This window comes from Centropristis striata, chromosome 20, assembly GCF_030273125.1.
Source record: "Centropristis striata isolate RG_2023a ecotype Rhode Island chromosome 20, C.striata_1.0, whole genome shotgun sequence".
Taxonomy (NCBI): Eukaryota; Metazoa; Chordata; class Actinopteri; order Perciformes; family Serranidae; genus Centropristis; species Centropristis striata.
The window spans coordinates 34651200-34723288 of NC_081536.1; the positions used below are offsets into that span (position 1 = coordinate 34651200).

General features: G+C 39.7%; 5 protein-coding genes across 6 annotated transcripts in view; 2 read left to right on the plus strand and 3 right to left on the minus strand.

Moving 5' to 3' along the window:
- Positions 1-3155: 3155 nt before the first annotated feature.
- On the plus strand, positions 3156-16811 carry LOC131993373 (ankyrin repeat domain-containing protein 1-like). Its single transcript, XM_059359244.1, has 9 exons — positions 3156-3182; positions 5496-5663; positions 8213-8341; positions 9696-9803; positions 11486-11584; positions 12543-12641; positions 13410-13508; positions 15014-15112; positions 16473-16811. The coding sequence occupies exons 1-9, from the start codon at positions 3156-3158 to the stop codon at positions 16584-16586; spliced, it is 942 nt and encodes a 313-aa protein (XP_059215227.1). The 3' UTR covers positions 16587-16811.
- Positions 16812-24216: 7405 nt separating this feature from the next.
- On the minus strand, positions 24217-33340 carry LOC131993613 (high-affinity choline transporter 1-like). Its single transcript, XM_059359596.1, has 8 exons — positions 33157-33340; positions 32520-32636; positions 30149-30304; positions 26824-26972; positions 26536-26679; positions 25953-26106; positions 25046-25263; positions 24217-24926 (listed from the first exon to the last, which is right to left on the minus strand). The coding sequence occupies exons 1-8, from the start codon at positions 33338-33340 to the stop codon at positions 24366-24368; spliced, it is 1683 nt and encodes a 560-aa protein (XP_059215579.1). The 3' UTR covers positions 24217-24365.
- Positions 33341-41956: 8616 nt separating this feature from the next.
- Positions 41957-52388, plus strand: LOC131993536 (protein NLRC3-like). 2 transcript variants are annotated; one of them, XM_059359492.1, is made up of 7 exons: positions 41957-42181; positions 43720-44004; positions 44483-46277; positions 46369-46542; positions 46731-46892; positions 47172-47218; positions 49565-52388. In XM_059359492.1, exons 2-7 carry the CDS (start codon positions 43728-43730, stop codon positions 50155-50157), a joined length of 3048 nt encoding a protein of 1015 aa, XP_059215475.1. In that variant the 5' UTR covers positions 41957-42181; positions 43720-43727; the 3' UTR covers positions 50158-52388. The 2 variants fall into 2 exon arrangements, with proteins under 2 accessions (XP_059215475.1, XP_059215476.1); XM_059359493.1 differs by lacking the exon at positions 47172-47218 and having other exon boundaries at positions 49565-49697.
- A 2459-nt stretch (positions 52389-54847) lies between these two features.
- On the minus strand, positions 54848-65739 carry LOC131993585 (high-affinity choline transporter 1-like). The gene is made up of 8 exons (XM_059359554.1): positions 65556-65739; positions 62513-62629; positions 62083-62238; positions 58180-58328; positions 57888-58031; positions 57025-57178; positions 55809-56026; positions 54848-55547 (listed from the first exon to the last, which is right to left on the minus strand). Exons 1-8 carry the CDS (start codon positions 65737-65739, stop codon positions 54987-54989), a joined length of 1683 nt encoding a protein of 560 aa, XP_059215537.1. The 3' UTR covers positions 54848-54986.
- Positions 65740-70494: 4755 nt separating this feature from the next.
- The window catches only part of LOC131993212 (NLR family CARD domain-containing protein 3-like), a 40508-nt gene continuing 38913 nt past the window's right edge, over positions 70495-72089 (minus strand). The window contains exon 5 of the mRNA XM_059359000.1: positions 70495-70627. Within this exon, the coding sequence (XP_059214983.1) occupies positions 70495-70627 (133 nt within the window). The remainder of the gene's footprint in view (positions 70628-72089) is intronic.

The window sequence follows — 72089 nt, forward strand, 5'->3', positions numbered from 1 at the left end:
ACACTTTTCCAGGTGCCCACAAATGTAACGGAAAAAAAGATGTAAAATGACAAAAAAATTACATAAAAATGACCAGAAAAAGACGTGAAAATGAGCAAACAAAAGACATAAAATTACCAAAAACAGCCCATAACATTACCAAAAAAGATACAAGTTTACCATTCAGATGACAGAAATTAGAAGGAAAAAAAGGAAAAAAAAATAGTAGAATTCATTTTTTTAAAAATTGGAATAAAATGTAATATATATATATATATATATTCCTTCTTGGTATTTTATGAGAAACCCTCAACAATAATTTCTGACTACCCCTTTATGTTTAATTTAATTTAATTTTATTTTATTTTATTTTATTTTATTTTATTTTATTTACTTATTCATTTATTTTCATCCATGTATTTCATCCTTTTGGTTGTTAGTCCTTTTTTAAATTTATTTTACGGAAAAAAAAACAATATGACAAAAAAAAAAGATGTCAAATGACAAAAAATTTACAGAAAAATTACAGGAAACATAAAAATGACCAACCAAAGGATATAAAATAACCAAAAAAGTTTTTAAAAAATTACCATTCTGACAGTTCAAGGACCGTTGGAAAGGTCAAACTGTGACGATCACGTCTGTTTTTACAGTTTCTTTCTATGATCAACGCTTTATTTTTGGTCAATTCTTAAAGAAAACAAACATCTAACAGAAGCTTTTATATCAGTCTGTGTGGTGAACTTTACCTTTAGAGCCTCATTCATCAGTTCAAACAGGTGTTTTCATGGCCGGCTGCTGATTGGCTGCTGATTGGCTGCTGGCTGCTGATTGGCCGGCGGTGAGCTCATGCTGTCCCTGTCATCACTGAGACGTGTTTGACACATTCACCAGCAGGACAGAAGCACCTGACATGACGGCTGTCACTCAAACATGCAGGCATCCGGCTGACCTTTGACCCCGGCCTGTGATTGGCTGCGGCGCTCTGACAGGATGTTTGGTATGGCGACTATTTATTTCTGTGTCACGGTGAAGCTGACGGTGATATCACTGCATTCTGTGGCTGCCAGCAGAGAGGAGGAGGAGGAGGAGGAGGAGGAGGAGGAGGAGGAGGAGGAGGAGGAGAGGAGGAGTCACTCTGCAGCAGGAACACTTTTATTCCTCCAACATCACAGATGTGTCTTTTTTTGTAATTTTGTGTGTTTTTTAAATAATTCTGTCTTTTTTCATCATTTTGTTTCTTCTTTAAGTAATCTAGTTTTTTTCTGTCATATTGTGTCTTTTTTTTAATAATTTTGTGTCTTTTTTGGTAATTCTGTGTTTTTTCAGTCATTCTGTGTCTTTTTTAGATGGTCTGACCGTCTAAAGGGGGGCAAGGCAATGAACACACGTCACGTGACTCCACAAGTGACAAAATGTCATTGTTTATCTGTTTCTTTATTTTGTTAATATTTATTATTTCCAAGACAGAGCACGAAGCGAGGGCGACAATGGGCATCGAATATTATTATTATTGTTTTGTTTTTTTTCTCCCTGGAGGGTGACTGGCGGCGCCCCTCCAGCAGATGGCGCTCTAGGCGACCGCCTATGTGTTATTTATATTTTTTATTTTTCTACTTGTTTAAATTGTAAATTGTTAATACTTTCTTTTCTACATTTTTTTACTTGTTTAATTAGGGCCCGAGAGGATGACCTGCGAGGTCCCGTTTGTATTTCGTTTGGCTATGTATTATTTTTATTTTTCTTGGTCCCAAATGATCCCATTTTTCACTTCCTGAACGTCCCCAAAACTCACCAAACTTTGAATATAAGTCACACATAATGAAAATTTTAAAAATCCATTTTCATCCTGAATTTCAATATGTCAATTTGTGTATTTTTTTGTCATTTTGTGTCTTTTTTAGTTAATTTGCATCTTTTTTTGTAATTTTGTGGCTTTTTTGGTCAATTTTGCGTCTTTTTTTTTTGGCCATTTTATGTCTTTTTTTTTGTCATTTTATGTCTTTTTTGGTCAATTTGTGTAATTTTTGGTCATTTTGATGTTGGTAAATTAATACGAGTCATCTCTTCTGTTCAGAGTCAGATTGACTCCAACAGTATCTACAGGATCATCTTAATAAAAGTCCATTTCAGTAGTTCAACTCAACCAAGTATTGAGTCATATGACAGACTGTTCAGAGGAAACATTTACATATTGAACACACTTTTTAAAATTGGTCTTTTGTAATATTAACTCTATGGAGTCTTATAGGGCTATTTTTGAATTATTTTTGTGTCTTTTCATGTCTTTGTAAGTAATTTTGTGTCTTTCTTTTAGTCATTTTGTTTCTTTTTTTTAGTCATTTTGTCTCTTTTTTGGTCATTTTGTGTCTTTTTTTAGTCATTTTGTCTCTTTGTAAGTCATTTTGTGTCTTTTTTTAGTCATTTTGTCTCTTTTTTGGTCATTTTGTGTCTTTTTTAGTCCTTTAGTCACATAAAATGTGATTTTTTCAAAACACTATGATGCTCAATAAAGAATTGTAAATGTGTCAAATGTGACCAAAGGTGTCAAATCTACCATATAAGAGGGTTCCATCCAGTTCTATCATTTGATACTAAATCTATTTGAGCTTGTCTCCAGTTTTACTTGGTATATCATCATCAAACTGAAACTGGCCTCATGGAGTTTACAGCCAGAACTTTAGAGGTAAATGTACAGTAGGGCTCCACGCTGCTTTGTTTTCTAGTCTGATGGAGGCAACAAGTCTGATTATTTGGAGCTTTTAGTGTCTCCACAGGGTTAACGTTGCTTTGAGACAGTGAATTTGAGGTCTTCGTTAAATGTAAGCCATGAGTCGTAGTAAAGACATTTGTCAGACTGATGTAGTTTTTCTGTTTCAGCTTGTGAAAGTGTGTCAGAGTGAGACGTCTGTCCTCATCCCGTCTGTGCACGATGACACCGAGGAGCCCAACTGGGCCCCAGAGAAGGAGGTGATGGAAGCTCTAACATGCCAAATGAGCACATGCAGTAACGTGATCCAGCCGAGGGACAGCAGCACTATTTATTCTGCAGGTTGGAGGCTATAAAAGAGGCCGAGGCTCCCACCAGACACACACAGACACTGGGAGCATCACAGACAGCAGAGAGAAACCAGACCAGTGGACTTTACCTCTCAATACTTCACACCAGCAGCAGGATGGGACTACACAGTGTCGAGGAGCTGGTGAGTGTTAATGATGAGGCAGAAAATGATGCTGTATCTGTATCTATTGTTTATGATTACTGTGTTTAAATGTGGGAACTTGTCTCTTGTTATGCTGCTTTCTTAAAGAATTCTTAAGATAAAACTTAAGAGAATTCTTAAGACGAAAAATAAGAATGTTCTTAAATGATATTCACCTTTTTTTTCTTAAGAATTGTCGTATCTCTATTTTTTGTTTGCCATTTTGCGTCTTTTTTGGCTATTTTGTCTCTTTTTTAGGTCAATTTTGTTTCTTTTTTTTGTTCATTTTGTGTATTTTTTTGGTCCATTTGTGTCTTTTTCTTTCTGCAGTGATGTTAATAAATTAACAGTCAGACCTTTTTCAGTCACCTTCTTTTTCTTAAGAATTGTCATTTGTCTGAGGAACTTCTTAGTTTTCTCACTTAGGACGTTTTTAGATTTCTAACTTAAGATCACTCGTAATATGTTCATAGTGATTCATTAAGTCAAATACAACAACAGCTCCCTCTGTGATTTACTAAGAGAACACTGTAATAATCTATAGGAATAAACCTACAGTCACACAGACTGAAAGGACATTTACATTATATGACAACTGTCATAATAAGCTTTATGTGATACACAAAAACGACTCTGACTAACTTCAATGAACAATATTTGTTAACACATTGTCGAAACTAAATATTAAAGAAATCAAATAAATGTCATACAAACGTGTTCAAGTAAATATATATCAAGACTGCTGAGGGATTCTGTGAAGAAATTTGTTCTCAAGTTCTATCTCAGGAAAAAACTAAAGAAAAGATCAGAATTTCTTCATGAATACCAAAGCTTCTTAAATTTTGTCTTGAGAGCAAAGTTAAGGAAAAAGTTTCACTAAAGAAGCATTTTTTCTGAAGAATGCTTTATGAATCCAGCCTCTGGAAAAGCACATAAAGTCAAGAAAAAAGTCACAGATTTATGAGATTTAAAGTGACAAATGTACAAGAACGAAGTCTCAGACTCTTGGAAAAGAGATTTTAGTAACAATCAACAATAACCAACTAAGTGATGTTTATAGATGGTTTATAAACCAGTTATTAACCATCTACAAAGTGCTATACATATTTAATCTTTAAATGTTTTCAACCAATTTCCTAAAGGAATATGAATCATTTCAAAACCATTAATATACTTCATATCTGCCTCAAGCTTGTCATGCATGATGATGGTCCATCACTGAACAGTTCTACATCACAATATTTCATTTCATGCGTTCATCGCTGCTGTAGCTTTCATTTAATGTTGTTAGTGATCAGAAGTTCAAGAGAAAGACTCACAGACTAGAATCAGCCTGACGGATGTGATGAGTGATTCCATAACTTTACTTATAATCAGTTGTTACATCAGGGGTCTCAAACTCTAATTAGCTGGGGCCGCTGGAGGCAGCATCAACATGACCCAAGAAGACACAAAATTACTAAAAAACTAAATTACTTAAAAAAGACACAAAATGACCAAAAATACACAGAATTACCAAAAAAGACACAAAATGACCCAAAAAAGATATAAAATGACACAAAAAGACACAAAATCACCAAAAAAGACACAAAATGACCCAAAAAAGATATAAAATGACATAAAACGACACAAAATCACCAAAAAAGACACAAAATGACCCAAAAAAGATATAAAATGACACAAAAAGACACAAAATCACCAAAAAAGACACAAAATTGTGTTAAAAAAGACACAAAATGACTGAAAAAACACTAAATTACCAAGAGACACAAAATGACCAAAAGAGACACAAAATGACCAAAATAGACACAAAATGACCCAAAAAAGATATAAAATGACTGAAAAAACACTACATTACCAAAAAAGACACAAAATTACCAAAAAACGACACACAATTATTTAAAAAAGACACAAAATGACCCAAAAAAGACACAAAATTACCAAAAAACGACACAAAATTACCAAAAACAGTAATTAAAGGGACCTTCCACACACAACACGGTAAAGTGCCATTCATATAAAACTCACATAAAACTTTCATATCAAGGTGAGGGCCACAAAATATCATCACGAGGGCCACAGTTGGCCCGCGGGCCGCCAGTTTGAGCCCCCTGTGTTAAAGTGTGTGTGTTATGTGTGTTTACAGTCTGTCAACAGTTTCAAACTCTCTCAAACAAATCTTCCCTTTTATTTGTTTCCTCGTTTATTAAATTAGATTTAAATTCAATAAGAGGACTTAAACTTTCTGACCTTTCCATAAAAACTCAGAGAAGCTCTTCAGATCTGACAACTTGATTGTTTTCTCCTGCTCAGGTGTCGGGGAAGAGGTCAGAGGGCAAAGAGGCGGCGGACTTCCAGGGCGGCGAGTACGAGGCGGCGGTGGGCCAGGAGAAGCAGGACGACCGGCGCTCCCACAGCGAGCTGCTGGAGGAGCAGGAGGAGCAGGAGGAGCAGGAGGAGGTCAGCGTGGCCGCGCTCAACGTAAGGACTCACAGAGCCGGGGTTATATTAGTAACCAGCAGCTGTTCATAGAACTAACAGTCGTTTATCAACTAAAATGGACCATTTGGTTCAGTAAAAGTAGCAAAATGAACCAAAAAAAAACTCACAGAATCTGTAGAGTATCATCAGCAAAATGTATCAAAGTATAAAGTTTAAGTTTTACTCATCACGCAGAATAAATAAAAAGAGTGTTATAATTAGTCATTAATCGACTTATCGTTCCATAATATAAAAATGGACACAATAGTTTTTTTCTGGACTCGGTATATATTGACTTTTTGTGTTTTTTTGGAGCGTAGATTTGAAACTTTAAATATCCTAAATTTGCGACTTTTTTTCTCGTAGATTTGCCACTTTAAATCTCGTAAATCTGCACTTTTTGTGCTTTTTTGTGTTTAAAGTAAAGCTGCAAATGTTTGACAGGCAGCACGAATTTCTGAAAATAAACCTATATCTCCCAAGCAGCCATTCCAGCTGTTTATATGTTATTATAATAATAAAATAATATAATGTATAATGATTATCTCAGTGTAATGTTGCATTAACAGCCTGAAAGTCTATTTTATTTGTTTTGGTTGTAGTTTATTTATTTATGTTTTATTTATCCCGAAAATTTTTATATTTCTTTTCCACATTTAATATTCTTTTAATATTCTCCAGATATAAAAATTCATTGTTGTGTTAAAGGATTAACTTATTATTATTATTATTTTTGCTCTAATATGGTTATAAAACTGAAACAACATGGATACAACGATACTATCATTTATCAGGAAAGTTTTTGGCAAAATATATTGTCCAAAAAAATATGATATAATTGATATTTTTTTGATTTTTGTTATTATTGATGCATTGGCATGTAATTAAATGTGGCCGTTCAGACTGAAAAGCGAGAGAAGAGTGAGATTAGAGGTATAAGTCCTGGTCCCTGCTGCCCCCTGCAGGCCTCCTGCAGTACTACACTACACCATAGACTCCTATGATCACACTATTCACATTGGCTGCTGCATTAAAAAGGGAAATAATTGATCTGAACTCTACCTTCATTTCAGTATTTTCAGTATGAAGGTTGGAAGACATTTCTTACCCATATTATACGTTTTCCATGATCCAGTTTTCACACATAACTACTTCTGTTAAAGGTGACACACGAGTCTGAAATAAAACCCTGGTTGGGCTCTAAAAGACCGTTTGAAGAGGAAATAAATGATGTAAATGCTGGAAGTGAAGTAGTCAGGAGGACACAGGAGACTAGGAAGTTACGTAAAAAAGCCTTTTATATATATATATGGAAAAAATTAATATATATATATGAGTTACCTTGTTGAAATGACATCTCATGGTAAAGAAAAGAAAGAAAAGTTGACACAGAATGTAAACTTTTAAGAACATTACAGAGACAAACTGGATCTTTCTCACTGAATAACAAAAAAAAGAACTTAAAAAGCATCAAAAACACTAATAAATAGCTGGTTTTCTGCAGAACATACACACTATATATACATTAATTTGACAAAAAAGTAATAATATAGCATGTCGAAGAATGCCCCGATACTCTCAGAATGGTTTTATTATAACTGGTGGTTTGAATGTTTGTTGTGTTCAAAATAAATGGAAAAGTGAGATCATAAGTGAAGATTTCATTATTTTTACTGCTTTATTGAATCACATAAACAGATTTATAATAACATGTACATTCTTATCAGTAGCAGCTCAACAACAGATAATTAACTGCATTTTATAAAGAGATTAAATTATATATATTTATATATATATATATATATAATTTAATCTCTTAAAAAACATAATATTTTAGGTTCCATTATGAAATCATGTTAGTGAACCCACATGAAGACTTTTTATTGTTGAATTAATTTTATTCCAAGGCCGGGATAATTGCCTTTCACTCAACATAATTCATCTAATTTGAAGAATATTATTTAACTTGCAAAGTAAATGATCGATTGGTTTCTTTACAAACTCAGTGAATAATTACCTGGACATTAAAATACTGATTATGAATATCCATACACAGCATCATTCATTCACTTTTTATATATATAGAGCTGAACTTTGTGCTCTCTCACTTTATTATTATTATTATTCAGTGAATTCATAGAAAAATACCACAAAGGAGAAAGAGGCAATAATCAGGTTTTTCTTTTCTGTTTGGATTTGGACATATTTTAATGTTGAGTCAGTCAGATTTACTGTTTATGTTTTTCCTCCTTCACCCTCTGGTGCTTGGGATGCAAACAGAATATATTTCTGACAATAACCAAATATTGTTGCTTTCTCAGTTCAGCACCGTTGGAAAAGTTACACTAAATGTACAATATTCAACCATAAAGGGCTTTTTCCCCCTTTTCTTTTGGTTTAAAAGGGTCTTCTTTTTATTTATTTTAATGAATATTCTTTTCTTTTTGTTGTTGCTGTTGTTGTTGCTGTTGTTGTTGTTGTTGTTGTTGTTGTTGTTGTTGTTGTTGTTGTTGTTGTTGTGGCTGAAGTCTGTCTCTGTGTCCGGTCAGACGGACAGGAGCGGCCGGCTGAAGCTGGAGACGGTGGACGACCTGTTCAACATCCTGCAGCTGAGGAAGAGGAGGCGGGAGAGGAAGACTCCGGCCCAGAAGAAGCCTCAGCCGGAGCCCGAGAGCCTGGTAACACCTGAACAATCCTCCAACAACCTCTAAAGGCTAGACCAGCGGCCTCTAACTCAGATTAGCTGGGGCCGCTGGAGGCTGGGTCAACATGACCACAAAAAGACACAAAATTATATGTTAAAAACACACAAGATGACAGAAAAAAGACACAAAATGATTTAAAAAAAAGACAAAATGACCAGAAAGACACAAAATGACAGAAAAAAAAACTAAATTACTTAAAAAAGACACAAAATGACCAAAAAAAAGACACAAAATGACAAAAAAGACAAAATTACCAAAAAATACACAGAATTATAAAAAAGACACAAAATTGTCTATTTTTAAAAAGACAAAAAGAACCAAAAAAGACACAAAATTATCAAAAAAAGACAAAATTATCAAAACAAAAGACACAGAATTACCATAAAAGACACAAAATTATCAAAAAAAAGACACAAAATTATTAAAAAAAAGAGAAAAAATACCAAAAAAAGACACAAAATGACCAAAAAAAGTAATTAAAGGGACCTTCCACACACAACACAGTAAAGTGCCATTCATATAAAACTCACATTAAACTTTCATATCAAGGTGGGGGCCACAAAATATCGTCACGAGGGCCACAATTGGCCCGCGGGCCGCCAGTTTGAGACCCCTGGTCTATATGCTGGTGTAGAAAGGTGCAGGAGAGGAAAGGTGTTAATAGTTGAACCTGTTATTGTTCAAAGAGCTTTTTGTGGCTGTGGGTGTTTAGGGGGAGATAGCAGGTCAACAGTAAATGACTCATAGAAGAGGTGAACATCATCTGAATTTATGAAAATAAACCTTTAATTCCCAAGCAGCCATTCCATAATAAAATAATATAATGTATAATGATTATCTCAGTGTAATGTTTTATTAACAGGCTGAAAGTCTATTTTATTTGTTTTGGTTGTAGTTTAATTATGTTTTATTTATCTAGTATATTTTAATATTTCTTTTCCACATTTAATATTCTCCAGATTTAAAAATCCATTGTTGTGTAAAAGGATGAACTTATTCTGCTCTAATATGGTTATAAAACTAAAACAACATAGATACAACGTTACTATGGCGACTAAGCTCAGCACTGTGTGTCAAGTTGTTCTGGTCAAAAATATCTAATTAAAATCACTTATTGAATTATTTGTGACCACTTTGAAAATCACCAAAATAGCCGAACTGCAGAGTTTTTTCACCATCTTCTTGACGTGATATCCTGACAGATTCCTCAGATCTTCTAGTTTCATATGATATCATATTTAGTATATTCCTAAAAATGAGCCCTCTATGTTTGAATGATCACTGAGGTTCTAACTGACCCGGCTGTGGTTTCTCATCTCCCTCCCAGCCAGAGATGGTGGACGAGCAGCTGTTTCTCTCTGCAGTCTTGGAGAACAAACTTCCTGTGGTGGAGAAGTTCCTGAGTGACGGAGGAAACCCCAACGCAGCAGACCACGTCAGTCACAAACACCATACCACTTTATTAATCATCAACGGATGGATGGATGGATGGATAGATGGATGGATGGATGGATGGATGGATGGATAGATGGATGGATGGATGGATGGATGGATGGATGGATGGATGGATGTTTGGATGGATGGATGGATGGATGGATGGATGGATGGATGGATGGATGGATGGATGGATGGATGGATGGATGGATGGATGGATGGATGGATGGATGGTTGGTTGGTTGGTTGGTTGGTTGGTTGGTTGGTTGGTTGGTTGGTTGGATGGATGGATGGATGGATGGATGGATGGATGGATGGATGGATGGATGGATGGATGGATGGATGGATGGATGGATGGAGGGTGGGTGGGTGGTTGGTTGGTTGGTTGGTTGGTTGGTTGGTTGGTTGGTTGGTTGGTTGGTTGGTTGGTTGGTTGGATGGATGGATGGATGGATGGATGGATGGATGGATGGATGGATGGATGGATGGATGGTTGGATGGATGGATGGATGGATGGATGGATGGATGGATGGATGGATGGATGGATGGATGGATGGTTGGATGGATGGATGGATGGATGGATGGATGGATGGATGGATAGATAGATAGATAGATAGATAGATAGATAGATAGATAGATAGATAGATAGATAGATAGATAGATAGATAGATAGAGTAGCAAGAACAAGTCAGTGAAGCCTGAAATTACCTGGTTTTCTGCATTAATTTGTCATAAAATGTGATCTGATTGGTTGGTTGGTTGGTTGGATGGATGGATGGATGGATGGTTGGTTGGTTGGTTGGTTGGTTGGTTGGTTGGTTGGATGGATGGTTGGATGGATGGATGGATGGATGGATGGATGGATGGATGGATGGATGGATGGATGGATGGTTGGTTGGTTGGTTGGTTGGTTGGTTGGTTGGTTGGTTGGTTGGTTGGTTGGTTGGTTGGTTGGTTGGATGGATGGATGGATGGATGGATGGATGGATGGATGGATGGATGGATGGATGGATGGATGGATGGATGGATGGATGGAGGGTGGGTGGGTGGTTGGTTGGTTGGTTGGTTGGTTGGTTGGTTGGTTGGTTGGTTGGTTGGTTGGATGGATGGATGGATGGATGGATGGATGGATGGATGGATGGATGGATGGATGGATGGATGGATGGATGGATGGATGGATGGATGGATGGTTGGTTGGTTGGTTGGTTGGTTGGTTGGTTGGTTGGTTGGATGGATGGATGGATGGATGGATGGATGGATGGATGGATGGATGGATGGATGGATGGATGGATAGATAAATAGATACATTATATAGCTACATTCAAATTTAGTTCCTTCTGTCAACAAAAGTATCAAATACACTAATTTCTATCAATATTTATCTCAAATATCTCCTCCAAAGCTGCCTGTCATAGATTAAATTCACCAACAGATGGCGACATTTTACATCCATTACAATAACATAGACAGACAGACAGACAGACAGACAGATAGACAAATAGATAGACAGATAGATAGACAGACAGACAGACAGACAGACAGACAGACAGACAGATAGATAGATAGATAGATAGATAGATAGATAGATAGATAGATTACTAGATAGATAGAGTACTAATGACTCATTAAACCAGCTTCATATTTTTCTGTCTCATCAGTAATAAACTCTTGTTTCATGTTTAGTTCCAGAGGACAGCTCTTCACAAAGCCTCGTTCAAAGGCCACGTGGACGTCATGAAGAGCCTCCTGGAGGCCGGAGCCACCATCCACCAGAAGGACAAGGTGACACATCACATCTCTCACATATAACAACACACCAGGGGTGGAATGTAACTGACAACATTTACTCTAGTTCTGTACTTGGAAGTACAATTTTGAGGTACTTGTACTTTACTTGAGTGTTTCCATTTCTGCAACTTCATACTTTTACTCCACTAGATTTTGCTGACAGCTTTAATTACTTTTCAGGTTGAGATTCAACAATAAAAACATGTGATCAGTGCACAATGATTATGCATTTGTATTAATTAACATTAGAAGCAGTTAAAATGAACACTACCTGGACGGAAGAGTAAAATGCTGCCAACAAAAAGTTGGTCAGTTTCTGGTTCATTTTAATGTCTGGTTCAACTAAAGGTTCATTTGTTTGGACAAATATAATGATAACAACAAGAATATCTGATAAGAGTTTAATTTAAGAGCTGATATCTAGACATTTAACATGGTTTTATTGATCATGATTTTGGTTATGATCAATAAACCATGTTAAATGTCTAGATATCAGCTCTTAAATTAAACTCTTATCAGATATTTTGACTGTATTTTCTGCATAACAAGTACTTTTACTGTTGATATTTTAAGTACATTTTGATGCTGATACTTTTGTACTTTTACTTCAGTAAGTTTTGAATGCAGGACTTTTACCAAAAGAGACACAAAATGACCACAAAAAAAAAGACATAGAATTATAAAATAAAAAGACATGAATTACCAATGAAAGACGTAAAATGACCAAAAGGGACATTAGATTAACAAAAAGGACGTAAATTGACTAAAGAAGGACGTAAAACTTACTAGAAAAGGATGAAAAATCAATTGAAAAAAGGCACAAAATTACTAAAAAGAGACATAAAATTTAAAAAAAATGACCCCAAAAAAAAGGATGTAAAATTGATAGAAAAGGACATTAAATGTGTGTGTGTGTGTGTGTGTGTGTGTGTGTGTGTGTGTGTGTGTGCAGCTGGAGGCCACAGCGGTCCACTGGGCCTGTCGCGGAGGCAGCCTGCCGGCGCTGCAGCTCCTCCTCCACCAGGGAGCCCAGATCTCCTCCAGAGACAAGGTACACTGGGACTGTTGGTCTGTTGGCGCCACCTGCTGGTTTTACTGGAAACACACCTTGAGTTGATCCTCGGCCAAAAGTCTGGAAGCAAGATCAAATTTGTACAAAAATAGATCATAGTTTCATTGCAACAAAATAAACCTGATTATTATATAAAGAATAGAACACATGTTGACTCTAATGATCAGCTCTTTGGGTTTTTATTGCTTAGACTTTGTGTTTCCTTCTTTCCTTCATGTATAAATCTGAACTCTTGTTTCTTCTGTCAGAGATATGAACACAGTTGAGACTTATTGGGTTTATTTTTGTCTCCAAACTCTCAAAAGACAAAGAGATAAAGTGAATAATGTAAACTGTGATTAGTTTTTGACTTTTGACCTGAAGTTGTGACTCTTCCTAGTCTCCTCCACCCTAAAACTAAGCCCTTCTTTTCTGTTGCTAACATTTATTCACTAATGGTCTGATAACATCAATGTTTACCTAAAGGTCAATGGAGGAAAATGGTTCAATCACTAAAGGTAAAGTCTGATCATGTAGTAAACACACTGTGAACACAACAGTGAACACAACATTTAAGTTGCTTCCAGACTTTTGGCCTGTCGTGTATATATTTTGTATAGTTTTTATTCTGTTTATAGCTGTTTTATCCTTTTTAATCCTTTTATAATTAGACTGTAACACTTCTAACCAGCAGCACTTTGAGATAAATAAAATGTATTATTATTGTTATTATTATTATTATTATTTGAACCTGCCTGTCCCCCTCAGCTCCAGAGCTCTCCCCTCCACGTGGCCGTCAGGACGGGACACTGTGAGTGTGCTGAACATCTGATCCACTGTGGAGCAGACGTCAACGCTAGAGACAGAGTGAGATTTAACTCTGCACCACCACACTAGAGAACATTAGAGAACATTAGAGAACATTAGAGATTTTAACTCTTCACCTCCTGCAGCACCACATGAAGAACATTAGAGAACATTAGAGACTTTAACTCTTCACCTCCTGCAGCACCACATGAAGAACATTAGAGAACATTAGAGACTTTAACTCTTCACCTCCTGCAGCACCACATGAAGAACATTAGAGAACATTAGAGACTTTAACTCTTCACCTCCTGCAACACCACATTAGAGAACATTAGAGAACATTAGAGAACATTAGACACTTTAACTCTTCACCTCCTGCAGCACAACATGAAGAACATTAGAGAACATTAGAGACTTTAACTCTGCACCACCACATGAAGAACATTAACCCATAAGAACCCAGAGCCAGTTATCCTTAAAGGATGTGTTCTATAAGTGGACCACATAGAACACATTTCTGTTGTTTAAAAAAAAAATACTACCCCTAAATGTCAAAGATCTGTGATGTGACATGTCTACGTTACAATGGGCGAAGAACATTAGAGAACATTAGAGACTTTAGCTCTTCACCTCCTGCAGCACCACATGAAGAACATTAGAGAACATTAGAGAACATTAGAGAACATTAGAGAACATTAGAGACTTTAACTCTTCACCTCCTGCAGCACCACATGAAGAACATTAGAGAACATTAGAGAACATTAGAGAACATTAGAGAACATTAGAGACTTTAACTCTTCACCTCCTGCAGCACCACATGAAGAACATTAGAGAACATTAGAGACTTTAACTCTTCACCTCCTGCAGCACCACATGAAGAACATTAGAGAACATTAGAGAACACTAGAGAACATTAGAGAACATTAGAGAACATTAGAGAACACTAGAGAACATTAGAGAACATTAGAGACTTTAACTCTTCACCTCCTGCAGCACCACATGAAGAACATTTAACAACACAAACTAGTTGAGACGTGTTCCCTTTAAGAACCAACTCCAAACACGCTTCGAGGTGAATCTGTGCACAATTTGAACGCACAAGATCAAAAAGTCTTTTAACCCCTTAGTGTTCCTGTAAATATCCTTAAAACGGCTAAAAAAAACATTGAAAGCTGTTCTTGAATAGTTTGGAGTGAATCTGGTTTTGGTCACATTTGAAAGGTAACACTGAGTTTATTCTCAAAGAGTCAGAATAACTGTCAGTGCTGCTGTTATTGACTGATGGAAATTGAAACACACTTATAAAAAATATGTTTGTTTTTTTTGTCCTCCTGAAATTTTTTGGCAAATTATCTGCTCCCAGTACAAATTTGTCAAATCTGAACTGGGAGTAGGTCACAAAATGATCAAACAAAGACATAAAAAGACACAAAAAGCTAAAAAAAGACACAAATGTGATGAGTTCATCCCTTGAAAAAGAGCTTCTTAATGTCAATGGGATATTCCCTGGTTAAATAAAGGTTAAATAAAAAACAAAAATAAAAAGTGTCTGTCCCTGCCTGCAGGACGGAGACACGCCCATGCACGACGCTGTGAGGATCAACAGGTTCAAGATGATCAAGCTGCTGATGATGTACGGAGCCAGACTCAACACCAAGAACTCTGTAAGTACACAGCACTAAAGACTCTACATGACACTTTATAACCTCAGGAGAGACAGAATCATAGACTGGCTGAGAGCTCTCCCACTCATTCTGCTTTTACAGTCCACACATTCTTTTCTCTGCAAGAAAACAGGAATAAAAGGACAACAAAGAGTATCATCAAATATATATTACAGATTATAAAATAAGCAGTGGTGGAAGACGTATTCAGATCCTTTACTGCAGTAAAAGTACTAATACCACACTGTGAAATGACTCCACTACAGTAAAGGTCCTGAATTCACAGCTGTCAGTACTGACCACAAATAATAGATTTAATTCTGTCACTAATTAATGTTTATTATTATATCACAATCAAAGATATTTAGAGCTCTAACAGTGGAGGACCCTGTTGAAATTGGTCCGTTTATTATAACAACGGAATCACATTTTTGAGGGCTTTATCATATTCCAAAACTCACCAAATTTGGGACTAAATTAAATCCTGTTGAAAATTTACATATTTCATTAGTTTCAGAAATGGGCGTGGCTAAATGACCTACTAGCGCCCCCTTGAATTGAGCCCTTAAAACAGGTTTTCTCGTAGAGACACAAACTTTGGTCGATACATGCATCATGGGAAGACGCACCAAAAAGTCTCAAGAAGCCATACCCAAAAACGAACAGGAAGTCGGCCATCTTGGATCGAAAATGGCGTTTTAGACATTTTTCTCCATTTTCACCCCGCATACTTTAACAAACTCCTCCTACAGATTTAATCTGATCGACCACAAACTTGTTCGGTACCATCACAAGGCCTTTGACATCAAAATTTACTAAAAGCTTTGCAGACCGTCACACTATGTGGGCGTGGCATGGCGGCAAAATATGGTGTTTTTTCATAAAACACAAGACTGTATAACTTGACCATACATTGTCCAATCTGCCTCAAACTTGCCATGCATGATGACGGTTCATCACTGAACAGTTCTACATAACAATATTTCATAAAGTCCCGCCCTTTTTGATTAGCCGCGCCCCCTTTTCCTAACCTGTGTGTGTTTTCGTTTCAAATGAAAATAAACTTGTATTGACCCCAAACTGGCTATTCTACTTGTTGCCCTTTACATATCTAGAGTTCTACAATGTGATTTCCTATCTGAGCTGCTTATCTAGATTTGGTGATCCTGAAAAGTTTCTATCCTATGCTTTGTAAAAATAGATTACGTGATCATGGATAGCAAAAAAAAAAAAAGGATTACCAAATCCGAATCTATTTTATCCGGATTAAACCTAAAAACCGGGCCCAGGAGTTCATCTAAATGCTTCCTTCTCCTGTTTTGATTTGCAGTCTCACATGTTTCATTTCTCCTGTGTGCAGGATGGAAAAACCCCCCTGGAGACCCTGACCTCATGGCAGAATGGAGCCAAGAGCCTCCTGTGCAACTTCAGCGCCGAGCAGCCCAAACCAGTCGAGCATGACACATTCCAGTAAAACCAGGAATTCATCCCAAGAACTCAGCCTCAGTATCTGCTGGCTTTTCAGGAAAAACGTGTTTTCTAGCAAATTCTAGTCATTTCCAAACATCCATACATGTGTTTGTCCAGCGAGGCTGTGCTGAGGGTTCACAGATATCGGCCTCCTCGGGGATCTGAAGTTGTCTCAGCTGCAGCGTTTGGGTGCTGGAAGATATCTTAACTCGTAGAGCGTTAGTCGTTACCTGGTTCAGGGATTTAAAACGTAGATTTCCTCATGATTTTACTGCACACAGAGTCCTGAACATGTGACGGTCCCGGGGCAGCAGGACCCTGGAGACGCCTCAGATCAATAATGTGAAATCTGATCAGGATGTTGTTAATGATGTGATTATTAGCACTGATAGATTCATTGATCGCCAAATATTGCTGGACAATTTCTCGGCCGACAACGTGAAGATGTTTTTTTTAACTTTAAGCTGAGTTGAAGTCAGCCACACTGCATCGACAAGATGACGTATTTATTGATTTATGACGACTGTCAACGATCGATTTATTGGGTTTGATTGACACCTTATTACTGCGTGACTGTCTAGAGTTAAACTGTAGATTTTTACCAAGTATATAAACTGAGAATTCATTGATTTTCATGTACTAACTAATGGAAACAACTGGGAGATGTTTGTCATCGATTCCAGTATAAAACTGCAGTTTTTTATGTGTATAAAAAGACTCGGAGGGAGAACAGACGATGTGTTTTATTATACTTAAACATTCAGACGAGTTTAACCAAGTTCTTTGGTCTTATGAGAGACGAGACAGGAGACAGAAAGTTTTTGCTTCAGGATGAGAAGAATTGATCAACTTTATTGATGTTCATGATTCAGGCTAATGCTGCTTCAACGACATGAGATCATTTCTGAAGCAGCAACACGCCTTTAAACATGAATCTACCTTTTAAAATCCGTATTGCTTTATTAATGTGTGCATGGAAACTTACTGATGAGCTTCATGTTCACACATTTCTGCATCAAGTTCAGTTACTTTGACTTTCTTAATCTGTTCAAACACCACAAATCATTGTGAAAATGTTTTAATTGTTTATTTCTGCTGCCATTTCAACCGCGTGGCTCTAATCTTACCTAGCATGTAGCCCTCAGGCATCATGAGGGATTTGTTTAGTCAGGACAACCTTCAGACCAGCTCCGTCTGCTTTTATTGTCTCACTTTCTTCAGTTTGAGCATCAAGAGTCCAAACAACTTATCAAAGGTCACCTCAGTGATAGAAGTCTGTCCCTGACATCTCAGCTGGGGAACTTTTGTTTTGTTAACAGTCAAGACATTTTGGGAATGTGGCGGCTCACACACACACACACACACACACACACACACACCCTGTGAGAGGGAGGAAAAGTCTGTTGGTTCAGAGGAAGTTGGACAAAGTGTTTTATGTGGATAAAACAAGTCTCGATTTATGAATGATTATCAGATTTATTTTTATTCTTTAAGGTGTATGTACATTTTGCCTTGTATTCATGGATTGATTGAATAAAACTGATTTTGAATTCAACCTTTCTTGTGGAGTGTAACATCAAAGTAGGGCAAAGAGGTTATAAAGAATAATAGCAGGAGGTTCAGTGGACGGCTCAAACGAATGATATGACCTGGGAGGCCGGCGTAAAATGAATTAAATTATTTGTTATTTGAAGTTACATAACGTCCCACATTTTGTTTTATTAGGTTAAAAATGCTGCATAGTTCTGCTTTGGCTCTGTGGTATATGTGGACCGGCTAACCGGCTAATGCAACCGGCTAATGTGTGACCGTCTAATGTGACCGGATAACGTGACCAGCTAATGTGTGACCGGCTAATGTGACTGGCTAACGAGACCGGCTAATGCAACCGGCTAATGGACCGGCTAATGTGACCGGCTAATGGACCGGCTAATGTGTGACCGGCTAATGTGACCGGCTAATGGACCGGCTAATGTGTGACCGGCTAATGTGACCGGCTATTGGGCCGGCTAATGTGTGACCGGCTAATGTGTGACCGTCTAATGTGACCGGATAACGTGACCAGCTATTGTATGACCGGCTAATGTACCGGCTAATGTGCGACCGGCTAATGTGACTGGCTAACGAGACCGGCTAATGCAACCGGCTAATGGACCGGCTAATGTGTGACCGGCTAATGTGTGACCGGCTAATGTGACCGGCTAATGTGTGACCGGCTAATGCGACCGGCTAACGAGACCGGCTAATGTGTGACCCGCTAATGCGACCGGCTAATGTGACCGGCTAATGTGTGACCGGCTAATGCGACCGGCTAACGAGACCGGCTAATGTGTGACCGGCTAATGGACCGGCTAATGTGTGACCGGCTAATGTGACCGGCTAATGGACCGGCTAATGTGTGACCAGCTAATGCGACCGGCTAACGAGACCGGCTAATGCAACCGGCTAATGCGAACCAAGAAATACCAAGTAAATCTCATATCATGCAGTTTGTTTTTTATTTGAATGGCACAGGCAATAATAAATGCCAGTGAGCATTTGGCCAGCAGTCTGGTACATGGGATATAAGGATCCTCTCCTGTGGAGTACAGCAGGGCCTGTTTGTTAGAGGACTCTGAGTGAATTTATGGTTTGGAGGACTTGTTGAGTCACAGCAAATACTGGAGTCGAGGTTTATCCATTGAAACTCAGTGTGTTCAATCCTTCACTTCAGTCTGTTGACAGCTGCAAACACACCGCAACTTAATAATATGTTTGACTGCTTTACATTTAAATAGTTGGCATCCTAGTATACGTAACTCATAAAACCTTGCAACACATGAATGCATGTAGGGCTGGAATGCAAACAGTCAATTATAAATCATTTGAGCACTTGACTGTCCTACAGAGTCGAACTGTAAAGATCACCAGCACTGGCAGAGTAGAACCCAAAAGCACCACACAGAGACAGTAAATCAGCAGGAAACTCTTCACTTAAATGTTCAGGAAAAAGGTCAAAACCAGGAGATCAGTCCAAACAGGCAAACAAACCAGACAAGGGGCAGGCAGGAATCCAAGATCTAATAAATCAGGTTCAGAACAAACCTGGTCTCACAGGAATCCGTGAAACTGACACGGATTTGGCTACAATGCAAGTTAATGACAGTCATATCCCGTGGCTATTCCATGGATATTTATTCCTATTGGTTTGTTCCAAGTCACGTGACTTTCAAGGTCCCGGCGGTCAGAACAAGAAACATGGCGGACAGTTCTCTCATTTTTAGAGAAAAAAATAATATTTTGACTTAGTTTCTGCATAAAAATGGATTTTGATCACATTTCTAGTGAGAAATATATGTTTTATTTTCTAAATATTCACTCAGTGAATGTACATAATCACTTTGTATGTCGTTCAGAACAGATCAGGGACAATTGGACCAGTATAAATACAGAGAACCAGTGGAAGTGGACCAGTATAAATACTGAGAACCAGTGGAAGTGGACCAGTATAAATACAGGGGAACTAACGAGGGAACGGCCTGCAGGTGAGGAGCAGGGAACCAGGTGAAGGAATGAACTGATTACCTGGTAGAGGGAGAGGAAGGATCTGAAACAACAGGAGAGTTAATGATGTGACATGAAAACAAAACGTACTGAAAACAACTAAGAGTTGCTGACACCAACCTCAGTAACTACACAAAGGGAAAAACTGAGAAAAACTTCTTTTAAGTTTTTTGACATTTTTTAACTGATAGCCAAATGTGTTATAGGTTATAGGTCAGTGATATGACACTACATGTATTGATGATGTCATTTTTATGCTCAGCAATCATGAGGATTTATTTGACTTTGACCCCAAAATGTAGTTAGTGCACTGTATTTGCATTACTGTTAGAACGTTTTACAGCTATGCAAAAGGTTCTAATAGTAATGCAAAACCAGAGAGCACTAACTATAATGTTGTTGTCTTCTTTCAGCTTTTATATTTAGTTTTCAGTGAATAAACATTTTCAACTTGATGTTGTTATAAATGTTTTTAAAAGTGTTCAACAACTCTATTCAAATATTTGTGTACTTCAGACCTAATGTTATAAAGTAAAGTTATATTTTAGTTTTAATATCATTTCATCTCACATTTTTACTTCATCACTATCTAGATCATGGGTCTCAAACTGGTGGCCCGCGGGCCAATTGTGGCCCTTGTGACGATATTTTGTGGCCCCCGCCTTGATATGAAAGTTTAATGTGAGTTTTATATGAATGGCACTTTACCGGGTTGTGTGTGGAAGGTCCCTTTAATTACTGTTTTTGGTAATTTTGTGTCTTTTTTTCTCATTTTGTGTCTTTTTTGTAATTCTGTGACTTTTTGTAATTTTGTGTCTTTTTTTAGTTTTGTGTCTTTTCTGGTCATTTTGTGTCTTTTTGTCATTTTGTGTCTTTTTTGGTCATTTTGTGTCTTTTTTGTAATTTTGTCTTGTTTTGTAATTTTTCTGTCTTTCTTGTAATTTTGTGTCTTTTTTGGTCATTTTGTGTCTTTTTGTGTCTTTTCTGGTCATTTTGTGTCTTTTTGTCATTTTGTGTCTTTTTTGGTCATTTTGTGTCTTTTTTGTAATTTTGTGTCTTTTTGTGTCTTTTTTGGTCATTTTGTGTCTTTTTTGTAATTTTGTCTTGTTTTGTAATTTTTCTGTCTTTCTTGTAATTTTGTGTCTTTTTTGGTCATTTTGTGTCTTTTTGTTGTAATTTTGGTCATTTTGATACTGCCTCCAGTGGCCCCCAGGTAATTTGAGTTTGAGACCCCTGATCTAGATAATAATTTCCTTGTCAAATAAACTTATAATTTCTATTATTCTTGTCTTCACTGTTCAACACAATGAAGGAATACAAGACTTCACTGGATCACAGTCTGCTTTGGTTTTGAGTTGGATTTTTTTAGTTCCTGCAATTTTGACATCATTATTTCTCAGAAATAAACATACATTAAAATCTAAAACTTTGTCACAAGATAAAACAGACATGAAGGAGTTCATTCATATTTATAACTCACTTTCGACCGAACATGTAGTTAGTGCAGTTAGACTTTGTGGGACAGTTGACAACACACAATAAGTGAGGAATGCATCCTGGTAACATGTAGAACTGGTTCAGGTTGTGAGAGGAATCTACCCATCTCTCCAGTTTGATCCAGCCTGAATGATTCAAAACATGTCATGTTGCAGTTGGTTACATTTGCATAGCTGACCCTGAATATGATTCTATCTGTGCTGTAAATGTCCTACAGTGGTGAGATTTTGATTTCAGACCCCAAATCTTAAAGTTCAGAGGAAAACACACACAGTGCTGGATTGGCTGATCAGGATACCTGCATAGAAAACATGATCAAATGACACTATGAGGGAGCAAATAATAAAGACTCCAAACAAGAACTGAAAAAACTCAAGAGACTGCCAAACACTTGGAGCTGAGAATAAAGGCTGCACACAACGAAAGAGGGACCACACAGATCAAATACACAAGGAGAGCAGGTGATGAGAGGGAAACAGCAGGAAAACCTGAGAAAATAAAACAGAAAACACTAAACATCAGGAGTCTCAAACTCAAATTACCTGGGGGCCGCTGGAGGCAGTACCAAAATGACCAAAAACAGACACAAAATTACTAAAAAAAGAGACACAAAATGACTAAAAAAGACAGTACTGTAAATAAAAATACAGTAGTTCTACTTTAAATGATAATTACAATAAGTTACTTTTTATTTGCTGCCAATAAATTACTGTAAAAATCACAGTACATTTTTTACAGTGTGTGTTGTGAAGAGACCTTTTCAGAATGTTCTATTTGCATTTATTTCTATGCCTTGTGCAATTTTTAAAACCACCCAACAGCAACAATCATATGGACACAAGAAGAAGAAAATATATTATTAAAAAACAGCGTGTCATGGAGGAAACTGAGCGTCCTCAGCTCATGAAGTTATTCTGTTAAAAGCTCAGAAGTCGTACACAATAAGAGGAGAAGTTTAGGTTGTGGTATCTGTGAAATGTAGTGACTAGCACCCAAGGATCATTTTTCAAAATAAAGTCGCCCCTCCTCCACCCCTCTGTAACTTTCCACCCAACCTCCCAGTGTTCTTGTTCGGGTTTAGAGGGAACAAGCAGAGGAGAAAGGAGGAGACTAAAGCCTCTACAGATAAAATATAGATGGAAACAGAAGAGATTGTTGGAGAGTTAGAAGGCAAAAAAAATTACAGGATTTAGTAAGTAGTAGTAAGTAAATACTGAAACAGCAAAGACTTGAAATTAATAAAACATATTAATAAAACTAAGGACCAAAACAAAAAGTAAATTCACAAATGAAAAAGTCTGAATGATAGATTTTTGTAAATGGTCTTGCACTTACTATGCATTCAAATGCTACCAAATTCTACATTTGACACTATTTGACACAGTGTGTTTCAGGTACTAATTCTACATACATTTTGTCATGTGAAATATGGAGTACCTCAGGGCTTTGTTTTTGGTCCTCTGCTATTCTGTCTTTATGTTTCATTTCTTGGCAAATTGTACAGTAATTTAATTATTTAAATGTTTATTACTCCACTGGTGATGATCCAAATTACTGTACCCATAAAAATGGATTATCTTTCTTGTGTTCTTGTTCGGGTTTAGAGGGAACAAGCAGAGGAGAAAGGAGGAGACTAAAGCCTCTACAGATAAAATATAGATGGAAACAGAAGAGATTGTTGGAGAGTTAGAAGGCAAAAAAAATTACAGGATTTAGTAAGTAGTAGTAAGTAAATACTGAAACAGCAAAGACTTGAAATTAATAAAACATATTAATAAAACTAAGGACCAAAACAAAAAGTAAATTCACAAATGAAAAGGTCTGAAAGGTATTGGAAGTATTTCTCTGTAGATTCAATTCAATTCAATTGGCGTTATGAGCATGAACTGAGATAACAATATTGCTAAAACATCAACAATATGAATATTAATAAAATATTAAAAGATTTATATTGAATAAACATTGGATTTTTGTTTTTGTTTTGAGAGCTCATGAAGCTCTTTTAACCCTCTGGGGTCTCTGATGGTGGCGTCCTGATCAGATCATGTGACATTTAACAAAAAAACAGGTCACATGGAGCGCTGCTATCAACTTCACTCCAAAGTACAGACTGGAAACTTTCTCCCAGTTTTTGTTTGACATTCCTAGCTCATGTAAAACCAAAGATATCTGAGCATTGGTGTAGCTCTCTGTGTAATTTCACACACTTTTGAAGAGTTGTAGCTAACAAGGAAAAAAAGAGGGTTAATATCTAACACTGCATAAACGTTCTTATCTACATTCAATCTTTTACATCGTAGAAGGAATCACATCTTTGTGTCAACTTCACCTGCCAAACAGTGACCACATAGCCTGTTTTCATTGGCTGCAAGGATGTTTCGTGTCTTCCTGTTTTGATTGCCAGCCTGCGGTCACTGACTTGGTTAGGATCTGGATCTGCTTTCTATCGCCAATTCATAATCTTGTTTCAGGTCAGATAATGTTCTTATCTACTTTGGCTTAGAGTTTCTTCTTGTCAGAGATGTAAATACACTTCTGCTACTTTAATGTAAAGAAATTAACTTCATCGAACAATGAGCTGTGGAAACAAGAGCTATTTAGAAAAAAATATATATTTTGAGCAGAAAAACATTAATGTTTTGGATGCAGGAATCATGAGATTGATGTATATTGAGCTATTTAATAGTGTTCAGTCTTTTTTTAATACTTCAAGAGAACCGATGCAACGGTTCACACGGGAACATTAACAGTTTGTGGTGTTCATTGGCTCTGATTCCTCAGTCTGAACGTTGTTTCTCTTCAGTTTCTCCTTCTCACTGTGTTCTGTGGCTCCATCTACTGGTGTCAGTGGTTGTGGTGAGTTCTGCCCTTTCACTTTGAACACATCCCACTTCTCAGGAAGTCTGCCTTTGTTGAAGAGCACAGAAGCCAGGTAGGAGAACAACAAGATGGCAGCAATGGCAGACAGCATGGAGATGGTCTTAACTGGAGAGTACTGGACATAAACCCCGTCCTCAAGAGTGCATCCTGGGAAGTGTATGACTGGTGCTAAGCCTAGTGATGGGTCTCCACTGAGCAGTCTGACTACGACTCCAACCACAAAGCCCATAACAGCCCCGTAACCATTGGAGATGTTGAGGAAGAGCACGCAGACAAGCTGAGGAAAGATTACAACGTAGGCTACTTCAAAACCAATAAACCAGAACAACAAGATGCTGTTTTTCAGGTAGCTGAGTGATGAACCAACCAAGCCCACGACCAACACAGAAGCACGGATCACCCACTGAGTCTCTCTGTCTGAGGCCTGAAGAAGTCATAAGGAGGAAGAAGAGGCAAATTATTGACATTGTCATGAATCTCAATCACACAGACCTCAGATGTCTTTGTTGTGATGAACCAATTTTTTAGAGAGCATTATTTCACCTGAGGCCTCAGGATGTTCTTGTATATGTTGGAGGTGAAGACAGAAGCTGCAGAAAGCAACGCAGAGTCAGCCGAGGACATCGCAGCAGCAGCAACACTTCCAATGCCAATAATGGCGACAAAAGATGGAGTGAGGTGCTGCAGGGTGATGGGCAGAACTAGAGCTGCTTCTCCACGTTCATATGGAGATGGAGAACCATAGGTAGTGAGGTTCCAGTCTGAGGCATGGACACACAAAAGAGGAAAGACTGTCATATGGTAACATTCCACACATCATATTGCACAAAAAGATAGATTTTATTTTAACTTATTAGACACTACAGATGTAGATTGAGCTATAACGATGGCAACTCAAGTTGTAAATGATCTTACACTTACTATGCATTCAAATTCCACCTAGCTGCTTTTATTACAGAATCTCCATATGACTTTTGACACTATTTCATACAATAGTGTTTTACGTACTAATTCTACATCAATATATCGTCATGTGAAATATGGAGTACCTCAGGGCTTTGTTTTTGGCCCTCTGGTTTTCACTCTTTATAGTTAATTTATTTGCCAAATCATCCAGTCATAGAATCATTTTCCCATCTTTTGGTGCCTCGTGTGAGGCACACTCCTTACATATTTGGTGCCCTGTCATGAGGCATCCTATCTTCAATACACTGATGATATCCAAGTTACCGTGCCCATAATGATGGATTATCATTCCAAAATTATTGTTTGAAATGGTCTTGCCCCTCCAAAAAGACATCATAGACCAGCTGTGACATCAGAGCCTCACTGAAAGACACTTCAGCAGAGGGAAAGGTGGCTGCCACAGACCTTCCAGGGGGACAATTTGCCTTGAATGTTGATGTAAAGTTTGTCTTTGCATAATCAGAATAATAATATCAGTTAATACCTGTAGATGCAGCGGCTGCCCCAACAAGTATCGATGGTATCCCGAGTATAGGTAAGATGAAAGCAGCAGCAAAGCAAGTGAGCTTGGCATTGGCTGTGGAAGATGCAGACAAGGTCCTCTGGTGCAAACACTGATATCCCATACTCCCCAGCGTCTAAAAAATAAAACAGTGCAGTGGTTAACTTAATAACTAGTGTGACATTCTGAAGATATCAACAATCATATTTTCAAAAAAGTTGGTACGCTGTCTCAGGCTGTAATGAAACAGAGTAGTTAATTACGAAATATTTAATGTTATAACGGATACATTTTGTTTGTTTTTTAAATAAAGAGTCATTATGAATTTGATGCCTGCAGCATGTTCCAAATAATTGGGATAGGGACATGTTTACCAGTGTGTTACATCAGCTTGTCTTTTAACCCAGTTATTGTTTATGAACTGAAGACACTGATTGTTAAACTTCAATCTTGTCTGGATAGCAGCAAATGTTGCTTCATGAGTACTGAGCATTAATGGTACTTTCACAGATGTGACTGTTACCCATAATGCCACAGGCACCAACACACTTTTTTGCTTCCTTACAAAGAATAGGAATTCATCAATCATTATCCAGGCCTTTTCCAGCCGTGGTTGACCAATCCAGGGAGCATGTAAGGTGTTGTTCTTCAGAGTCTGGCTGATGTCCAAGGAGGATGGGTTCATCAACACAAAGGGGACACAGATCCACTGCAGAAACAGAGAAAAAAAAGAGAGAAACATGAACCCAAAATATTTAAAGACGTACTTCGAAGCCTTCGACACCTTGTGTGACACATTTTTCTAAAAACAAAAAGGCTGACACCAAAAAAACTAAAAGTACAGCAAACTCACCATGCTGACGAATATAAGGACAAGCTGTATAATATCTGTGTAGGCCACAGAGTAGAGACCTCCCAGCAGTGTGTAGGTGATGGCCACAGCAGCAGAGATCCAGATGCACAAAGTGAAGGACAAATCCAGGATCACACTCATGGTTCCTCCTGTTAAACACAGTGCATCAAAGACTTTGACAGTAGACTTGGTGCTAATTGGATGCCAAGCTGGACTGATTGCCTGTTTTCCTGCTGCAACTTGCCTAGCTTTTTCTCCAGCTGTTGTTGTTGCCGTTTCCTTATAGTTTGAAGAAGTTTATATTTCTTTAAAAGATGATAACAATTGTTATCACAAACAATGTAAGTAAGTAAGTAAGTAAATATTAGTTATATAGCACTTTTCACAGATAAAATCACAAACTGCTTTACAGAAGAAAGAAATAAGATAGGGGAACATAAGACAATTAAAACAGTTAAAACACAATTAAAACACAATGAAGCATAAAAATTATAAAATAATATGTACAATGCATGGTGGTCATCCAGATGCCTGTCTAAAAAGATATCTGGTCTTAAGGTGATTTTTAAAAGAGTCCACAGAAACAGCAGACTGTAGAGGGAGAGGTTTGGGTGCCACATATTCAAATGATCAATCACCTTGTGTTTTCAAACGGGTACGTGGAACAGAGAGAAGATGTGTTTGACCTGAGAGACCGAGCTGACAGATATGGGTGAAGTAGTTCATTAATATATAGGGGAGCCTGACCATGCAATGCTCTATATGTGAGAGTAAGAATTTTGAACTGAATCCTGTATGCAACAGGGAGCCAGTAAGAGACTTCAGGACAGGGCTGATGTGGCGCCTTTGTTTGAACCACTGAGTAATCTTGCGGCAGCATTCTGGATTGACTGAAGGTGGTCTAGAGCGGACATACTTAGTGAGGAGAAAAGTGAGTTACAGAAATCAATCCGAGAGGAGATAAATGCATGTATGAGCATCTGAAGTTCAGCTTTTGAAACTACAGATCTCAGTTTACTGATGTTTCTAAGATGGAAAAAGAAAGATCTGGTCAACTGTTTTATATGTTTGTCAAACAATGTAGACTGATCAAAAAACAGCCCCAAGTTACGGAGGTTAGAGCGGACAGCAGAAGACAGAGGCCTAAAGGATTGAACAATTGTGGGGGTGAGTTAGCCTGGGTATACCCAGACTGCCTTGCGCGCTCAAATTTAATTTCGAACCTCCAGGCAGTCTGGAAACCAGGGAGGTTTCTTAGCCCTGTTTTAGGGATCCAATCACAGAGCGGGGAGGGACGGCAAGACAATGACGCGTACTACTCGGCAGACGGAAGCTTGTAGTTTTCCGGATCTAACATGGCTGCTGCAGAGGCGAAACTCTCTTTAGCTGTAGATGGTGTTTTAAATAGTTTAGAGCGAAAGTTGAAAGGCAAAAGGTCTCTCGGCGGCTCCGCTGTCCCCCGGCTCGTAGCCAGATCACCGGTAGCGCCGGTGATTAGCGCCGCACCGGCGAGACCGCCGGTCACCGCCGGTGATCTGGCTACGAGCCGGGGGACAGCGGAGCCCCCAGAGACCCGCAGCAGCTTGTTTATTGCCCATAAAATCAGTGGATGTGTGGCTGAATGACATAAGGGGGAATAAAGCGTGAAAATAAATAATCTTGCAGAAAGCGAGAACTGGAGAAGCAAAGCAGCAGCAACACTCTCTCACAGACACACACACAACAAACATCCATCTCTGTTGCTCTACTACGTCATCTGGTATAACTGATCTGATTGGCTAAGAGCTACCTACAGACGCTTTGATAGACATTCTAAGCGTCCAATAAACGGCTCCGGAGGATCGTAAACCACACCTCCTCTACAGAGAAATACATTGCTCGTTGCCAGAATAGACCTCATTTGAGAATAGTCTGGTGTTAGCCAGGCTAGGGGTGAGTGTGTCTGGAGCAACAACCAAAGCCTCAGTTTTATTGTCATTCAGCTGTAGGAAGTTTACTGCCAACCAGTTCCTAATAGCCCTTACACAGTCGAGAAGCCTCGACAACTTAAAAGCATCATTCGGTTTGAAAGAGAAGTGAAGCTGGATGTCATCAGCATATAAATGGTTTGCAATATTATGTCTTTTTATGATCTGTCCCAGGGGCAGTAGGTATAAGGAGAATAGCAGGGGGCCCAGTACTGAGCCCTGTGAGACGCCATATGACAAAGAAGAAGAATCTGACACAAAAAAGTCCCCACTAGAGACGTTGAAGCTTCTGTCAGGGTGATAGGATGTAAACCAGTCCAGTGCTGTGCCTGATATGCCCACACAGTTCTGATCTCTTAAGGATGATATGATGATCTACTATGTCAAACGCAGAGCTGAAGTCAAGTAGAACCAGTACTGAGCAGTCACCTGCATCAGAGGAGAGCCGTTTCAGTGGAGTGTTGTTTCCAAAAACCTGATTGAAATTTATCACAAATATTGTGCCTTTCCAAAATGGCGGTTAATTGATTAGCCACAACTTTTTCTAATTTTTTTGATAAAATTTGGAGTTTGGATATGGGTCTAAAATTGATGGGCAGTGTAACATCCAGGTTGGGTTTCTTTAAAATCGGCTGGATGGTAGCGTGCTTAAAATAGGAAGGGACACGACCTGTCAACAGGGAGGAATTTACAATAGCTTAAACAGCAGGGCCAATAATTGGTAAAACTATAAGAGTAAAGAAGATGGTGTTACATCCTGAGGTGTAGAAGAAAGTTTAATTTTTCTTATCAAACCTGTCAGGTTTTGTAGGCTGATAGGTTGAAATGGGTTCAGTAGATGTTGTAGGGCAGGAATTGGGTTGACAAGCCCCAGGCTGAATACCAGACCTTATAGCTCTTATTTTATTGACTAAAAAGGAAAGGAACTTATTGCAATCTTCGGTAGAGAAACCGGGTAATGTTGTGGATGGTGGTGATACAATGTTATTAATGGTGTCAAATAAAATTTTAGGATTTCTTTTTGAAGAAGAGATTAAATTTGCAAGTTAAGCAGTCCAATGTGTATGTCCCACTGCTTGTTATTTTAATCTGTCAAAACCACTCAATCTGCATTTCAAGCATTTCTCTGAGAGGACGTCACAAGAACGAGTTAGCTTTCTGCCGCTGTCTTCAGCCCCTGCTTATTTCCCCCAGGCCATGTACTCTCAACACATTTGTTTCTCTCATCAGCCCTGCAGTTTATAACTGTAAGATTTCAATACAAATGCGTATCCATGTATACATTTATTTCAGTTTAAAGTTAAATAATTATGTATATATGTGTATATGTAAGTAAAGTGAAAACTTATGTAACTTACCTAAACCAATTAGTATTGTGGGCACCCAGAGCAGATCCAAAACAAGTGAAGCCAGGCTCATTCCAACTGTTACTGCTTTTCCATACTTGGCATGAAAAGGATCCAGCATCGTCACACACTTTCTGTCTCTCATTGGCTTCACAAACACCAAGCCAGCTTCATTTAAAGAGGACAGAAGACATCACAATTAGAAAAATAACTAGAAAATTTCCTCTGGGGAAATTCTGAAAGGGCCACGGGGGCTACTGCCGGTGTGTATACACTATGATGAGATTCTTCAGAGATTTCAAACAATTAATACTAGTAATGTTATGATACCATATAATATACAAGGAGCACACCTACAACAAACATTCCTCTTCAAGTATTTATTTATACAGCAACCTATGACCTTTAACCTCAAAATGTGTGTGTGTGAAACATTTGTATCTGGAGGAGTGTGCGCGCTTCCGCGCGCATATGCGTGTGTGTGTGCATGTGTGTGTGTGTGTGTGTGTGTGTGTGCCTGCGTGTATCTGTAACTGTAATCACATCAAAGCATCAAAGCGTTGGGGCGACCAATCAGAGCAGAGCAATCAACGGAATTAACAGCTGTGGAATCTTCTGGCACAGTGACAGCAGCCAGAGGTGGGCAGAATGAAATTTCTGGCCTCGAACAGAAAGCATTTTTGTCAAAACCATAATACCTATCATTGATCCGACTTCACTTTGAGCGTCCTGAGTTCTTCCTGAACGTCTACATATGTTTGTTTTTTTAAGAAAAATGAAAAAATAGCTTTGTTAGAGCGACCTAAAATAACTGTTCCATCTCCCTTTTTCAGAAATCTTCCTGCGTTTTTAATATGGGAGCCAATGAGGCTGTTGGTGGTGTTGGTGGATCATCTGTGCGTCCTACGCCCAAACTATAACTCTGACAGCTTTACCAGAGGATTGTGAGTGAGAAGACTAATTTTCCTACGTTTCTATGTATAAATTATTTCTGTAGAGTGGAATTTGCGGCCTGGAGCGCAGTTTTCAAATTTATTTTTTGACAGTTTTTTCTCTCCCTCTACACTCTGGTGATGATGTCACACACTGTGACACGAACATTCCGTGCAATACACACCCATTATAATCTCAGAATTTCTCCAAAAATGATCATGGTCATTGAACAGGGATTGATAAAAAACTATATGACCTATCGAAACGTGGATTAATACACAGATACACAAGACTTGTGTCTACTATTTAAAGTTTAAATGGAGTCTCTAGCTGAAATTATGCCTGAGAAGTAGACGTTTAAATATCTCCAATTATTGTTCTTTTTCGCTCATTTTTTTTCGGCCGTCCCATTCATTTCAATGCAAAATTTTGGGCAGTTTTTAAAATTTGTATTCTGTAGAGAAAAGTAATAGCACACCGATCCCGATCAAACCGCACGTTTTGATGTATAATTTGTCTAGTAGCGGGACGAAATTGCGTCCGGAAGAGGAAGAAGAAGAAATCCACAGTATAACAGTAGTGCAGCACTGGTCCCTACAGATATTGCTGGATGGGACCAGTGCTCGGTGCGATTGCCCCGAGGCCCTAATTAAGTGAGGGGGAAAGCAAAACAATAGAAAGAAAAAATTACATGTAAGGTAACACTTTTTTGTCATTATCCATTTGACATTTTATTGATGTCCTGCTGTAATGTTTACAGTTCGTGTCATTGACAATAACATTTAAATACATACATTTAACTATATCTGTTGAATTAAAATGTTCAAGTCATGATTTTAAGTTTCTTGATGAACTGCAGACTTGAGGCTAAAATCTGGAGCAAAGATGTGACGATTTATTTGCTTTTCAGTAAACTATAAATATATTGGAGGCTTTAACCCCTTGTTGTTTGAGTGGTAGTGCATTTTTAGGTGGAGATAGCAGGTAGATGTCACAAAAAAGGGGCTCACACCATCTAAAAACTGAAAACTTGAATATAAATTGAGATGCAACTTACCAGTGTGTGTCAAGTTGTTCTAAATCATAAAAAAGTCTATTTCAATTCTCAATTGTCCTCCATAAGTTGTTGCAGCAATTTTTGTGTTGATAGCATTTGTTCAACACATATGGTGCTGTAATATTGTAATATGATATTAGTTTAATATCGAGAATGAATAAAAATGGCCCAACAATGCTCCATAATATTACATCTACACACCAGGACCTTTGCACCACCATAGAAAAATACATGCCAGGATTTGGTTTCAAAAGATTCTCTTCACCTCTTTCATATTGTTTGTGTGTTTTTATACGTTCTGGACGGGTTGATGGCTAATCTCGTTGTAGTACCCTGTGCAATGTCAATAAAGGCTTCTGATTCTGATTCTGTAAGAAGAAATTTCAAACTTACCAACAATGAAACATGAGCCGTGTGCAGCTATCATCACCAGGGCCCAGGTTAGTCCCATAGAGGGCGTGTACACCATCTCTGCTGTTCCAACAATGAAGGCTCCTCCCACCCACGTAGCTGCAGGATGGATTCACACACAGCAAGTAACTCAGTGAACAGTTGGACAGGCAACTAAAGGTTTGATGATAATTCATGTTGATTAATGAGTTTCAGTGGGATCACGCAATGATCACACTGTTTTATCAAGGCAGATATTAAACTATAACTAAAATAAAACAAACAAAATTGGTTATTACCACGTGCAAAACAGAGCAGCAGAGTTTACTGCTTGAATTTACACAACAGATAACAGCCATACTTTGTTTGAGACCACTATACATATATGGAAATTGTCTTAAATGGAATTAAATTCACAAGTATAAAACAAGTTGACTCACTATTTGGTAAATTATAAAGAAAGAATCACTTTTTGAGCTGAATATTCTACCAGACTGACAGACAGTCTGATTGTGTTTTCTTCTTATTCTTGTGCTGGTTGCTGTTTTATGTTGCTGTCGAGTGGTGTGAACAAATGAAAAAAAAAATATATATATATATATATACTTTCAACTTAGTTTCGTCAGCAAACTCTCCTCACCTGTCATTGTGAAGACCCCCACCACCATGTTGATGCTCCGGTTCCCCAGCAGGGTCATCTCCATTTCTGTGGCTGAACTTTTCTTCTGTTCCCTTTTGGACTTGAAAGAAGCCCAGATGCCGGTCCCAAGGACCAGCAGGTAGAAAAACACCATCGCTACCACTCCTGGTATGTTAACAGCCATGTTAGAGATCCACTGACTGACTGACTGACTGACTGACTGGCTGACTGACTGGCTGGCTGGCTCACTAACAGAGGAGGAGCGACTCCTCCTTAAAGTTACAGTGGTTGACGTGATTGTCCTCCGGTGAAATAACTGGTTCTTTTTTCGTCTTGGATATTGAGCAACACTCACTGTTACCTCACAACACGTCAGATGTTTTATGTTGTGTATAATAATGGATCATTTTCAGTTTTTTACCTTCACCTTAGAGAGCATAATCTTTAATAAACTGCAGCCTTTTAACTAAATGTAACTGCTTAGTTTTCAGCAAGCAGCCATTACTGTAAATGTCAAGACTGCCAGTCAAGTGATGCAGATAATGTTTCCATGTTTTACCAGCCACAGCCAAGCCTTGCCCCTGCTTTCATCTTCCTTATATTTGGAATACATCCCATATTACTTGGGGCAGCTGCTGCATCCACAGGTATTACCCACTTCTACATTGGGGCATGCTTTGAAAATTCTATATGCACCAGAGTTCATAAAAGGGCAAGACCTGTAAAAAAAAAAAAAAACCTGAAACAGAACCAGCTAAACACCCACATCTTGGCTTTGAATGACTAGCCCATTGTTCAAGTCAAGTTCAACCTATCACTTGGCCAGATGACAGGATAATGGGCTGTTACATTTATATCCTGAGGCAAAAGATGGTGCATTTTATTTTGTCTGGATAGTCTAGACAGTTGTATGGAAGACTGAAAAGCTGCATAATTAATGTATTTTATGTAATACATCTGACAGAAATACCATCTCATTGGTTTGGTTTTAATAGTTGAATGAGCATAATTTAAATAATAAAAACAAGGATTTCACAGTTCCTAAACATGAGTTTGTTGTTCATCACATTTTTCATTTATTTAAGAAAATTGCATGTCAGGGTGTCTGTCTGCCAGCTGAAGATCAGTAGAAGTTGACTGATGCAGCGGGACAATGAGCTTAAACATCAAGGTAAATCTAGTACAGAATGACTTTAACAGCACAGCCATTTATCCAATAGAGATGCTGAGGAATGACCTCCAGAGAGCCGTTTACACCAGACATCTCAACAATATGGCTGAACTGAAGCAGTAAGAATGGTCCAACATTCCTGTTTAATGTGTTCAATAAAAAATGAAATATGATAATTGTTTGAGTGGTATTAGGTTAAGCACATTGTGTTTGTCTATATTTGAGAGTAAGATGCAGATCAGATCACATTTTATGGCAAATTAATGCTTGTACATTTAATCCTATTTGTAAAACCAGAGCAGGTACCTGATGTGCGAAACTGTGCATGACTTATCTGTCAGGTTATCTGTATAGTTCCTGAAAGCTGAAATACTTCCTTGATCTTATCATGTTATTTTTGTTTCACCGAAACTAAGCAATCAATGAACACACCTTTGTTATTGAACAGATGATCTGATTTCCAGACACAAACAAAGCCTTGACCTCGGCCTGTTGCTTGTGGAAGAATAGAAGAAAAGGCAGAGGTAAAACTGTGACATGTTTTACCAGTCCCAGCATTAAAACAACACATATATTCAACTAAAAACAAAGACACACTTAGAATCCAAGGCTAAAAGTAGTGTGGCTTCAGGTGAGTGCTTGGCCTCCTGTGAGAGGGTTAGAACCACTTCACACCTCCTTCTTGGAAAGGGATTAGACTTCCAAGTGTGGTTTTAGAACATTTTCCTCCACGGTTGTTTGTTGTCTTGTTATATTCTTTTTTTAAAGCATAACAAACTGGATGTTAAGAACACAGTTTAAAGCTTCCAGCTAACCAATACCATCACAACCACTCAAACTAATGGCTAATTGTGATGAAGAAGTAGTCATACAAATAGTGGACAGGAGTTAAATGGCAACATGCTAAGTAATATTAGATGTCCAGCTTATGGCCAAAAACATACATAAAACAAATTATCTCCAGGACTGGAGATAAGACTCGACTCGTCCATTGCAACAGTTTTATATAGACAGCATCTCAGTGTCTGAATTTGTAAATATCTTCATATTATGAATAGTGTACATATACTTTCAGTAGCTTGAAATGTGACGTTAGCGTGGCAAATTAAATAATGGCAGGTTACATTAGACCAGGGGTGTCAAACTTACGGAGCCGGCCCACCAGGGGGTCCAGTCCGGCCCGGGGGATAAATCTGCAATATGAAAAAAATCATAAAAATGATTCACTACATTTTCTTCAAATCTGCAGTTTTTATATTGTCCACTAGGGGCGCACTGTTTTAGTCAGAGCAGGTTTTTTTCAGTCACTTTGTGTCTTTTTTGGGTCATTTTGTGTCTTTTTTTTTTTAAAGTAATTTAGTGTTTTTTGGGTCATTTTGTGTCTTTTTTGGGTCATTTTGTGTCTTTTTTTAAAGTAATTTAGTGTTTTTTCAGTCATTTTGTGTCTTTTTTCGGTAATTTTAGATGTTTTTTCTGTCATTTTGTGTCTTTGTTTTAGTAATTTTGTGTCTTTTTTTGGTCATTTTGATACTGCCTCCTGCGGCCCCCAGGTAATTTGAGTTTGAGACCCCTGATTTACACCATCAGTTCTATCAGTTTAAAGGTGTAGTTCACTCCAACACTAAACAGTTGAAGGGTGATTACACCAAAATATAAAATACTAACAAATGATTAAAGGTTTCTTACATGTTTTCTTTTTGTTTAATCACCCAAATATGTATTTTTCTAACCATTTATATAATTTGCACATGTTGTTTGATCCAACTATTATAGTTCTTTATTTCTTAATATTCATCAGAGCACAAAACTTGATCACTGCATTGATCAAACCCACTACAACGTAGAACAGGAAGTGTCCAGTCCTCACTGTTGTTGTGGGAATCTGAAACAAAAGCTGAAACACTGAAATAGTTTAACATGTTTTATTGAACGAACAAACTAATGAATAAATGAAAGTTATTTCAAAACAGAATAAAACAACAAAAATGTGCAGTTACATCATCAGGAAGATCTGCAGAGAAGAAAAACAGAAACACTTTAAAATAAATGGAGCATAAATACATTATTACATTGACATATTAATAATATTACCGACCATTTCAACAGTCCTTCCTCATCTGCCTTCAATTCTTTGACAAAACTCCTCCACTTCACTGTAAAGGTAACCAGACAACATAATAATAATAATAATAATAATACTTATAATAATATTAATAAAGGAGTGTAGAAATATTAACTTTGATTAATTAAGCAGACATAAACAAGGCCAAAACCTAAAAATAGACGAAAACACATTCAGATCTTCTGCTGAAGTTTAATTTCTGTCCATATTTCTGTAAATATATCTGTAGAGTAGCCTGATATTAATGTAGTGATATAAACACACTGATATATAACATGAATAATAAAGGAAAAACATGTGTAGGTGTATTACATGATGTACATAAATTCATACAAAGTCAATTTTTATCATAAAGTAAACTAATAACCAACATGTAGCCTGAACAGATTGATGCTTTATGGTAAAAAAAAACTCAGATCATCATTTCTTCAATCATTAATCATGTTTAATTTAAAGCACATACTGACATTAATGCCCCAACGGCTCCTCTCGGCTCGGCTCCTCTCGGCTCGGCTCCTCTCGGCTCGACTCCTCTCGACTCCTCTCGGCTCCTCTCGACTCCTCTCGGCTCCTCTCGGTGAGAAGAAGATACCCGGATGTATCATCGCCTGTATATAATCGTCTTTCTCTAAACAAATAGTCACATGTGAGTCTTTATAAACATTGGAGCCATTCCTAACAGGACACATGTCTTCTGGACATTTTGACACAACAATGGCATTTTTCTGACGGACAAATCGTCATTTAGTTGACGGGTAGGACAGTAGAACAGTCAGACCCTTGAGTCTTTCAGGCACTGAAAGAGTGCAAAACAAGCATGTGTGCCTTTTACAGATGCACACGTCTGCATTTTCTGGATGCAAAGTCATCAATGAGGTGGTCATATGACAGCTGCTGTGCCAAAGAGTTGGTGCTGATAGCCAGGCCACTTAAACGCTCTTGCTAATACTAATATGAATACTATATTAGTAGTATCTACTATAATCGATTAAAATGCAAACTTCAACCACTAATACTGGCAGTACTACTACTTCTATACTTATACTAATATTCTTTTTTTTTTAATTATTGCTATTGCTATCTATTATTACTATTATTGTCATTATTATTATCATCATCATTATTATTATTATATAGGCTACAACTACAATCCTAATAAAACATACTAATTCAGTACCAAACAGACTGATATTTCAAAATGTAGCTACATTCAAATTTAGTTCCTTCTGTCAACAAAAGTATCAAATACACTCATTTCTATCAATATTTATCTCTAATATCTCCTCCAAAGCTGCCTGTCATAGATTAAATTCACCAACAGATGGCGACATTTTACATCCATTACAATAACATAGACAGACAGACAGACAGACAGACAGACAGATAGATAGATAGATAGATAGATAGATAGATAGATAGATAGATAGATAGATAGATAGATAGATAGATTTTATTCATCCCAAGCTGGACATTAGCCAAATCCTTGTGTGGTGATAAAATAGATTATAAACTTTAGCCGAAAATACGACCAGCAACTGATAAATTTACAACTGCCTTACAACAGATGGGAAGTATATGCAGACAAAGGTGTTAACAAGATATTTAATAAATGGTAAGGGCCGCTGGAAAATGACTTTCATCTCCAGACCACTTCCACATGTAGACTCTAGCTAAATGGAGGCTAGCATCTCCTCCTACCTCTGGAGTAGCAGCTGTACATGGAGCTTCAGTGCTGCTTATGCCACAAAGTTTTAGATGTTTACTAGTGCTGGGCCGTTAACACCATTAACAGCGTTAACGGACATTAACGCCGTTAACGGCGCCGTTAATACGGCCCTGCACTAACTTCAACAAATACCCACCTTCGAGAGAAGCACAAGTTTCCTCTTGTTTTGCTTTTTTTCCCTCTTGCTTGCGCCTGACTCAGTGCATCTGACCAGTGATTGGTCAGATCGATTGCTGTCAACCATTGCAGTGACGGTACGTGCGATGTCAGATTACAAAAAAGGTCTCTTCTCTCTCGTCTCCTGCCTCGCGCTGACAGCTGATCTAGTAGCGCGCCCCACGGCTGTGCATATGCACATCCTTTGTGCAAAACGGGGCCCCTAAAGGATCGCGGGGCCCTATGCACTGTGCGTGTTCTGCGTGTAGGCAGGGGTGGCCCTACTCGTTATAAACTGTGTAAACTATTGAAATCGTGATAAAGTGTAAAGGTTTGTCTCTGTCAGTGACCTTCAGTACAAACTGTTGATGTAGAAATGTCTTGGTTAGTGTTGGTTGGACTAAAAGACTCTCCTAACAGACTAAATGTTCAAACAAACATTTAGTTTGAGCAAACAGTAAAGTAGTCAGTGGTTTTAGTCTCAACACTTTATTTTAGATAAATAGGCCAAATAGGGTCTCTCCCCAAACATGGCGTCACCGTAACGCTGAACTCAAAGCTTTTTTTATTTTTATTCATTTATATCAAACATCAATACAATGCACAGTTACAAAGAAGAAGAAATGAGAATGAGAATAAGTAGAAGTAAATAATATTTAAAAAAATAGAAGAATAATTCAAACAAAACAAATTAATAACTAATAAAATAAATAGATGCAAGATGACATGTTAAAGACATTAAAGGCATTGGGCCTCATTCATGAAACGTTAGTAGATTTGTGCGTAGATTTGCACATAAAAGCCTACGCTACTAAAAACCTACTCCGGATTCATGAACGCCGCGGGAAACTCAGATCTGATCGTAAACACGTGTGTATGATCATGAATGCCAATCCATCGTAAGGTGGCAGCGCGCTCCCGGTAATCAGCAATTAGCATGAACCCCGCCCATGAATTGCTAATGACCACCATATAAGGAGGTGTGTAGAGGCATCCTGTCAACCTGTCAGTCATGGCACAAAGAAAAAAAGAACGAGAAAGAAAAAAGAATTTTTCCGAAGCGGAGATTGAAGTTATTTTGGGAGAAGTGGAGTCCAAAAAATTTTTTTATTTTCATCTGTTAGTAGTGGTGTGACAGGGACAGGCAGGTGACGGACGCAGTAAATGTGGTTTCTGTAGTGCAAAGAACTACGTCCGAGGTTAAACGTAAATGGTTTGACATTAAACTTGACGCAAAGAAACGCATTAGCGCACACAAAAAAAGTACATCTGCCACAGGAGGAGGACGCTCAGAGTCCAAATACCCCGTTGGTGCGCTCTACAACGGCCCGAGTAGCCGCGTGCGCCTCATTGTATGCTCCTGTGGTGTCTGCGGGCTGGCCAGTGGGGTCATAAGCCACGGCGTCAGTGGGTAACCCCTATCCCCTATGGATATAGAAAGGTAAGTCCATATATAACACACACATGTGATTATGCAGGCTATATTCTTACCAATGAGCCAGCCGTCTCTCACAGCTCCATCCTCCAAACGCGTGCCAACTGCGCAATTACGCAGGATGAATGCGTCATGCGTCCCACCGGGCCACCGTGCCACAACGTTTAACAACACACACTTTGCGTCACAGATCAGTTGCACACTCACGGAATGAAAGTTTTTCCGGTTAATGTAAGCAAATGCATCACCGGATGGAGCCTTGATGCGTACGTGTGTGCCGTCTATGGCACCGATAACACCTGGCATGTTTGCAACTGTGCTGAACCCCTGCATTACTTCTGTCTGCCGTTGTGCGCCGTATGGAAATTGGATATACTCTGGCATTAATTTAATGATACCTCTGAGAACTGCAGGCAGGATGCGTCAATTTACATAGATAATTCACAATTATGAGTTTAATCTGAATCTTAATCCCGCCAATTGCCAACTAATTTAACTAAATATGTTATATTTTTAATCGTTTGCCATGTTTATATCACATGTTTCAAATGCATCTGCGTATTGTGTACATAACAGAACGCATTATGAATTAAAATTGTAATTTCCAACAGTGACGAGCATTATTTATATGCGTTCTTAAATTTACACAAGCACTACGTGTGGTCAGCAGCATGTGTAGATTTTGTTAGTAGCTACGAAAAGATCGGAGCTACTAAAATATTGATGAATGCGGAGATGCACGTAAATTTCCGTCTGCGAACGGTTTACACACAAATTCGTTCTGCTCACGTTTCATGAATGAGGCCCATTAAGTGCAAATGTTGGTCGTCTTCACAGACAGGAGAGAGTTGAGATATACTGTTTTATACATATATTATATATATATATATTAGGGCCGGGACTTTAACGCGTTAATCAAGATTAATTAATAACACAAAAATTAACACGTTAAAAAAATTGACGCATTTTAATCACACTTATTTTTGCACGGCGGAACGTTTCTCCCTGGATGAGTTTCAGGAGGAGCGATTATACTGGAGCACCAACTAGCGTTGATGAGTTGAGACAACAACAAACCACAGTGAACATGAAGGAAGAAGCTGATGAGACCTTTGGTTGGCCCCGTGGATGATGGGACATTTAGTTACTAAAAACCAACGGATGGAAGCGTCCATAAGAGCATGGTTGTGTTGCTAGGCAACAAGGAATTCACATATCACCATAGCAGCACATCCAGCCTCAAGTATCACCTCAATGCTAAACATATAGCAGCTAGCAGCTAGTGTGCTAGCTAGCGTGGATTGTGTTTTACTTCAAAAACCAAAGTATTCTAGTTTACAGAAGGTCTACCTACCTATAGGCTACCTGGATTTATGAAATGTACTATATTTATAAATATGCTATTGCTACACTTAATGGCAAAAATGTCACTGGTCTGTTGGACTTTAACAAAAATAAACAATATTTGTGTTGCTTAAGCTTATGTATTCAGTCATTATTCAATGGTATACTAAAAATCCATGTGAAAAAAATGACTTCTCACTGTTAAGGTCAAATATTTATATGCGATTAAAATGCGATTAATTTCAATTAATGAATTACAAAGCCTCTAATTAATTAGATTAATTTTTTTAATCGAGTCCCGGCCCTAGTTTTATTACAGACAAACGATACTTAAACCCAAGGTATAAGATTATATAACTTCATACACAAGCTCAGTGTTACAATCAGATAACTTACTTTAAGATAATTGTTGAAATTGTTGTAATTGTTAATGCACTTTTTTGTGCCCATGAATTGTTCTATTTCCTGTTAAACTTTGACTCTTGATTAAATGGCTAACAATTTTATATCTGTCTGTCCTTTTAATATTTAAAATGACAAATACCTCATGGTTAACACATTCAGTTGCAATATTAACACATAAAGTAGTAGTTTTTGGTAGTTTTCAGTTACACATAATCAACATGTAATGTGTTGAAATGACACATTTTGTGTGTTAAACTGGCTTACAGATTTATTGTGTTAAATTTGACACAACATGTGTCATTTTTAACACATCTCTTTTTGCAGTGTACTTCAATATGTATAAAATGTGGAGAAAACTGTTTTTATAACATTCAGGACACTTGTGAAAGGAGAAGATGTCAAACTGTGTCTCGTTGGTGAGACTGTGTGTCCTTTACATCTTTCTGTAGCTTCTTCGATGGTTCGTGGGCACCATCTAGTGGACAGACAGTAGAACTACACCACCTGGTAACGCGTCACTGTGAAGTGTTGAGGGTGTGACTTCCTCAACTCAGACGCTGAAACACACCAGGAAGAAGAAACAAGCAGCTTCTTGTCTGACAGAGTTTTTCCTCCACACATGAAGGTGGAAAGTGTCTGTAAGTGGACCTGAAGTGAGTTCAGCAGGTGAGAATCCTTTATAGACAGATATCGATAGAGGAATCTGTAAATGTTTCCTCATCAGGATACTTTGATCACATCGTGCTGTTGAACTGCCAGAACTTCCTCTTCTGTCTTCCTCCAGACTGGTTGGTCTCTGGCTTGCTGTTGTCATGTTATCTCAGCTTGTGAGGGCTCCAGCGAGGGTCTTTATAGGGACCCAGCAGGATCTCATGTGCTGTTAGATGCATCGTTGGTGTTGTGTGATGTCATTTCTAATTAAACACACGTCTGTCAGCTTGCATTCAGTTCAGAGCCTGGCATTCACCTAAAGCCTTCTAGGAGCTGATTAAAATGCTTATTGTAGGTTCATCTGCTCATTAGATTCCAACATCGGATGACTATATTTTAATAGTGAGCTCTCAACCTTCTGCCTTAGAAAAAACATCGTCGGACAACAGTTGACATGGAGTTGTAGGGCGGGGGGAGTGTGTGTGTGTGTGTGTGTGTGTGTGTGTGCTCTGTCAGTGCCATCACAGAGTTTGTGTGTCGCTTCCTCTTCTCTGCTCACAGCTCAGATCCACTTGGCTCAGCCGTGTTTATATTCCTCTTTTTTACATTTTTTTTTCCTCTCACCTCAATCTCTTTTACTGTCGGATTAGCCTACAGCAATACAGTGTGTGTGTGTGTGTGTGTGTGTGTGTGTACAACATGGCCACATGACAAACAGACAAAAGAGGATAAAACAAAGATGTCAGAAAGAGGGAAAGATGATTTTTGTTCGGGTGTTGAGGTCAGAACAAAGAACCATGAGCCATGAACTTTGAACTCTTCTTTAAAAGTCAAGTTGGCCATGTTAGTTGGCATGCAAGATGCTGCATATGTGTGTGAGTGTGTGTGTGTGTGTGTGTGTGTGTAAATCAAGCATAGTTAACAGTGTGTAACCTGATCAAGAATGGGAATGCAGGCGTCAGCATGGCGACTGTCTGAGTCGGTCATAGAGATGAAAGCGAGTGGAGCAGTCCAGGTAGGAGAGGTCCAGAGAGGGAAGGGCGACCCTCTGTGGCTACGACCCGTTCTCTGAAAGTCCCAGCAGAGAAAGAGAGGGAACAATGGGAGTCTTGGGATTTTATAACAAGCACCCCTTTTCAACCAAAGCAATTCCAGGGCTGGTTCACAGTTGGTTCAACGTGTGAATCAGCTCTCAACCTGCTAGCTTTTCCACAGGCTCTAGAGCCACGCCATCACGTCACTGTTTACTTCTGTAAATAACAACAACAACAGCAGACCACATCGTCTCTTTACGAATGTCGCTGCAGGCTTTGAGCCCACGTTGGCGTCCAAACACGACATGTACAACACATCTGTGCTGCTCATCTTGACTGCTATGGATGGAGATTAAATTCTTATAAACACTAAACGTAAGATGTTAATGTCTTGACTTTGTTTGTTTGTCTCTCCTGATGATGCGCCGCTGCTTAAAACTAATGGAACCATCTTTCTCATAATGAAGTCTTTATTTTAAAAGTAACTATTTCCTCTTGGTATCTTTTGGCTCTTTGCAGGGAGAAAAATGACGACACCTCGAGGGGTCCTCTTAAGAACTTTAAAAGATTTGGGAGATAAGGACTTTGAAGAATTCAAGTGGTACCTGCAGCAGCAGGGGGAGCTAGATGGCCACCCAGAAATCCCAAAGAGTCAACTGGAGAATGCAAACCGGATGGAAACCGTGGATGAGATGTTTAGGTTCTACAGTGAAAAAGCGACTGACGTGGCCAGAACAGTTTTAGTGGCGATGAATCAGAATGAACTAGTGGAGAAATTACCAGAAACCTGCTTCAAACTCGAAGGTAAGTCAGAATCATTATTCATTATAAAGATGGATGTAAAAAGGTTGAAGTTGTAGGTTACAGAGACTTTAACAAACTCTCTCTGATCTACAAATAGACATTTCATGTCTTGTTGCACTATGGATTATAGAACAAGCGCCCAAAAACACATCCAGCAGAGAAATAAAATGAAAGTCTCTCAGAGAACAAAAATGATGAACCTGAGGCAGACAATTCTGTTTTTAGTTGCTTCCAGCTGGTTAAGATGGGCACACACTAGAGTCACTGTAAGTTTTTCTTGGCCAACATTACTTCCCTCGATAGGACTCGAACACCGTCTGGTTTCTCTGGAGACCATCTTTTCAGGAACTACTGTAGTTATTAATCAAGCTGAACAGATTTCACACATAAAGAAATGTGTACACTTGTTAGACAACAAATTCATGACTCACATTCACTGTTACAAACCCTCATTGGTTTCTTTGTTCTCTTCATTCAGAGATTCTTCCTCGGTGCCAGCCAAAACTCAAATCCAATTTAAAAAAGAAGTTTGAGTGTGTGTTTGAGGGGATCGCTAAAGCAGGAAACCAGACCTTTCTGAATCAGATCTACACAGAGATCTACATCACAGAGGGAGGGACTGCAGAGGTCAATGATGAACATGAGGTCAGACAGATTGAAACAGCATCCAGGAAACCAGACAGACCAGAAACAAGAATCAGACTAGAAGACATCTTTAAAACCCCACCTGGAAGAAATAAACCAATCAGAACAGTGCTGACAAAGGGAGTGGCTGGCATTGGGAAAACAGTCTTAACACAGAAGTTCACTCTGGACTGGGCTGAAGACAAAACCAACCAGGACATAATGTTCATATTCCCATTCACCTTCAGAGAGCTGAATGTGCTGAAAGAGAAAAAGTTCAGCTTGGTGGAACTTGTTCATCACTTCTTTACTGAAACCAAAGCAGCAGGAATCTGCAAGTTTAAAGAGTTCCACGTTGTATTGATCTTTGACGGTCTGGATGAGTTTCGAGTTCCCCTGGACTTCAACAACACTGAGACCCTGACTGATGTCACAGAGTCCACCTCAGTGGATGTGCTGCTGACAAACCTCATCAGGGGGAAACTGCTTCCCTCTGCTCGCCTCTGGATAACCACACGACCTGCAGCAGCCAATCAGATCCCTGTTGACTGTGTTGACATGGTGACAGAGGTCAGAGGGTTCACTGACCCACAGAAAGAGGAGTACTTCAGGAAGAGATTCAGAGATGAGGAGCAGGCCGGCAGGATCATCTCCCACATCAAGACATCACGAAGCCTCTACATCATGTGCCACATCCCAGTCTTCTGCTGGATCTCTGCTGGAGTTCTGGAGGAGCTGATGGAAACCAGAGAGGGAGGAGAGCTGCCCAAGAACCTGACTGAGATGTACATCCACTTCCTGGTGGTTCAGTCCAAAGTGAAGAATGTCAAGTATGATGGAGGAGCTGGGACAGATCCACACTGGAGTCCAGAGAGCAGGAAGATGATTGAGTCTCTGGGAAAACTGGCTTTTGATCAGCTGCAGAAAGGAAACCAGATCTTCTATGACTCAGACCTGACAGAGTGTGGCTTCGATATCACAGCAGCCTCAGTGTACTCAGGAGTGTTCACACAGGTCTTTAGGGAGGAGAGAGGACTGTACCAGGACAGGGTGTTCTGCTTCGTCCATCTGAGTGTTCAGGAGTTTCTGGCTGCTCTTCATGTCCATCTGACCTTCATCAACTCTGGAGTCAATCTGATGGCAGAAGAACAATCAACCTCCCGGTGGTCTGAACTGTTCGGGGGCAGATCAACACATCTCTACCAGAGTGCTTTGGACAAGGCCTTACAGAGTTCAAATGGACACCTGGACTTGTTCCTCCGCTTCCTCCTGGGTCTTTCTCTGGAGACCAATCAGAATCTCCTACGAGGTCTGCTGACACAGACAGGAAGTAGCTTACAGACCAATCAGGAAACAGTCAAATACATCAAGAAGAAGATCAGTGAGGATCTGTCTGCAGAGAGAAGCATCAACCTGTTCCACTGTCTGAATGAACTGAATGATCGTTCTCTAGTGGAGCAGATCCAACAGTCCCTGAGATCAGGAAGTTTCTCCACAGATAAACTGTCTCCTGCTCAATGGTCAGCTCTGGTCTTCATCTTACTGTCATCAGAAACAGATCTGGATGTGTTTGACCTGAAGAAATACTTTGCTTCAGAGGAGGCTCTTCTGAGGCTGCTTCCAGTGGTCAAAGCCTCCAACAAAGCTCTGTGTGTACAGAAGTAGTTGGATTCATGCGCCTTAACTTTAATACTTTGCTCTCTTTTTAACTTACACCTTTCTTTGTTATTGTGTCTCCAGTCTCAGTGGCTGTAACCTGTCAGAGAGAAGCTGTGGAGCTCTGTCCTCAGTCCTCAGCTCCAAGTCCTCCAGTCTGAGAGAGCTGGACCTGAGTAACAACGACCTGCAGGATTCAGGAGTGAAGAGGCTGTCTCCTGGACTGGAGAGTCCTCATTGTAAACTGGTAACTCTCAGGTCAGGATTCAGCATTTTATTCAGCCAATGTATATTATCAATGAATGGATATCATTGATGGATAAACTTGTGACTTGAAGATGTTTTTAGTTTCTTTCTCTTTCCATCAGCATGTTGTATTTTTCTCTCTGTGGATGGACTTCATATGGACTTCATAGATAACAGGATGTGTTGTTCTGTGTGTTCAGTCTTTCTGGCTGTCTGGTCTCAGAGGACGGCTGTGCTTCTCTGGCCTCAGCTCTGAGATCCAACCCCTCCCATCTGAGAGTCCTGGACCTGAGCTACAACCATCCAGGAGACTCAGGACGGATGCTGCTGGAGGATCCACGCTGCAGACTGGACACTCTCAGGTAGGACAGACAGAGAGGACAATTTCAGGTAGGACAGACAGAGGGGACACTATCAGGTAGGAAAGACAGAGAGGACACTCTCAGGTAGGACAGACAGAGAGGAAACTCTCAGGTAGGACAGACAGAGAGGACACTCTCAGGTAGGACAGACAGTGAGGACACTCTCAGGTAGGACAGACAGAGGGGACACTGTCAAGTAGGATGGACAGAGGGGACACTGTTGACAGACAGACAGTAATATAATAATAAATGTAGAGAATAACGGCATCCTCCTTTCAGGGCGGAGCCTGCTGGAGTCCACTGGATGACATCAGGTCTGAGGAAGTGTAAGTGTGTTTAAACATCACAACACATACACAGGAGATCTATAGGGGACAGGAGATCTATAGGGGACAGCAGATCTATAGGGGACAGGAGATCTATAGGAGACAGGAGATCTATAGGGGATAGGAGATCTATAAGACACAGGAGATCTATAGGGGACAGGAGCTCTATAGGAGATAGGAGATCTATAGGAGACAGGAGATCGATAGGTGACAGGAGATCTGTAGGGGACAGGAGATCTGTAGGGGACAGGAGATCTATAGGGGACAGGAGATCTATAGGAGACAAGAGATCCATAGGGAACAGGAGATCTGTATGGGACAGGAGATCTATAGGAGACAGGAGATCTGTAGGGGATAGGAAATATATAGGAGACAGGAGATCTGTAGGGGACAGGAGATCTATAGGAGACAGGAGAACTATAGCGGACAGGAGATCTATAGGGGACAGGAGATCTATAGGAGACAGGATATATATAGGGGACAGGAGATCTGTAGGGCAAGAGATCTATAGGGGACAGGAGACCAACAGGTGACAGGAGAACTATAGCGGACAGGAGATCTATAGGAGACAGGAGATCTATGGGGGAAAGGAGATCTATAGGAGACAGGAGATCTGTAGGGGACAGGAGATCTATAGAAGACAGGAGATCTATAGGTGACAGGAGATCTGTAGGGGACAGGAGATCTATAGGTGACAGGATATCTATAGGGGACAGGAGATCTATAGGTGACAGGAGATCTGTAGGTGACAGGAGGTCTATAGGGGACAGGAGATCTGTATGGGACAGGAGATCTATAGGAGACAGGAAATCTATAGGGGACAGGAGATCTATAGGGGACAGGAGATCTGTATGGGACAGGAGATCTATAGGAGACAGGAGATCCATAGGAGACAGGAGATCTGTAGGGGACAGGAGATTTATAGGGGACATGAGATCTATAGGGGACAGGAGATCTGTATGGGACAGGAGATCCATAGGAGACAGGAGATCTATAGGGGACATAAGATCTTTAGGAGACAGGAGATCTGTATGGGACAGGAAATCGATATGGGACAGAAGATCTGTAGGGGACACGAGATCTGTAGGGGACAGGAGATCTGTAGGGGACAGGAGATCTATAGAAGACAGGATATCTATTGGTGACAGGAGATCTGTAGGGGACAGGAGATCTATAGGTGACAGGATATCTATAGGGGACAGGAGATCTATAGGTGACAGGAGATCTGTAGGTGACAGGAGATCTATAGGGGACAGGAGATCTGTATGGGACAGGAGATCTATAGGAGGCAGGAAATCTATAGGGGACAGGAGATCTATAGGGGACAGGAGATCTGTATGGGACAGGAGATCTATAGGAGACAGGAGATCTATAGGAGACAGGAGATCTGTAGGGGACAGGAGATCTGTAGGCGACAGGAGATCTATAGGTGACAGGAGATCTATAGGGGACAGGAGATCTATAGGTGACAGGAGATCTACAGGGGACAGGAGATCTGTATGGGACAGGAGATCCATAGGAGACAGGAGATCTATAGGGGACATGAGATCTTTAGGAGACAGGAGATCTGTATGGGACAGGAGATCTGTAGGGGACAGGAAATCTGTAGGGAACAGGAGGGGTTTGATAATAAGGACTAGATAATGATGATGAATCATCAAAGGTGTTTCAGGGTTCTTGCCTCATTGTGTCCCATCAGTTGCTGTAGTCAGGAGGTGGAGCTAAATAAAGGGGACTCGCCAGACAACAGCAACACATTTTTTCCACATGCTCTCTATCACCATAAATTTAAATTTTTTTGATGGGAGCCACTTCATCAAGATTGCAGATCGGAGATGGCAGCCACATAAAATCTATGGTAGCTAATCCGCACTCTCCAGTGAACATAGATTCCAAACATCAGGATTTCGTGCTGCAGCACTTGAAGCGAGTTGCCTACCAGTCTGGGTGAAGATGAACATCTCTATTTGATCAAATAATCATCTAGTGATATTCTCAATAGCTTTCAATGATTCCTTGACCCATAAAATGTAGATATTGACACCAAGATTGACCTTCTGAATGGCTTGGAAGATATATTGGTATATTTATATATAGATATATATCTCATAGACTTTATATGGCTGCCATCTCCGATTTGCAATCTTGATGAAGTGGCTCCAATCTAAAATTGAAACTTATGGAGCATGTGGAAAAAATGTGATGCTTTTGTCCGGCGAGTCCCCTTTATTCATAAATCTGGTTTTAAGCCGCCTGACTACTGCTGAATGTTTGATGGATAACATCAGCGTGATGTTGCTCTGCTGTCATCAGGTTCTAACTGCTGCTGGTCTTTTTCTCCATCAGATCGTTGTGAACTCACAGTCGACACAAACACAGTCAGCAGGAGGATCAAACTGTCTGACAACAACAGGACGCTGACATATCAGAAGGAGGAGTATCAGCCGTACCCTGATCATCCAGACAGGTTTGATCTCTGGCGTCAGCTGCTGTGTAGAGATGGTCTGACTGGTCGCTGTTACTGGGAGGTCGAGTGGAGCGGAGATGTTAATATGTCAGTGAGTTACAGAGGAATCAGACGGACAGGACACTATTATGAGTGTCTGTTTGGATTAAATGATCAGTCCTGGAGTCTGTGGTTCCCTGGTGGTCGTGTTCCCACTGTCAGGCACTATTATAGAGGAACAATCTCCGTCATCAAACGCTCCTTCTTCGAACATGCCCGTCACATCGCCATCTCCTTCTACAGCCGCCACAACCCCCCCTCTGGTAGAGTAGGAGTGTATGTGGACTGTCCTGCTGGCATTCTGTCCTTCTACAGAGTCTCCTCTGGCTCTCTGATCCACATTCAGACCGTCAACACCACATTCACTGAACCTCTTTATCCTGGGTTTGGGTTAGAGTCTCCTGGTTCCTCAGTGTCTCTGTGTCGTCTGTGAGAGGACAGACTGTCGCCTCCTGTTTTTTTGCTTTTTTTTTACGTTTAACTCACTGTAGCCTTGTGTTTCCCTGCAGTATATAAAATCTACAGTTGAAACCAGAAGCTTACATACACTATATGAAAAGACGCATATGCTTTTTTTCTGACTGTCTGACATGAAATCATACAATCACTTTTCCTGTTTTATGTCCGTTAGGATTACCAAAATTATTTCTATTTGCTAAATGCCAGAATAATGAGAGAAGGATTTTTTAAATAAAATTTTTATTACTTTCTTGAAAGTCATAAGTTTACGTACATTTCATTAGTATTTGGTACCATTGCCTTTAAACTGTATGACTTGGGCCAAACATTTCGGATATCCTTCCACAAGCTTCTCACAATAGTTGGCAGGAATTTTGGCCCATTCCTGCTGACAGAACAGGTGTAACTGAGCCAAGTTTTTAGGTCGCCTTGCTCGCACATGCCTTTTCTGCTGTGCCCATAAATTTTCAATAGGATTGAGATCAGGGCTTTGTGATGGCCACTGCAAAACATGACTTTGTTATCGTTAAGCCACTTTGTAACCACTTTGGCAGTATGCTTCGGGTCATTGTCCATTTGGAAGACCCATTTGCGCCCAAGCTTTAACTTCCTGGCTGATGTCTTGAGATGTTGCTTCAATAATTCCACATAATGTTCTTTCTTCATGATGCCATCTATTTTGTGAAGTGCACCAGTCCCTCCTGCAGCAAAACAACTCCACAACATGATGCTGCCACCCCCGTTTTTCACAGTTGGGATGGTGTTCTCAGGCTTACAAGCTTCCCCCTTTTTCCTCCAAACATAACGATGGTCATTATTGCCAAACAGTTCGATTTTAGTTTCGTCAGACCACAGGACATGTCTCCAAAAATTGAGGTCTTTGTCCCTGTGTGCATTTGCAAACTGTAATCTGGCTGTTTTATGTTTCTTTTGGAGTAATGTCTTCTTCCTGGCAGAGTGGCCTTTCAGCCCATGTCTCAGGACTCGTTTCACTGGATAATGACACACTCTTACCAGCTTCAGCCAGCATCTTCACAAGGTCTTTTGCTTTTGTTCTTGGGTTGATATGCACATCCCATGGTGTTTATACTTGGGTATAATTATTTGAACAGATGAATGTGGAACCTTCAGGCATCTGGAAATTGCACCCAAGGATGAACCAGACTTGTGCAAGTCCACAATTCTCTTCCTGATATCTTGGTTGATTTCTTTTGACTTTCCCATGATGTTACACAAAGAAGCAGTGTGTTTCAGGTGTGCCTTAAAATACATCCACAGGTGTGTCTCCAATTAACTCTAATGTTGTCAATAAACCTATCAGAAGCGTCCAAAGACATGACATCATCATCTGGGCTTTCCAAAATTGTTTCAAGGCATAGTGTGTGTTTAGTGTATGTGAACTTGTAAAAAAAAATCCTTCTCTCATTATTCTGGCATTTAGCAAATAGAAGTAATTTTGGTAATCCTAACGGACCTAAAACAGGAAAAGTGATTGTCTGATGCCATTTCCCAAATGTTTTATTGATAAAACTAACCCTCTTGTATAATACCTTCACATATTTGACCTGTTTTTTACTTGGTAGATTTTCATTCTTTTTACTATTATTTTTTCTATTAACACTATTACTGACGTATAGTTGATTTCATGGACTTAGTTACTTTCCAAATGTTGCAGCTGGTAAAATAATGTAATGCCTTTATAAGCTGCTGCTGGATTAAACTGTAATAATAACTTTATTATGATTATTATTGACTATATTTAGTTTGAATAATCTGTAAAGTAACTAAAGCTGCCAGATAAATGTAATGAAGTATTAAATACTGTGACTACAGGAGAGTAAATGTACTCAGTTACTTTGCTGCTCTAATAAAAATCACAATAACGTTAAACTGTCAAACTGAATAAAAACTTCTTTCATTGGAATCTCAATATTTTCACATATTTCATCCAAACATCTCAGATTTCCTGCAGAATAAAGGTTGAGATCATTTAAAGTTTCTGTCAGATGAAACTGTTGTAAAATGTTGAACTATGAACTAGTTTGTTTGTCCCGGAGCTCTGCGAGCCGTCAGCGTGCGGGACACAGCTGAGCTCTCGGAGGCTCCTGGCGGCGGCGGCAGGCGGAGCAGCTGAACGGTTTCTCCCCGGTGAGAACCAGCCGCTGACTCTTCAGGTTGTTCTTCTGACTGAACTTCGTCCCGCAGACCTCGCAGACGTACGGCTTCTCGCCGCTGTGCGTGCGCTCGTGCAGCTCGGCGCTCGCCTGCGTGGCGAAGGTTCTCTGACTCTGAGCGCGGCCACTCGGAGGTTTGGCCGCGCCGGTGCGTCTTCAGGTAGGCGGGCAAGCTGTAGGCCGCACACGTCGCAGTGGAACGGTTTGTTTTCCGTTTATTTCGGTCAATACATGTCATTAAAACAGAAGTAACAAACCAGAAAAAAACATTGATCAAAGTAAACAGAGAAAGAAAATTGATAATAGCCATTTGGACCGAAAAGGCTGAAGCAGCTTATTACGCCTGTTACAACTCAAGTTAAATTAAAAATTAGAAATGTACAATCTGTTAATTTAATTTATTAATAAAAGAAATAAGCTTTCACAAAAGAGAGAAAAGAAAGAAGCTGCTGTATTTTTCTTTTTCTTTTTTTCTTCCTAACCCTAACCCCTCCCCTTCCTTCCTCTTCTCCTTTCCCTTCTTCCTCCTTTCTTCCTTAAAAAAGAAGAATAAGAAGAAAAGAATATATAATCAAATAAAAAAATAAAAAAAGACAATCAAACATACAGAACAAAACAAAAGAAAAATAGTGGCCCCATATCACGTGTCACCACTCATTACTCTCACTTATATAAATTAATCATCCTGTTTTTAAGTACTTTTTTGAATAAGTTAATGGTGTTGCATGTTTTTAAGTCTTTCTCCAATTTTTTCCATAAATTAACAGCTGTTAGCGTGGTGCATCGTGATTTGGTGTTGGTTCTGGTTTTTAACTTTATAAATATACACACCCCTCTGAAATGATAATGGCTTTGTCTTAGATTGAACATGTTCTGAATAGAGTCAGGCAGCATGTTGGTGGCGAGCTGTAGCCGCGGTCGCACACGTCGCAGCGGAACGGTTTGTTGGTGGCGTGCAGCTGCAGGTGAGTCTTCCCACACTCTGAGCTTTCTCCTCGCCGTGAGCCAGCCGGTGGCGTTTCAGCGACGTGGACGAGAAGAACGTTTTCTGCGCTCGCCGCAGCCGTACGGTTTCACCAGCAGCGCTCCGTGCTGCCACGGGGGCTACTGCCGGTGTGTGTACACTATGATGAGATTCTTCAGAGATTTCAAACAATTAATACTAGTAATGTTATGATACTATATAATATACAAGGAGCACACCTACAACAAGCATTCCTTTACAAGTATTTATTTATACAGCAACCTATGACCTTTAACCTCAAAATGTGTGTGTGTGTGAAACATTTGTATTTGGAGGAGTGTGCGCACTTACGTGCGCATTTGTCTGTGTGTCAAAATCACATAAAGTGTGTGTGTGTGTTTGTGTGTGTGTCTGTGTGTGTGTAAAGCATGTGTATCTGGAGGAGTGTGCGCGCTTATATCACTAATATCCCAAACTCCCCACACTTAAAAGTAAAACAGTCCAGTGGTTAACTTAATAACTAGCGTGACATTGTGAGGATATCTACAACCCTGTATCCAAAAAAGTTGGTACACTTTCTATAACTGAAATGAAACAGAATAGATCATTTTGACATATTTAATTGAAAACTGTATAAAAACAAAAATTATTATTGTTACAAAGGACACATTTTTATCATTTATTGTAAATATAGACTCATTCTGAATTTGATGCTTGCAACACGTTCCATATAGTTAGGACAGGGGCATGTTTATCAGAGTGTTACATCAGCTTTTCTTTTAACTCAGTTATTGTTTTTATACTGAGGACACTGATTATTGCATTCTATTTGATTTTCATTTTACGCAGCATGCCAAATTTTCGATGGAATCATTGGTCTACTCAGGACTAGTTAGGGCCCGAGTGCTAAAAGCAGTGCAAGAACGAGAACGCCTTGTATTTTAATGAACTTATTCTAAAGGTTTAACCTGATAGTGCAAAGTGTGTCGAGGTGCAAGGGCCCGTTCTTTGCTGCTGGCAGCTTTAATTTGTTTTGCATTTCATATGTAATATAATCCAATTGTTGCTTCCTTACAAATAATAAAAAACATCAGTCATTATCCAAGCCTTTTTCAGCCTTGGTTGACCAATCCAGGGAGCATGTAGGGTGTTGTTGATTAGTGTCTGGCTGATGTCCAATGAGGATAAACACCCACATCTTGGCTTTGAATGACTAGCCCATTGTTCAAGTCAAGTTCAAACCATCACTTGGCAAGATGTGAATTATTTCTCATTTTGGTTTGTTTGTTGGTGAGAAGGTGTTACCTCCTTATTTATGATGACAGGATCATGGGCTGTTACATTTATATCCTGAGGCAAAAGATGGTGCATTTGATTTTGTCTGGATGGTAGTCTGGACAGTTGGATGGAAGACTGAAATGCTGCATAATTAATGTTTGATGATGTCTTTAATAATAAATCTGAATCTCATTTGTTTGGTGTTAATAGTTGTTGTTTTTTTTTTTTTAGGACAAGGATTTGAAGGTCCACAAAATCATCTTCATCTCAAATAGTAGATACGAATGCTTTGTCATGGTCCTCTGCATCTGATGCACTTTGAGCTTCTCACTTTTATTTACTAAATGATGCTTTAAGAGAACAGATGCTGCTGTACACACAGGAGCACTAACAGCTTGTGGTGTTCATTGGCTCTGATTCCTCCGTCTGAACGTTGTTTCTCTTCAGTTTATCCTTCTCACTGTGTTCTGTGGCTCCATCTACTGGTGTCAGTGGTTGTGGTGAGTTCTGCCCTTTCACTTTGAACACATCCCACTTCTCAGGAAGTCTGCCTTTGTTGAAGAGCACAGAAGCCAGGTAGGAGAACAACAAGATGGCAGCAATGGCAGACAGCATGGAGATGGTCTTAACTGGAGAGTACTGGACATAAACACCGTCCTCAAGAGTGCATCCTGGGAAGTGTATGACTGGTGCTAAGCCTAGTGATGGGTCTCCACTGAGCAGTCTGACTACGACTCCAACCACAAAGCCCATAACAGCCCCGTAACCATTGGAGATGTTGAAGAAGAGCACGCAGAACAGCTGAGGAAATGTTACAACGTAGGCTACTTCAGCACCGATGAACCAGAACAACAAGGCACTGTTGTTCAGGCTGGTGAGTGATGAACCAACCAAGCCCACGACCAACACAGAAGCACGGATCACCCACTGAGTCTCTCTGTCTGAGGCCTGAAGAAGAACATAGAGAGGAAGTAGAACAGGTAAACAGTAAGTGATTCATACTGTCCTGCTTTAAAATAACTCTCACTGCTTTTTTAGTCTAATTATCCTCTTCTTCCTAGATTGTTTCTCCATCATGCCACTTAATTCCATTTATATTTTACTGGTCAACGTTCCATGTATTTCAAATCACACATCATTCACAAGAGCAAATAGTATATTTCTTTTTTGTGATGAACCAAACTAAAAGAAATGAGTGTATTTTTTCACCTGAGGCCTCAGGATGTTCTTGTATATGTTGGAGGTGAAGACAGAAGCTGCAGAAAGCAACGCAGAGTCACATGACGACATCACAGCAGCAGCAACACTTCCAGTACCAATAATGGCGACTAAAGATGGAGTGAGGTGCTGCAGGGTGATGGGCAGAACTAGAGCTGCTTCTCCACGTTCATATGGAGATGGAGAACCATAGGTAGTGAGGTTCCAGTCTGAGGCATGGACACAAAAAAGAGGAAAGACTGTCATATGGTAACATACTGTTTCATTACTCACATACTATTGCACAACACATAAAAAGTATTCAATAACAAAAAAATATATTTTTTTTACCACAATAGATGTTGGTTGAGTTATGGCGATGTCGGTCAGTCAGTTCATCTTGAACTTCGATGGATTATCAAAGCAAATATTGAATTGTCAATGTATTTATATCATCAGTCCTGGCCTAGGCAGGACTTTAGATGGTGCTTAAATTCCATTGCCAATTTACGTGTACTGGGACATGGAGTAGCCAGTCAGTGCAAGCTGGTGGGGGTTCAGGGGGGCATGACCCTCTGGAGAAAATGATTGCTGAAAAAGCCCAAATTTGGTGGCCTCTCACATTTAATAATGCCACAATTCAATCATATACACTGATCTTAATCATTGCAAATATTAATGAGTTTGGCTACCTGATTGTAAACATGTAGGGAGTTATTGTAAATGAGAATAAGGGTTCTTGTGTGTTTTATTTAAGGGATCGTATTTTTAAAGCCTTTTAGTTCTGTAGTGGATTCTGTTAACACATCAGACACACATGTCTTCTTATTGTGAACTCCATTCCAGTAGGTGGCAGTGATGCCAACCTCCAAAAAACCCAAAGAATAATAAGAAAAAAAAGTAGAGAGAAAGAAGCACGAAATGGGAGCTCAATTGTAATTGAGAAATAAAAAAAGATGTATTCTTTTGAATGTATCGTTCGCCAACAACACATCACTTAAATTCAGTTCAATGTGAATAAAAAATTGGATGTCAAGCCATGTCCTGGTACTAAAGGGGCTTTGCCTCTCCACAAAGAGACCAGCTGTGACACCAGAGCCTCACTAAAAGACACTTCAGCAGAGGGAAAGGTGGCCACAGACCTTTCAGATGGGCAGTTTTCCTTCACTGATCAGAATGTAGACATCACTTTTCACAGTTTATTCCACTTTGTAGCAGTTGTTAATACCTGTAGATGCAGCGGCTGCCCCAAGTAGTATAGGTGGTATCCCGAGTATAGGTAAGATGAAAGCAGCAACTAAGCATGTGAGCTTGGCTGTGGCTGTGGAAGATGCAGACAAGGTCCTCTGGTAGACACACTGATATCCCAAAGTCCCCAGTGTCTGAAAATAAAATAGTGGAGTGCTTAACTCAATCACTAATGTAACATTCTGAAGATGTTTCCAAAGAGGTTGGTACACTGTATAAAACTGAAATGAAACAGAGTAGATTATTTGCTTAATAAATTGACATATTTCATTGAAAACTGGATGACGACATATTTAATGTTATATTCAGTGCTGGACAACGATCAGATTTTTCATCATGATTACTCGCATTGTTATGTGCAAAATTCAATATTGAATTCCCAAGTAGAGTATTGTGCAGTTTAACTGCAAGTAGAGGAATTGTTCCCAAGCCCATGAAGTAATGTTCTTTTTACAATCATGTTGTTTTCTAATGCAGTGCTGCCTAAGGGATTGAAGGTTTGTTATTGTTAATCATGGTACTACCAACTGAGTGTGGAATGTACCAAAAAGGTGTTTTTTGAGTGTTCAGCAACTTTCCCGGTTTCTGTTTCCCCTGGCCATTTTTTTAATGTGTTGCTGGAATCAAATTCAAAACAAGCATATCACTGCAACAAATAACTAAGAGAGTAAACCATTTAATATATTGTCTTTGTGAAAGACAATATAATTAGCAAATTATTGTATTCTGTTTTCTTTGTGTTTTAAAAAGGTCCCCAACATTCTTGTGGAACAAGGGATCTATCAGGACTAGTTTGAATTGCATTTGATACTAATACTGGAGGTATGACTGTTGCTCCCTTACAAAGAATAAGAATTCATCAATCATTATCCAGGCCTTTTTCGGCCGTGGTTGACCAATCCAGGGAGCATGTAAGGTGTTGTTCTTCAGAGTCTGGCTGATGTCCAAAGAGGATGGGTTCATCAACACAAAGGGGACACAGATCCACTGCAGAAAGAATAAAAAGAAAAGAAAGACATGGACACATACAAAAAAAAGTTCTTATGAGGTCTTGAGCCCTTGTACATTAAAGTTTTCTTTTTCTAAATAAATAAAAGGGATGACACTGTTAAATTTAAAAGTACAGCAAACTCACCAAGCTGACGAATATAAGGACAAGCTGTATAATATCTGTGTAGGCCACAGAGTAGAGACCTCCCAGCAGTGTGTAGGTGATGGCCACAGCAGCAGAGATCCAGATGCACAAAGTGAAGGACAAATCCAGGATCACACTCATGGTTCCTCCTGTTAAACACAGTGCATCAAAGACTTTGACAGTAGACTTGGTGCTAATTGGATGCCAAGCTGGACTGATTGCCTGTTTTCCTGCTGCAACTTGCCTAGCTTTTTCTCCAGCTGTTGAAGCTCTGAGGGGAACAAGCTTTTGCCATTTTAGCTCCAAAACTTTGGAATTGCGGCTGCACATCAGACAGGCCTCCTCACTGTCTCAAATCTCTTCTTAAAACCCACCTCTTCTCATTTGCTTTTAACACCACGTAGAGTGTTGATTTTATGAAGATTTTATGTTGATTTTATGATTTTACAATTTTTTGTTTTTATTTGTATACATGCATATTTTATTTTGTGCGGGCAGTACATTTTACATTTTATTTTATTTATTTTTATCCCATTTTTAATTTATTTTATCTTATTGCATCTTACTGTTCTATTGTTTACTACATCTCTTTGTATTGTGTTATGTATTTATTGTTTGTGCAGCACTTTGGAAACCTTGTGTTTGCTAAAATTATATATTAACCCTGTAAAACCCAGATATAGAAAAACGCAAAAAAAATTTTTTTCAACCATTAAGATGTTGTTGTAGGAGGCCTTTGGGGGTGAAAATGGAGTGTTTTCAAAAATTTTATGTTTTAGTAAGTTTTTACGGAAACGTTGTAATATTGCAACGTTGGGCTTAATGGGTAGCAGAATCTCCTGTATTTCCACTCATTGTCTGAACAACAGTACAGAACTAAGGATTCATTTGCAGGGTTTTGCTTTTCCCAAACCAGTATATAGCATGAATAATAATCTTAGTCATGTTGTTATGAAGTGTGATTTATTCAAACAAGCACTTTGACATTTATTTACATTATTTACATTTTAAGTTGCAGTCAGTTGCAGTGATAGTCCCAGAAGCAGTTCTTGTCCTCTGAAAAGCAGAGGCGGACATCACACTTGCTGCATTGGGTATTTGTATACCCTTTACTGCAATGTCTGCAGCGTCCTCTTGTCGTCTTGTATGGAAAGTGTCCAGTGAGGTCTATGCGCACATCCAGAGGGGGGTGTGCACGTGTTTTTTTTGGAGGAGGGACCGTTTGGACTCCCATCACCCAAGGATGGTCTCTTTACAGCATCCGAAGGGCTCCCTGCTGCGTCTGGGCTCCTGTTGCCTGCCAATGGCCGTCCTCTCTTTGGAGTTTTGGGTGCTGTGCCCACCTGATTAGGAAAAAAAAGAATAAATATATCAATTTATATACATCTCAAATACGCATGAAGATACCAGTCAAATATATCACAAACAAGGTCACATCACTCTCTCCGTTTTGGACGATGGAAATTACGTCCTGCACACTGTATCAAGGATCTCTCTTTGCTGGTGGCATTCTGAAATGGAAAAAATAAAATTGAAACAAATGTACACTGTATATACAAATAGCACACATGCTTACTAGATTCCGGATGACGAGCAGGAAAGATGGGGTGGTGGGGAGACTGATTTCATTTTGAAGTGTTTACACATTGCACTGAAGTAGCCAATTCACACATTTCACAGGCCATACAATACTGTATGATTGACCTATCGTAGACTGTGATCATCATCCTAATAGGAATGCATGTAGCCTCCACCTTACAACCACACCTTACATTCCTGAACATTAGCACCTGTTCCAGAACAATGCAACAAGTGCACCAGGAGCATCCCCCACAACTGCTTTGACTATGAATTGATGGGAGCATTTTCTTATCAATAGAGACTAAGACAAAGGGCAGACATGCACAAACAGAATTTCTTTGGTAAAAAGTCCTGCATTCTGTGATAAGGAGAAAATACGGAGAGTGTTGAAGGTGGTTAAAAATCATTATAAGTAAATGAAAATGTTTAGATACAGCAATATATCTTTGCACTTTAGTTTCTAATACAATAAATATGTAATCCAATATAAGGCTCAGGCTAGAATGTGTAAATCATGTGTAGTTTAAAGTTATATTGTAAACATTTTAATTGAAGTTCCTCTCAAGACATTCCTCTCAAAAACAGGGCTGTTTTGACTACCACTCTGACCCAACGTTGTAATATTGCAACACTTATAAAACAAGCTCTAAATAAAATGTAGGGCACATTTTCCACAAACACTACATATGTTCATGTTCTAGACACTGTAATAAACACAAAAAAAAATATTCAAAGCATTTTACTTACTTGAATCAGATTAATCCAGTCCAGTAAATCGAAGGGATGTTGCTCGATCAAAAAATTGGAAGTTGTGTGACTTCTTGACCCTAGGGCGGGCCGTATATACAAATGTTGGATCCAAACGCATTGTGAGAACAAACAATAGGACCCAATGATCATGTTAATGTGGTTGAACCAAAAAAAAAAAAAAATTTAGAGGTTTTTTTGGGGATAACCAAAATTGTTGTAATTCTGCAACACTGGGTCTTACAGGGTTAATCCACTATATAAATAAAGTGGATTGGATTGGATTGGATTGCCATTTGCTTAGTTCCTACTTCTTTTAAAAAGATGATAACTATTGTCACAATGAACAATGTGGATTCTCTTCTCTAGTAGCCTTTTGAAAAACAACAACAAAAAAACAAACAGATTCCCCTCAGAGCCCTACAACGGCTTATTAGGGCCAAGTAGATTTGCCGCTTTTAATCTCATCAATCTGCAACTTTTTCTCATAGATTTGTCACTTTAAGTCTCATAAATGTGCAACTTTGAAATTTTAAATTAAAATAAAATTACAACTTTTCTCTTGAAATATTAGCCCCTCCCCTAACTGCTTGTTATTTTAACCTTTCCACATTTTAAACAGTCTTTCCACATTTCAAGCATCTTTCTGAGAGGACGTCCCAAGAACTAGTTTAGTTGTTTTGCCTGTCCTGCTTGTCTGTCGCTGTCTTCAGCCTCCGATTATTTCCGCCAGGCCATGGACTCTCCACTCTCCGCCCAGACCTGCCGTCCTCTAACCATCTCCTGCTGGTCCTGATCACTCAACATCCTGTCCCACAACACTCTTGTTCCCACCTTCACTCATCAGCTCTGCAGTTTATAACCAGAACTTTTCTGAAAGCTCCTTAACCCTTAAAAACACTCTAGTTTACTGCAGCGTATCTTAACTTTAACACTTATCTGCTCTACTCTACTGCCCTTACTTTTTAACTACGCAATGTTTGACTTGTGCTTTTTATTATTTTATCTCTTTTCTTATCCTGCTGTATCTTGTTTTATCTTTTTTGTATTTTTATTTTCTATTTTCCTGTTTTAATTGACTGTTTTTCAAGTGTGTCTTGCTGTTTTAATGTTTATGTAAAGCACTTTGAATTACCTTGTGTTGAATTGTGCTATACAAATAAACTTGCCTTGCCTTATCCTCTGTAGCATTTTTTACAATTTTTAATTTGCAACACAGCTAAATTGGGTTTGCAAGGCAGAGCCAAGATACCTAAACTGACAACACATATAAATGGGGAATTGAGCTGTATATAGGTTGAGGAGGACAGGAATGTTCCCAGTGAGATAACCACCAGTTTCAACCTATGTGGCAAATGTAATCTAGACCATTATGTCAAATTGTGTCATATCTACACACAGTTGATAGGAATTTACATCATGGCTACATTTATTTCAGTTTCAATTTAAAGTATTGCTAACACAGATACAAAAGTATGTGCGTATGTAAGTAAAGTGCATACTTATTGTAAGTCGCTTTGGACAAAAGCGTCTGCTAAATGACATGTAATGTAATGTAATACTTATATAACTTACCTAAACCAATTAGTATTGTGGACAACCAGAGCAGATCCATAACAAGTGAAGCCAGGCTCAGTCCAGCTGTTACTGCTTTTCCATACTTTGCATAAATAGGATCCAGCATCGTTACACACTTCCTGTCTCTCATTGGCTTTGCAAACACGAAGCCAGCTTCATTTAAAAGAGGACAGAATATATCACAATTAAAGAAAGTCATCAGGTGAGGGGGAAACACCAAAATAATAGAAAGGAAAAATGTCATGTAAGGTGTCTGTGAAGGTTCCCAATCATGCTAAAGGTTAAGTGCTAGGGTAGACAACTGGACTTGTGTTGGACTTAAAACTATTATGATTACATTAACTCCTGTTTTTGTTCAAAGATTGTCAAACAATATTTCTTTCATCACAAACATTAAGCTTCCTGGAAGATGAGATTGTATACATACCAAGAATGAAACATGAGCTGTATGCTGACATCATCACCAGGGCCCAGGTTAGTCCCATAGAGGGCGTGTACACCATCTCTGCTGTGCCTACAATGAACCCTCCTCCCACCCACGTAGCTGCAGGATGGATTCACACACAGCAAGTAACTCAGTGAACAGTAGGACAGGTAACTAAAGGTTTGATGATAATTCATGATGATAACGACAAACGAGCAAAGGACCCTGAGGAGCTGCAGCTGCGGGTGGTCGAAGGGAAGGCTAAATGTGGAGGGAAGGACCAAAAGCAAACTAGCACTGCGCAAGAAGGTCAGACAAGGAGAAGTCAGAGCCAGATTGAGCACCACAGCGTTACTGATTTCACTGTTGCTGATGGTCACATGGAGGCGGAGCAGCCAACAACATTTACATTTAGTCATTTAGCAGACGCTTTTATCCAAAGCGACTTGCAGGAAGAATAAAAACAAACAATAAAGGTATAGTGCAAAAAAAGAGCTATTAGTGCATCAATAAGTGCTAGTGAGGATTCTTTAAGGAGTAGAGTTGTGGTGTGGTCTAGGAGAGAAGATGCTCTCTGAAGGTCTTCAGGAGGTTCTAAAGGTAGAGAGGGACGTTCCTGCTCTGGTAGGAACTGGTAGTGGTTCCACCAGCGGGGAACAAGAAATTGAAAGAGTCTGGATTGTCTTGGACCAACAGGGGGCAGAGCCAGAACCGTTCATTGGAAGAGCACAACGGTGGTGAGGTAGCATATGTCTGAATCAGGTTCAGGTAGGTAGGAGCAGTACCGGAGACAGCTCTGTAGCAGCATTAGAGATTTGAATTTGATGCGGGCTGCAACAGGTAGCCAGTGGAGCTCAATGAGCAGCGGTGGGACATGTGACCTGCTGGCTGTTTGTAGACCAGGAGCACCGCCGCGTTCTGGATCATCTGAAGCGGTTTTACTGAGCAGGCTGGCAGCCTGTCAGGAGGGTTTACAGTAGTCAAGTTTTGAGATGACAACAGCTTGTGTCAACATGCGTACAACCCGGAGTGTGAGCGTCACACAGAGACATCCAGCAGCAACCCCACAAGACAAGCAAGGGAGAGACCAACCAGACATGCCAAAGTAAAATGGCCAAAAGCTATTGAAATACCGACGTGGGAAAGCTTTGAACGGGATCCGCACACCATCCTTGAGAACTCGCTACGAGGCAACACGATCACCAAACTAAACCTCTTTGGCAGCATTGTCTATGGGGAGGGAAAGGAAAGGTTTGGGGAGGTGATCCAGAGAAAGAACATCCCTAGGGAGGCGGGAAGGCGTGAGCAAGAGATCCTCAAGCTTGCAAAGGAGAGGAGGCTGGAGGAGGAGGTCCTGGAGGAAAGCAGACGAGAAGGAGAAGGAGGGTCTGAAAGTGCTGTAGGACCAGATCAGAAGCAGGCTTGCAACCTTCTTTCGGGATCAACGAGAAAATTATAAATATTAGAAATAAAATTCACTATCTCCTATTGTTATACTGTGGATTTTTTTTTTCTTCCTCTTCCGGACACAATTTCGTCCCGCTACTAAAATTATATATCAAAACGTGCGGTTTGATCGGGATCGGTGTGCTATTGCTTTTCTCTACCGAATACGAAATTATATCTCTCTCTCTCTAATGTCCCAATACTACATGACACAAGCTTTTATTTTCCCAGAGTCCTCCACTTTTCTCTGCTCTCTCTTCAGGGTGTGGAGCTGTGGTCCTGCTCCATCACTCCTGCTGGTCTCACTGCCGTGGATCTGGTTCCTCTCCTGGTCCACTCACCATCACCACTGGCCAATGGAGGAGCTGCACCTCCTGCTGCTGTCTCCTCCCAGAACTCCTGCTCCTCTCTGTCTCCTCCCAGAACTCCTGCTCCTCTCTGTCTCCTCCCAGAACTCCTTCATCCTCTATCTCCTCCATTCTACTCTGTTGTGCTGTACAACACCATCTATTGACGTCTGTCCGTCCTGGAGATGGATCCTCCTCTGTCGCTCTCCCTGAGGTTTCTTCTTCTTTTCCCCTGTTAAAAGGGTTTTTTGAGGAGTTTTCCCCTGTTAAAAGGGTTTTTAAGGAGTTTTTCCCTGTTAAAAGGGTTTTTAAGGAGTTTTTCCCTGGCCGATGTGAGGGTCTAAGGACAGAGGATGTCGTACCATGTACAGTCTGTGAAGCCCTTTGAGGCAAATCTGTGTTTTGTGATTTTGGGCTATATAAATAAAATTGACTTGACTTGACAATGATAATAAATGTTACACAAGTCTCAATTTAAACAAAAAAGAAACATTTATTAACAAAACAAACAAAACATACAGCAAAACATGCTTTCCATAACAGTTGGATAGTAAACAATGTGTATGGTGTTCTAGGCCTGGAGCTGGTGGCGCCTCAGATGATCCACATATTTGATGTGTTTTTCTTGTTTCTGGTATCAGCAGCAGCTCACCAGAGAATGGAGATGTTGCACCGAGCCTTGCCTGGTGTTGGCTCAGTGAAATGGGATCATTGATTGATCGGCGAACGCACATATCGGCCAATGCCTATACAGTTAAAAAATGCGCTTCCATCTATATCTTGATGAATGAGTTTCAGTGGGATCACCCCATGATGATCACATCGTATTATCATGGCAGTTATTAAACTATAACTGACATAAACAAAACAAAATTGGTTTTTCCTGCGTGCACAACAGAGCAACGGATTTTACTGCTTGAATTTAAACAACAGTTACAAATATCTTGCTCATCGTGGTTCATAATAAGGCCAAAGCAGAGAACAGCCGTACTTGCAATCATTTGTTTGATACCACTATACATATATGGAAATTGTATTAAATGGAATTAAATTCACAAGTATAAATTTGGTAAATTATAAAGAAAGTATCACTTTTTGAGCAGAAGATTCTACAGTACTGACTGACAGTTCCCCTCCTTGTTTGTCGTTTATATTGTGTTTTTTTTCTTATTCATGTGCTGGTTGCAGTTTTATGTTGCTGTCGAGTGGTGTGAACAAAATGAATGAAAAATGAATATATTTCCTCTCCTCACCTGTCGTTGTGAAGACCCCCACCACCAGGTTGATGCTCCGGTTCCCCAGCAGGGTCATCTCCATTTCTGTGGCTGAACTTTTCTTCTGTTCCCTTTTGGACTTTAAAGAAGCCCAGATGCCGGTCCCAAGGACCAGCAGGTAGAAAAACACCATCGCTACCACTCCTGGTATGTTAACAGCCATGTTAGAGATCCACTGACTGGCTGAGGAAGGGTAGAGACTCCTCCTTAAAGTTACATTTACACCTAGGTGAAATAGCTGTTTAGAGTATTATACTATGCTGTGACAACCTAGCAGAGGACAAACAGGAAAAACAGCAACCTCCTCCATTTGAAACATACATAAACACATACATTGAGTGATAGCTGTTTACACTGTTACCTGCCAGAGGGCTGGTTCTGTGTTTTTCTGCCTCTCCTCCTCTGATTCCTTCCCAAGTGCTAACAAGCTGATTGGGATCCACCTGGAAAGCTGACTTCCATCTTTTGAGCTGGCCAATCAGAGGTGTTGTTGTAGGTTGGAAATGCTACATGTTTAGTTTTTTATTTAAACAGACACCGCCTCTATTTTTTGTAATAACTGAACTATTCCAACATTCACAATGCAGACTTTACATCAAGGTAAAACACACTTGCGTCAGTAGATGGTGCTCTGGCGCTGCTGTGGATCCACTAGGGAGACGATAGCAACAGGCTCAGAAATAAACAAGCTCTGGCATGAGAAAGACACTAACTTTGGTCCTCTCTCTATCAATCCACAGGTACTGCAAAACTCATTTTTTCTATCTTTACTTGGTTCTAAAACTAATGTGAATGCATTATCAATTGTCTGTAATGTTTTAAAATGATTTTGAGATGTGTCTTAAGTGTAGCATGTCTCGTTTTGCAGCTAATTGTCACAACGTGCTTTGTCATGCTGAGTGGTTCTTCCATGAATATAAGGTTCATGCAGTAGTTTTGTAAAGTGTAAGTAATGGCCGTATTATTTGGTAACGTCAGAAAATGTGTTCTAAATCTTGTGAAGCATATGTACTCAGAAATAAACAAGCTATGGCATGAGAAAGATGCTAACTTTGGTCCTCTCTCTATCAATCTACGGATTTATGTTGTGGAAAATCTTAACAGACGACAAAAGTTTCTTAGAAAGACAGCCCTGTGCGGGATTTATTGAAAGTATCAAAAAACAGATAGAATACTTAAGATACACAAACAGGTCCTTGGTTCGAACAGCAACTGCATAGTTTTCCTATTTCTGTCACAGTATACCTAATGTTCGTGGGTCAGGTCTCATGATTTCCAGTTATTGTTCCAAATGGTGCAGTGAGATTTCCTAAATCAGAGCTGCTCTGATCCAAACAAGCAGGAGTTTCCTATAAAGAGACTGAGACTGTTGGTCAATTTCTGTGTGTTTGTCAAATCATATATGATGCATTTTTAAACTGCTATATGTCTGATATTTTAACACATCTTCAAATTAATTCATAACACAGTGTTAACTCTCGTGGTGACACAGGACTCCCTAGCCAGAACCAGCTCTGTAGACCAGAACCAGCTCTGTAGACCAGAACCAGCTCTGTAGACCAGTCTGATCATCTCTGTGTGTGATGCTGCCTCCCCAGCAGACTGCAGCATAAAACAACACACTACCACCACAGACTGATAAAACATCTGCAGCATCACTACACATGTCCAGAGATCTGAGCTGAGAGAAGAAAAAGAGGAGGCTCCGCCCCTTTTTGTAGAGAGCGTCTGTGTTTAGGGACCAGTCCAACTTATTCTCCAGGTAAACACCTAGATACTGAGAACCTGGCACCACCTCCATGTCCACCCCACAGGTATTCACTGGCTGAAGGGCTATTCTTATTATCATTATTGTCTATTATTATAAGTAGTAGTAGAACTATTATCATTGTTAGTATTATTGTTGTTATTAGTATTATTGTTGTTGTTAGTATGGCCAACCTGCGGCGCCACCGTCTCGTCCACTCGGGCCACGGCGCCTTCAGCTGCGTCGTGTGCTGCTGCAGCTTCACGCAGCTGAAAGCCTAAACATCCACCGGGCGTTCATCTGCAACTCCTGCAGGAAGACCTTCAGGCAGCACGGAGCGCTGCTGGTCCACAAGCGCAGCCACGCCGGTGTGAAAGCGTACGGCTGAAAGCGCGGAAAACGCAGAAAACGGTTCTCCTCGTCCAGGTCGCTGAAACGCCACCGGCTGGCTCACGGCGAGGAGAAAGCTCAGAGTGTGGGAAGAGCTTCAGCAGCGCGGCGTCCTGAAGACTCACCTGCAGCTGCACGCCACCAACAAACCGTTCCGCTGCGCCGTGTGCGGCCGCAGCTGCAGCTCGCCACCAACAACATGCTGCCTGACTCTATTCAGAACATGTTCAATCTAAGACAAAGCCATTATCATTTCAGAGGGGTCTGTATATTTATAAAGTTAAAAACCAGAACCAACACCAAATCACGATGCACCACGCTAACAGCTGTTAATTTATGGAAAAAATTGGAGAAAGACTTAAAAACATGCAACACCATTAACTTATTCAAAAAAGTACTTAAAAACGGGATGATTAATTTATATAAGTGAGAGTAATGAGTGGTGACACGTGATATGCGGCTACTATTTTTCTTTTGTTTTGTTCTGTATGTTTGATTGTCTTTTTTAATTTTTTTATTTGATTATATATTCTTTTCTTATTCTTCTTTTTTAAGGAAGAAAGAAGGGAAGAAGGGAAAGGAGAAGAGGAAGGAAGGGGAGGGGTTAGGGTTAGGAAGAAAAAAAGAAAAATACAGCAGCTTCTTTCTTTTCTCTCTTTTGTGAAAGCTTATTTCTTTTATTAATAAATTAAATTCATAGATTGTACATTTCTAATTTTTAACTTAACTTGAGTTGTAACTTGAGGCGTAATAAGCTGCTTCAGCCTTTTCGGTCCAAATGGCGATTATCAATTTTCTTTCTCTGTTTACTTTGATCAATGTTTTTTTCTGGTTTGTTACTTCTGTTTTAATGACATGTATTGACCGAAATAAACGGAACGGAAAACAAACCGTTCCGCTGTGACGTGTGCGGCCTACAGCTTGCCGCCTGCCTGAAGACGCACCGGCGCGGCCAAACCTCCGAGTGGCCGCGCTCAGAGTCAGAGAACTGTTAGAGTTCGTTTTTTTTGCAGAACAGATGAGAGGAGAGTAAAATCCTTTTGACTATTTATTTAAGACAATAAAGAAAGAGTAGATGATGTACATCGACCTTCTCTGTTCAGAAATCACAGGCTGCTAAGCAGTTAGCTGTAACCACCTCCCAGAAGTTTTATTCTGTGAATGTGCGATTATCTGATTGGTCAAAAACTGTTGGGGCAGCACCATGGTTTAGACTCGGCCCGCCCATTACGTTGGCACGCAGGCTATAGTCCTAGCCTCTTGGTGCTTCAGCTTCCGGTCAGCGCCCTGTGGAAGGAAAAAAGCTAACAGCACACTACTGTATCTTGTCTAGTGTTGGTCAGTGCCTGTCTCCACCTGGGCCCGTGGCCTTGAATTGGAGCACAAAGAGTGCTTCGTTATCAGTATGTCCTTTCTTTCGATACTCCTTATTTCTGTATGCTGTGCCTGGCATATAAATGTGTTTTATAAATGTGTCTAAGCAGCATTCTTGCTAAAAGTCATAATGTGATTATTGCTATTTTTTATTAATCCCTAACATAACCTTCGCTACGCAGGCGAGCGCCCAGCTGCACGAGCGCATGCACAGCGGCGAGAAGCTGTACGTCTGCGAGGTCTGCGGGACGAAGTTGAGTCAGAAGAACAACCTGAAGAGTCAGCGGCTGGTTCTCACTGGGGAGAAACCGTTCAGCTGCTCCGCCTGCCGCCGGCGGCAAAACTAGCTCATAGTTCAACATTTTACAACAGTTTCATCTGACATAAACTTTAAATGATCTCAACGTTTATTCTGCAGGAAATCTGAGATGTTTGAATGAAATATGTGAAAATATTGAGATTCCAATAAAAGAAGTTTTTATTCAGTTTGACAGTTTAACGTTATTGTGATTTTTATTAGAGCAGCAAAGTAACTGAGTACATTTACTCTCCTGTAGTCACAGTATTTAATACTCCATTACATTTATCTGGCAGCTTTAGGTACTTTACAGATTATTCAAACTAAATATAGTCAATAATAATCATAATAAAGTTATTATTACAGGTTAATCCAGCAGCAGTTTATAAAGGCATTACATTATTTTACCAGCTGCAACATTTGGAAAGTAACTAAGTCCATGAAATCAACTATACGTCAGTAATAGTGTTAATAGAAAAAATAATAGTAAAAAGAATGAAAATCTACCGACTAAAAAACAGATCAAATATGTGAAGTTATTATACAAGAGGGTTAGTTTTATCAATAAAACATCTGGGAAATGGCACAAAGATTTTCTCCCCAAAAATATAAACAAAAACTGTAAAATATCAGAAAACTGTCAGATAAATATAAGAAAAAAATGGAAACTGAATATAAACTGATCAGGGTCTGACGAGAATAATAATAATAATAATAAAAAAGAAATCAAAGAGAGAAAACATCTGCTGCCCAAATGATCTGATCCTGAAGTAGAAAAATGATTTACACAGAGCAGAGGGGAGAGGACAGGAGAGGCTGTTTACACAGAGCAGAGAGGAGAAGACAGGAGAGGCAGTTTACACAGAGCAGAGAGGAGAGGACAGGAGAGGCTGTTTACACACAGCAGAGAGGAGAGGACAGGAGAGGCTGTTTACACAGAGCAGAGAGGAGAGGACAGGAGAGGCTGTTTACACAGAGCAGAGAGGAGAGGACAGGAGAGGCTGTTTACACAGAGCAGAGAGGAGAGGACAGGAGAGGAAACACAAGGCTACAGTGAGTTAAACGTACAAAAAAAAAAAGCAAAAAACAGGAGGAGACAGTCTGTCCTCTCACAGACGACACAGAGACACTGAGGAACCAGGAGACCGCAGAGACAGAAACACAAAGCCAAATCCAGGATAAAGAGGTTCAGTGAATGTGGTGTTGATGGTCTGAATGTGGATCAGAGAGCCAGAGGAGACTCTGTAGAAGGACAGAATGCCAGCAGGACAGTCCACATACACTCCTACTCTACCAGAGGAGGAGGAGGAGGAGAAGGATGTTTCTCTATTATTGTGCCAGACAGTGTAATGACCACGATAGCACCTCAGACTCCAGGACTGATCATTGTATCCAAACACACAGTCATTAATGTCTCCTCTCCGTCTGATTCCTCTGTAACTCACTGACATCTGAACCCATCCGCTCCACTCGACCTCCCAGTAACAGCGACCAGTCAGACCATCTCTACACAGCAGCTGAGACCAGTCAAACCTGTCTGGATGATCAGGGTACGGCTGATCCTCCTCCTTCCCCAATGTCAGCTTCCTGTTGTTGTCAGATAGTTTGATCCTCCTGCCGACTGTGTTTGTGTCGACTGTGAGTTCACAACGATCTGATGGAGAAAAAGACCAGCAGCAGTTAGAACCTGATGACAGCAGAGCAGCATCACGCTGATGTTATCCATCAAACATTCAGCAGCAACTGATGGACACAATGAGACACCTCCTGTCCCCTATAGATCTCCTGTCCCCTATAGAACTCATGTCCCCTACAGATCTCTGTCCCCTATAGATCTCCTGACCCCTATAGACCTCCTGTCCCATATAGACCTCCTGTCCCCTATAGATCTCCTGTCCCCTATAGATCTCCTGTCTCCTATAGATCTCCTGTCTCCTATAGACCTCCTGTCCCCTATAGACCTCCTGTCCCCTATAGACCTCCTGTCCTCTATAGATCTCCTGTCCTCTATAGATCTCCTGTCCCCTATAGACCTCCTGTCCTCTATAGACCTCCTGTCCCCTATAGATCTCCTGTCCTCTATAGATCTCCTGTCCTCTATAGATCTCCTGTCCTCTATAGATATCCTGTCCCCTATAGATCTCCTGTCCTCTATAGATCTCCTGTCCCCTATAGACCTCCTGTCCCCTATAGATCTCCTGTCCTCTATAGATCTCCTGTCCCCTGTAGATCTCCTGTCTCCTATAGATCTCCTGTCCCCTATAGATCTCCTGTCTCCTATAGATCTCCTGTCCCCTATAGATCTCCTGTCTCCTATAGATCTCCTGTCCCCTATAGATCTCCTGTCTCCTATAGATCTCCTGTCCCCTACAGATCTCCTGTCTCCTACAGATCCCCTGTCTCCTACAGATCTCCTGTCCCCTATAGATCTCCTGTCCCCTATAGATCTCCTGTCCCCTATAGATCTCCTGTCTCCTATAGATCTCCTGTCCCCTATAGATCTCCTGTCCCCTATAGATATCCTGTGTATGTGTTGTGATGTATAAACACACTTACACTTCCTCAGACCTGATGTCATCCAGTGGACTCCAGCAGGCTCCACCCTGAAAGGAGGACGCCATTATTCTCTACATTTATTATTATATTACTGTCTGTCCACACTGTCCCCTGTCTGTCTGTCAACACTGTCCCCTGTCTGTCCATT

Coding starts and splice junctions, on each gene's coding strand:
- LOC131993373 (XM_059359244.1), top strand. CDS start 3,156: ATGGGACTACACAGTGTCGAGGAGCTG. Junction 3,183..5,495: donor TACACAGTGTCGAGGAGCTG/GTGAGTGTTAAT, acceptor TCTCCTGCTCAG/GTGTCGGGGAAGAGGTCAGA. Junction 8,342..9,695: donor AGCCGGAGCCCGAGAGCCTG/GTAACACCTGAA, acceptor TCTCCCTCCCAG/CCAGAGATGGTGGACGAGCA.
- LOC131993613 (XM_059359596.1), bottom strand. CDS start 33,340: ATGGCTGTTAACATACCAGGAGTGGTAGCGATGGTGTTTTTCTACCTG. Junction 26,973..30,148: donor CACAATACTAATTGGTTTAG/GTAAGTTACATA, acceptor TGTGTTTAACAG/GAGGAACCATGAGTGTGATC. Junction 26,107..26,535: donor TTGATGAATTCCTATTCTTT/GTAAGGAAGCAA, acceptor TTTATTTTTTAG/ACGCTGGGGAGTATGGGATA.
- LOC131993536 (XM_059359492.1), top strand. CDS start 43,728: ATGACGACACCTCGAGGGGTCCTCTTAAGAACTTTAAAAGATTTGGGA. Junction 44,005..44,482: donor AACCTGCTTCAAACTCGAAG/GTAAGTCAGAAT, acceptor CTCTTCATTCAG/AGATTCTTCCTCGGTGCCAG. Junction 46,278..46,368: donor AAAGCCTCCAACAAAGCTCT/GTGTGTACAGAA, acceptor TTGTGTCTCCAG/TCTCAGTGGCTGTAACCTGT.
- LOC131993585 (XM_059359554.1), bottom strand. CDS start 65,739: ATGGCTGTTAACATACCAGGAGTGGTAGCGATGGTGTTTTTCTACCTG. Junction 58,032..58,179: donor TCCTTATATTCGTCAGCTTG/GTGAGTTTGCTG, acceptor TTCTTTCTGCAG/TGGATCTGTGTCCCCTTTGT. Junction 55,548..55,808: donor AGAACATCCTGAGGCCTCAG/GTGAAAAAATAC, acceptor GTTCTTCTTCAG/GCCTCAGACAGAGAGACTCA.